This window comes from Poecilia reticulata, linkage group LG12, assembly GCF_000633615.1.
Source record: "Poecilia reticulata strain Guanapo linkage group LG12, Guppy_female_1.0+MT, whole genome shotgun sequence".
Classification (NCBI taxonomy): domain Eukaryota; kingdom Metazoa; phylum Chordata; class Actinopteri; order Cyprinodontiformes; family Poeciliidae; genus Poecilia; species Poecilia reticulata.
This window is the reverse complement of record NC_024342.1, coordinates 8,130,441-8,192,006: the sequence shown is the minus strand read 5'-3', so window position 1 is coordinate 8,192,006 and position 61,566 is coordinate 8,130,441. Positions and strand designations below refer to the sequence as shown.

Below are 61,566 nucleotides of genomic sequence, written 5' to 3'. Positions count from 1 at the left end.
AGTCAGGCTTTGTCCTTTCATGATACATTAGATTGTGCACTGAAGTGATGCCCCGGCTCTTTTCTAACAGTAGGTCATACATCACTGCAATTACGGTAATGTCTTTTGAGGACTATTATGGTCAGGTCAACCTATTAGAAGCATAGGATAGAGGTTCTGGTAATGTGCTGTGGTCCTGATGTAACACTAGACCTAAAAGTGATCTGATTACATTGATTCTCTTTAAAGTGGAGCAGATAATTAAATAAATAAATAAATATCAATAAAAATGTAGTTTCTTCCAAGAATGTAGAACACATCTTGGGTTTTGATGATTTTCTCTACCTGGGATGTACAGGCTGCCAATAAAAATGCTCATCAGTGCATTGTTCTTTTTTTTTCTTTTGCCAGTACTGAACCACAGGTTTCTTTTTAATGAATACATTTGGAAGCCCTGTAGTGTAGCTATTCCGTGTGGAAAAGCACATTTGACAAATAAAATTAATAACACTTTGACATACTGCTTTTCAAGATGGGAAATGATTAGATTTAGTGGATGCTCTCTAGTTAGGAAGTAATCAGTAATATTGCCACTTTCTGGTAAAATCCTATCATTTTGAAATGGCACCTAGTGAATGTTTTCATATTACATCCGCATTTTTACAAATTCAGAGTATAATGGATTTGATCAGGATCAACTTTGTCAAGCAAAATCGCAAAAAGAAAATCTTAAGCACAAACCTTTTGTTCGACCCTTTACTAAATCCAGAGGGATGTCAAAAACTAGTTGGGTTCAGAAATCCGTCTGTGATTAATTTTAGCCTTGCTAGTTAATCTTGCTAGCCAGATTTAATAAATCTGGTTTTGCGTGATTCCATTTTAAGCCATGAATACTCTGTGAAAAATTTAACAAACACACACACACACACAAAAACAAGCAAACCCAGCACTGGTAGTAGCAAGTTTATTTCACCAAATTCAGAATCAGACTTCACATCACAACACACAATGACTGTACACGTACCTCTTACAGCTAAAACGGCATTAAACACCCGCCGGAAACAGATGAATCAAACGGGCGAATCGCTCGAACTAAATAAAGACAATAAATCAAATGCGTGTGGACCAGGAGAGTAATCATCAGTTAAGCATTCACCAACACCGGAGATTGCTAAAGTATTTCAACTGGCTAAAGTGACACGGTAGTTTCAAAGTCGTGCAGCTGGAGCTATTTCTGTATGTTACCTGAGAGCTGTCCCTGGTGGTACATTAAATAAAACTTAATCGGAAACTGACAGAATAGAGACTTTTAGACAGCAAAGGATAAGAGACACATGCAAGCAGCATTCGTTTTTCTGGGGCAAGGCAATAAAAACAGCTAAATCGTACAATCTCCGTCTCGCTTATCATGACTAAGGAAAACCATCACTTTGCCTAATGAGTGGCATGCAGTCCCTGAAGAAAAACACTTCCCTCCATTAAACTGGTAATAATGACCCAATTCGTATAAAGAAACAGAGAAAGAATAAAAAAAAAAAAAAAAAAACAATTTTACAAAATGTTTTACAAATGAGCACACATCCCAGCTCCCTATAGGCTACACAGGCTGAGCTACACTAAATCAGCTTATCTGGGAATACAAAAAAAAAAGAAAAGAACACAAAAGTCCCACACAAAACTAAGAAACCGTGTGGAAATCTTTGGATAAACCAGATACATTCAATCCCTTTTGCCTTTGTTCATAAATGCCCACAAGCCACTGTTCAGAGGTTTTTGTGTGCCATGTTATTATACCTCAATACATCTTCCTATTATGAGCTCCAGGTTTGGCTGAAATGGGTTAAAAACTCAGGAGTCTGAGACTTAATTGATCAAAGCCCATAAAGTCAAAACTGTTCAAAAAGTGAAGGGAATACAAGATTTCTCATTTGATCAAAAAACAAATTAAAACAAAAGAGGTAACAAAAGCTGTGACAAAAAGACAGTGAAGAGGTTAAGGAAACACTTTAAGTTTTATGAATAAACAGAGATCTCCATATTTACTTTCACCCCTGATGAAAACGCATTGAAAGCTTTAAAATAGATTTGAATTACTGAAGAAGCATAAACTCACACTGGAAACTGTCCTGAAGTTCTCAAACACATTGAATCGCCATTTCTAAGCACATCCACTGCCAATGAAAATAAACTTGGTTCTTCGTCCAACACACCACCAGGTTTAAAAAAACTTTTTAATTATTGTTCTCACTGTAGATTTTATCCAAATTATCCTAAAGAAACCCACCTGCCTGTTTTCATGTTTTCCCTGCTCATTTTCACATTTTTCTGTAGGAGACTATCGTGATGCGGTAAAAAATGCTATTCCCTTTTTAAACATAGTTTCCTTAACTGTATCTGGCTTGATTGGATCATTTATAATGTCAGTTTTAAATAAAAACCAGCACAACCACAAAAACAAGTAATAAACTAAATGCAAACATCATTGTGATTTATGAAACTGCACTGCTCTACTCCTATTTTAAATTTGTCCTTTTGTTACAAAAAGCATCAAACATTGTAACTCTCATGTAGTGGGCAGACCTGTGGTTTCTTTTTGATAAACTCAAACTTTATAACGGAAGCATTTCTGCATGTGTACCATTTTGGCATTAATATTATTACATCCCCAGTAAGACTCAGTAGTTTCAAGCAACAGAGTTCCATTTTCCCTAAAATGCAGCCACACATCTCTGTAGTTTGGCTTTTCTCTCCAAGTCAGGTGGCGGTTTCATGTAAAAATATATATTATACAGTCAAATTTGTTTGTTTCAGCTGGTGGGATAACTACCACTGTAAATGGGTTTTCCTTTCCTCCCCCTCTGAAGAACATAAACTCAGTTCTTACAGCTTTCTAACGGTCATACTGTCATTAGTAAATAATAAAAATGTCAAATCTTTAGCTGGTGAGCTTCTGCCCCGCACTGCATGTCTCTACATTGCCTGAACAAGCTGAGATCAATTGTGTTTCTATCACAATCATTTCACGTGTAATTTACTGGGAGGCTTTGAGGAAAAAAACCCCCAAAACCCCCAAATGTTTGCTAAAAAAACAAAACAAAAAAAAAACTAAAATCTAAAGGAAGAATTTAAAGCATAACCTCAAAAGTGTTGAGCCATGGTGATGAATTCCATCTTTTAGATTGGAGGTAAATAAATCAATTCGATGTTTGTTGACAGTATTGGTTCAGAACAGCAACAAAAAAAAATGCACTAAACTAAGCAGTTAAATAAACAACTATGTAGTGTTGGAAAATCAGAACATGACAAAAGGTAGGATGAACGGAGAGGTCCAAGTGTAAAAACTGCAAAACAAGACGAGGGCAGGAGGAGAATCAGATTCCTCACTCCGGAGCTCCGTTTACCGTCCCTGCCGTCCGCTCTTCGTCTCCCTGCTTCTGGTGCTGCAGTCTGGCGTAAGTCACAGCGTCTCCCCTGAGATGGCAGGGAAAAAAAAAAAGAAGAAGAAGAAGAAGAAGAAAAAGAGGAAACGGGATGCGAAGGAAGGGTGGTAATAAAAATAAGTGGAAAAAATAAAGAAAAAGCAAGTATACAAGAATCAGAGTTAGAATGGATTAGTACAAAACTCACTCAGTTTAAACCTATTTGCATCAAAAACAGGGAAGGTCATTAGAGTGGCATTGTGTTAACTGATTAAAATGTTATAAACTGCCCTTAACGTGAGAGCCTGTTATAAAGTGAGTCATTGGGAAATAAATAAAAAAAATGACATGTTTAAATACAAAGGCGTAACGTGTTGCATGCTTTTAACCTATAGACACCATCTCACTTTTTGCCTAAAGATGCAAGGCCATAAAGAACTCCTGTGGCAAAGGCGATGGCGTTTCCAAACAGCGTTGTAATGGAGAAGCTCAGGAACACGGGAAACAGGGCCATCCTGAGGAGAAGTGACCAAACAGGACATTAAACAAATGGCAAACGTTTAGAACATGCAGAAGTGATGAAAAACAAAACTTCTGTGCATAAGTGTTTAGGCTTAAAAGTCCAGATTTCTCGGACGTCAGCCGTTTTGACAATGGATGCTTGTTCTTACCCACAGTAGAAGAGGGCTTTCTGCCAGGGCTTGAATTTGTCTGCGCGGGCTGCGATCGCATTTGCAAACTCTATGAACTGGCAGCAGAATGGGACCTCACAAAGGAACAGCACAAAGGCATTCAACCTTGAGACGAGAGGGCGGGGCCACAAGCACAGCAGAACAGGGAATTATTGGGAGCAGCGCGCCAATCTCAGACACAGAGACACAAATCAACGAGAAGAGAAAATAACAATTAAGCTGTCCAAAAAAAAATGTCTTTAGCATAATATTTATGATGAATATGCCTCGCAAAACAGAGGGCGTGAACAAAATTACAAGTGGCTCTGTTCAGGTGTGTTTGTTGGAAGGCTTTTCTTGTGATTTCAGACAGACATACTTTCCCGTTTGGCTTTAATGCTTAATATTTGATGTTCTGTTCTAAATGTGAGTCCTGAAGCTACAGGTTTGACTCTCAATACACATGAGATTGTACAATGAAGACATTCTATTCCATCTACGCTTCTCAATTTTTACGTTTTGACGATGAATCCCAGTTAGATTTAGGTCTGGACTTTGACTAGGCCACCCTAACTTTTAGAATATACTGCCATCTAAAGCAGTGGTTCTCGATCCTGGTCGTCAGGGCCCCACTGTCCTTCATGTTTCAGACGTGCAGCTTTTCTTGCACACGTGGTTTAAATAATTACACTCCCTCCTGCAGAAGCATGTTAATCAGCTATCGTTTCAAATCAGGTGTGTGGCCTCAGGGAAACACCTAAACATGAAAAGCTGTGGATCAACCAGCACTGATAAAAGATTCCACTCAATCTCTGCTGTAGGTTTATTGACGTCGTCCTGGTGGAAGGTGAACTTTCACCCCAGTTTGGAGTACTGGCCATGCCTGCTAGTAAATAGGTGCATAAAACAGCTTAAATTTAAATTTTAACCTGCTCTGCTTGGATGGGTTAATGTTTAGGAAAAAAAAATTATTTTTATTTTGTGCTCAGCAAAACAAAATAGAAAAGAAAGAAAAAAAAATCACATTCAGGTGAAAATTTCCGAATACAACTTGAGAAACTTACACCATCCATACTCCAGCAGCGATGTTTAAAGGGTTCACAGTGACGCAGTTCCACACTCCCGAGACAGCGCAGGCTGCATGCGGAGGAGACAAAACGAGACGGCCACTTTTTTGTGGTAAAACAGGTGGCAGATCAGACACAAAATATTATGGCGCACCACAAGACGTTGATCTGTACGGTAAACTCCTCAGAGGAGAGGGGATCGCTAAATGAACGGTGAAGCTGCGAAAGAGATCGTCAGCCACTTCTGTGTTTAATAAAAACATGACAAGTACTGGAAACAGCAGGATGTCTCTGGAAATCAGCACCTTTACACTCCAAACACACCTGGAACGTTTTATCACAACTTTCACTTTAAATAACTGTAACAAATTTGAATTTTATGAAGACTAACCACTTCATGACTAGAATGGCAAATTTTTACTAACAACTTTTTAAACTTTTCTTATTCTTAGCTTTAATAGCAGGGTGCAGGAGGGGTTATTCTGAACAACATCTGAAAAACACCACATATACAGACCACATATATAGACCATCAGAAACAAATACGTGTTGAGCTGATTGGAAGTAATTATGTTGGAGAAAAAAAAGCTCTGAGGTAAGTGAAACGTGAGTGTCGTGTTCATATGTTCTAGGAAAGCTGTGAGAAAACTCACAGAAACATGATCAGAGTGGGAATTAGAGGGAGAGGGTGAGAACTGGCATAATCTCACTTTGCAGAGGCGCGTGAGATACAGCAAATAAAAGCAGAAAAATAGAAAGAATGAGAAACTCCTCTGACATTCAATTACTGCACTGCAGTAACTTCTAAATAAGGATAAGGCTTGAGATCAATTACGATTCAACAGTTAGAAGGAAAAAGTCACTGTAAACCAAGAAACGTGTTTTATCCTAGGTACTCCAGGATAGCCTCATGGCTCCGTGAGGCTATATTTGGGGTGGAAATTTGAAAAAATTATTCATGGCTTAACCGCAACCGCGGTTTCCAGGATGACAGAAATAAAGCCCTGAAAAATATTTCTAAAAAAAAAAAAAAAATCTAAGCATTTCAATGGTCATTGATGCTGCCATTGATATGCTTTTTCAACTGGAATTAAACAACCCAAATGTATATCACTGAATATAATATGATATAAATACAGAAGAACTGCATGAAACTGGATCTGAATCAAAGTATTTGAAAATGTTAGGTGATTTTAACTGAATCTGGACCAATTTGGAAAATGGATCTGAAATGGACACGTTTACCTTGAGATGACATTTGTTGTGAATTGGCAGAATATAAAACAACTTGAACTAAATGTAATTGAAGATTTTTCAGCCTACTAAAAACAAACATTATGTACATCTTAATATTAAAGACATTTGAATTTACTTGAAAAAAGAAATGAGCCCACCTGCCACCTATCTTTTGTATTTTCACCATCCACTTTATTTGAAAAGAACTGCTTCAGCACCAGGCCCTCACACTGTCTCAAACACTGGGGGGAAAAAAACACGCAGCAGACCATTGCTCCCTTACACTGTCTGTCCCTCTTAATAATACAGAAGCCATTGAATATGCAGTGGTTAATGTGATACAGGGACTGTGACTCTGGTGTCACTGGGGAGGAAAGAGGGAGGGGACGGAGGGCTGCAGTGCTGCTGGAAAACCGCAAAGGCAGCACCAAATCTATCCGAGATGGATTGTGCTTTTCCTGAAGGGAATATTCAGCAAATCTGATTATGTGTCACTCCTCTTCGAGAGTATTAAGGCTGGGTGAAAGGGGGGAAAGCAAACAAACCTGGCGGCGCCCTGCTGCAGTGAGGGGACAATGAACAAGCAGCAGGGACAAAAGATGAAGCAGTGTTTACACGCTCAAACGTCACACTCACAAAACGGATCCTGTCCCAACACAGCCATGAGTAAATACACAAAAGAAATAATTCAATCACAAGGACAAGAATAAATTCCCCTGAAAACCAAAAAATATATGTAGTCTGGCAAATAAACTATATAAAATGTATAAACTTGAAGACAGCAGAAGGACACTGACAGCTACTTACATATTCCTCCCAAAACCCCAGCGATTTTGCAGAGCCATCTGTACCACCAGGTCATGCCATCATCATCCGGAGCGGCTTTGCTGGGCGCTGCTGTCTCTTCGGAGCTCATTGTGGGGCTTTTTCTGCTACCGTTTTCAAACACCCACAGGCAGATTTCACAGCCTGAAACCACCCAATAATATCCAAGTTAAGTTCGCTCCAGGCAACAAAACCAGCTGCCAACTAGCCTAATACGCCACTACGCTCCAGTTCGGTGAAACCAGATACAATTCCAACTTTCTAACCTTTTTATATATATATATATGTGTGTATATATATATATATTTTCCTCTTGTGTGCTGGTGTCAGCTGCCTGATGTTACCAGCTGCCTTCGCCCACGGTTCTCTGTCCCCGTCACTCCGAGCCAGCTAAGCCTGGGCTAGCTGATGGTCACAAGCAGTAGCATCGCCACCAGCTGCCGCTAGGAGCGGATATCACCGACGCAAATGTCCTGGAACTCCCAAGACGCCTTATAAATTACTAAAATATCTTATGGAAACACCTTATTACATCGGCTAAGAGTCAATTCAACGGGTTTGGATTAAATAAAAGCAGCTTCGTCTTGTTGCTCACGGTGGGAGCTCTGCCAGCGTCAGCGGTGCGTGGTGGGAGGGGCTTAAAATGCGTCATCCTTTGTTTACAGTCGACACAGCTCTCTGTATGTTTAGCTTTAATAGGTTTACTTTTGTGCTTCATTAATGTTTCCAAAGCACAAACGTAGCAGTAATCAGTGAAATGTTAGCGCGTCAAAAAGTATTATTGAAAATAATTTCAAAGAGTACAAAAAGAGAGATATATTTCAGGCCTGTTCGATCTGTTTATTTCCATGAGTAGGCTTGAAACTGAAAAAAACAACTACAAAATGCAGGATTAAAAAAATAATTGAATAGTAAATAACACCAAAAAAATTATGTCAACACAGAAATGTTGAAACATGAGCAATTGCTCAAAGAGGCTCCATCAACCATCACAAAGGAAAGTAGAGTGGAAGGAAAACATGATAGTAAAAGGTACACAGAGAACATGGATTGTAGAGAGCCATGTCATTTGCTGGTGTTGGTTCACTGTGTTTCATTAAGTTCTACTGATACACTTTCAGAAGTCAGATTTGGGTTTTTGGATTTGTAAAATGTCAAATACAGAAAAGTGCGTTTTTAAAAATGTTATTTTTAATGACACTATTGGCCTTTATTTAAAAAAAATAACCTTTAAAAATATGTACATTTCTATATTTGACATTTTGCAAATCCATTATGTTGAACTGGGGGAAAGAGCAGTTCTGATGCAATATCCCTCTGTACACTTGGATTGTCTGAGGTTTTAGAACAACTCTGACCTCCATAAAGCTAGAAAGTGTCAGTAGAACTTCATGTTCTATGAGAAAACCCTAATTTTTGTATGTGTGCATGCCTACATTGTTTTAAACAATCTTTAAAAAATTTTATCTATGATTTAAATCAGTTAAGAGTGAGAGACTACTGGCACGTGACCATTCTGAAGGTTCTTATTGGTAATATTTTGCAACCCCTCAGTTTAATCCTCTGCATATGATTTTACACTCAGCATACAATAATCAATTAATAATAATCAATTTAATTTATAACGCACTTTTCATTAATAAAAATCTCAAAGTGCTACACGGTGCAGCTAAAAACAACTAAAATCAGCAATCAAAAACAATAAAAAAAAAAAAAGACAGTCATTTAAGAGTGGAGTAGGCTTGTCTAAAAAGAAAGGTTTTCAAGCCAGTTTTAAAATCGGACAATGATTGCGGGGCTCAATGATAGTCCGGGAGAGAGTTCCATAGACGAGGAGCAGCCACAACAAATGCTTGATCACCCATAGTCCTTAGTCTTGATCTAGGAAGGTGGAGAAGATTACAGGCTTGGGATCGTAAGGATCTAGAAGTTGAATGTGAGATAAGGAGGTCCTTCAGGTAATCCGGTGAGGTTCCCTATAGACAGTGATGGGTGATAAGAGCAAGTTTATACTGATTCCTATAAGTTACAGGAAGCCAGTGAAGCTCGTAAAGAGTAGGTGTGATGTGATCAAATTTACGAGCTCTCACTAGGATCCTGGCAGCACTGTTTTGAATGTATTGAAGCCTCTGAAGGTGTTTTCTGTGGACTCCAATAAACAGCGAGTTACAGTAATCGAGCCTGGAGGAGACAAAGGCGTGGATGAGGATCTCAGCATCCGAACGGGAGAGAGACGAACGAATTTTGGAAATATTGCGAAGATGGAAAAAAAACAGGTTTTAAACAGGTGCTTAATGTGATTTTCAAATGTGAGATGGGAGTCCATTCAAACTCCAAGGTTTGTAACAACGGAGGAAATGGGAATGTCTTATCCAGAGAACGAAATACTCGTCAGAGTCGAGGACTGAACCTGATGAGGCATTCCGATCAGTATGGCCTCGCTTTTGGAACAGTTCAACTGAAGAAAGTTATGGTTCATCCAATTCTTAATCTCCTCCAGGCAGGACGTTAGCGCAGTAAGTGGAGGTGAAGTAGAAGATGATCCCGTTCTAATGTAAAGTTGTAAATCGTCCGCATAACAGTGAAATGAAATGTTATGCGGATTAATGATTTTACCTAAAGGCAGCATGTAAAGAGAAAAAAGCATAGGCCCTAGAACTGACCCCTGTGGGACACCACAGGACACACTAACGGCCTGGGACTTGGAGTTGCCAGGGCAAACACATTCCAGCCTGTTAGAAAGAAAAGATTGAAACCAATCCAGGACAGATTCACCGAGACCGACTTCCACATGCAGACGATGTAGGAAAATGTTATGGTCCAGTGTCAAATGCAGCAGAGAGGTCCAGGAGGACAAGGATGGAAGTACTGCCAGAATCAGCAGCCATGACAACTTGTAACTCTTAGCAGGGCAGTCTCAGTACTATGAGCAGGACGGAACTTTGTTTTTGAAAAATGACAGAAACAAATTGCATTGTTGAGTCATATCTTCAGCATACGTTTGTTTGTGGGGATTAAGGTGAACTATTGTAGAAAAAAGCTGTTTAGAATTTCCCGGACAGCTATTGATAATGTTGGAATAGTACTTAGATCGCGCTTTAGGCATATGCTTTCTGATGTTCCCTGTATGCCTGTTTGTGAACAGAGAGACCTGATTTTTTTACACGTCTCTCAATAGCACAACCAGCGGTTTTAATATTCCGCAGCTCACTAGTATACCAAGGGGCTGAACGGGAGAAAGACACCAGTCTCGACTTAAGAGAAGCATGGAGCTCCAAAAGCTCCTGGAGAGATTGATTGTAATAGTCCACAGAATCACTTACCGATAGGTGGTTAATAGCAGACAGAGAGTGAAGGTCAGAGGACAGAGCCTCAGGAGAGATGTTTTTCATATCACGGAACTGAATAAAAACGTTTTGTGTCCGAAACAGACAAACTTGAGGGAATTTCTAATGAGATGACACTATGGTCAGAAACACCCAGATCATAAACTGACAGGTTGCTAATGCTTATAGTGTCCTTGATCACCAAATCCAAAATGTGTCCCCTGTTGTGAGTGGGGGCATCAACATGCTGAATGAGATTAAGCGAGTCTAAAAGAAACTTAAAATCTGCCACCAAAGGAGAAAATGAGTCATCAATGCGAATATTTCAAGAATAAAATTTTTCACGGCGCAGGCACAAAAAGAAGTGAGAAGGTCATGCATCTCTAAAAGAAATAAAACATGAGGTTTTGGAGGCCTGTAAAGCAGAGTAATATTCGCCTGGAACGGGGCTTTAAGATTAAAAGCCAAACATTCAAAGGAGAAGTCGTCCTGAAGATGAGACAGTTTTAGGTTACTGCGATAGATAACAGCCAGACCACCGCCGCGGCCCGAGTGACGGGCCCTCTGCAAGTAACTATAACCTGAGGGACAGGCTTCATTCAGGGAACAATACACATCCAGTTTGTCCCAAGTCTCCGTTAGGCACATGAGGTCCAAGTTTTTCTCCAGGATGTGATCATTGATCAGACAAGATTTGTTGGATAAGGATTGCACATTGAAACGTTCCATCATAACGTTGGCTGGGACAGAAGCCTTTTGCAAAGGTCTCAATACACTGGAAATCACTCCACGTTTCTGCTGCCTCTTCGGGCGACGTGCACCTCCTGCCATATCAGGGACTACAGGTGCAGCGGTTTGATGACGTAATGGATGTGCAGCACGTTCGGCAGACCAAAAGGAAGCCATAGAGCCGGACCCAGCCTGCCAAAAATAAACACATTTCCTCCGAGAGCCTCTGTGAACTTAGCGAGGTCTTCGCAAGAGGCAGAGTCCTTTCAGGATGGAAACACAAGGAGGGACAGAACGGTTGTTGAGTTCGAACAGCTGGGAGGCGGAGTAGGTCAACATCGACGAGCCAGTCCGGCCGGAAGAGGCTAGTAGCGAGCTAACCGCTAACAGCAGACTCACGGTTCCACAGCAGATCTTCAAGCAGTGTAATGAAATCCACAGCATAACTTGACGGAGCAGGAAAGAATCCAAAGACAAAGAAAATGACAGCAGAGCGACTTACGTCACACGATATGACCTGATTTATGCGAAGAAGCGGTGGGAGAAGCGGCGAACATCCAGCGCCAGCGTCCTCTCCTCCCTAGCGACAATGACACCAAAGAAATTCTTAATTTTGTTCATTTCAAATCTATTTTATTATTAAATATTTGCACACCTTTAATCACTCGCTCATGCATCTATACCGAATATACAAAATTCTTGGAAGCAGATATAGCAAATACTGTTATTCTTCTTGCAGAAGTTTCAGCAAGACGAGATACGGAGCCAAATACCTGTCAGCAGAACAAGAACATACGTTTCTTTCAGAGATGGATAATCAAAAGGAAATGGGGATGTGCAATATATCTACAGATTATTGATCTGACTCCAGGAAGTATCAGTTTTGATTTAAACACTGTCCTTTTCTTAGAGCTTCAAATAACCATTAGTTATTCTACTTTTTGTTGAAGACATGATCAGACCCCAAGATTATGGGAACATGAAGAGATTTGAGTTGGTAAATTTTGAAAAAGCTCTTCAATGTTTAAAATAAAATTTAAATAAAAAAAAAAGACTATTTCAGTCTTATTTTTTGAATTTAACATGTTTCTATCTGCGTGAAATAACCACCACTGGCTTTCATGATTGTGCTGGCAACAGAGCCCATATGAATAGGGTGCAATAACATCCCAGAAATTTGACATTATAGTTCATCACCAATGAGAGAGTTGATAGGTGTTCGTCTCTGGCTTCACTCTGACAACAGATTGGACTGCAGAGACGCCCGGGTCCTTCGGCTGGTCCTCACCACCTCCATTATAACCGGTTTCCTCTTCCCCGTCGGGACACGGCACAGCATGTCGTCGAGGGTCTCCTGGGTCACCTGACCGGCCTGTTCGAGCTGAGTCACCACCTGCTCCGCTTTCATCTTGAATGGTCTGCCTTCACTCCTCAAAAGCAGCAAATCGACCTGAAAACCAGCCAATAGAAAAAAAAAACAATCCATATGCCTTAGAACCTTTTTACATTACAACCTGTCATGTGACAAATCTGACACCGTTTGTAATCACTTACCACTTCCTTGGAAAACTCTGGCTTTTTCACAAAAAACGACCTACTGGGCAACATGGCTGTCGACAGCACAGAAACAGCCCCTAAAACATCTCCTGACATGGCGAGTATCATAACCTGTAACATGAAAAACACATAAATATGCATACCTGACCAAAAACCGCCAATAAATATATATACAGTGCAAAGACGAGCTGCATACTTACTTTAAAGTTTTGACACAATTTGCTGTCAGTGCTCATGATTTGTGAATATATAGAGTGTGCCTTTTCTAGGTCATTCTGACACAAAGACAGAAGAAAACAGGGGGTTATTTTTCAAACTATTTGCACGCATTTCTGCCACATCATTAAGAGAGCACAGATCCAACTCACCCGTCTGAGTGCTAATGCTACAGCAAAACAATATGCATGGCGAGTGATGAACTGGCCTTTGGTCTGTTCTTCATCTATTAGTGACATACAGATTCTGTAGCATTCTGCTGTGTTCTGACAAATGACAAAAAGATCAAACTCTAAACAAAGACAAACTTGCGATGGCAAAGTGCTAAAGCATGTTTAAAAAAAAACCACTCGTCTTGCAAAAGCAATAAAACGCCATTAACTTTTCCACATTTTGTGATATGAAACAGTAGATTTAGTTTATTTTAATTAGAGTTAACGTCACGGAAAAACACAAAGTAATACATTAATGAAACATGTATTCAACTAATTATTAATTAGTCAATATTAACTAATTATTTATTATTTGTTTCCTCAGAAAAACTGTAATGTCTAAAATTAACTACTTACTATTAATGTAATTTTAATTTGGGAAACTGAGGATAAGGGGGTTAATAAAAATGCACGCCACACTTTTCAGATAGTATATTGTCACTCCTCTTCACAATTGTAGAACATTAAATTAGTTCTTTTGCACTGCTCGATCAAAGAGCACAAATTGTGGCGCTAATGAGACAAAATGTGAAAAAGTTTAAGGGGTGCTAATACTTTTGGTAGGCACTGTAATTTATTCATTACCAGTTTATAGCAGGTAGCAATGGCTAGTGTCAGTGTGTCTTTGTTGAATGGCACTCCTTGGCTCTTCATTGTTCTTAAAACGTCCATAGCGCCTAGAACAAACGCTTTTTAGAATATTACCTCCATGCAATGATACATGTACGCTGTGACTTATTCCTTACTTTCATATGAGCCTTTAACAAACAACATGTTGATGGCGATGTTAAAAGTGGTTGAATCAATGAAAAAGCCTTTCATATCCTGTCCAGAGTAGAAAAAAAAACATTAATTGTACAATTTGTTTCTATTTTGTGTTGTAATTTAATGTAGTTATTTATCAGGGTTTTGACTTGTTACCTTATCAGTTAAAGTTGCAGCAGCCATTCCCTCCATGCCGAGCTCATAGCAAAGCCTCATGAAAAGTGGGCCAAATTTGAAGTCTCCGTACAAAAGGTTCCGGTTCTCCGCATGATACCTTTTCACATTTCACAAATGGGATTTTTAGTTTTCTAGAAATAGTGAGGGCTTCAGCCTAACTTGTGTCTGGGACAGAGTAGCACTTACCTATAGATAGCTTCTCGGGCTACTAGCATATCGTCTGGCGTTTGACACAGGTGGAGAAGCAGCTTCAGTTCATCTCGCAGAATCAGCTCATTTCTTTGCATCTTCTCTCTGAACAGCTCGATGTAATTGCCTGTGTAGGTGTGTTGTCAATTTTAATTTAAGCTAATTTCACATTAAAACTGAGGCTCAGCGTCAAACAGTTTCTCACCATCTGATCCTGTAACGAGGTGAGCCACAGCTAGCTTTCTTTGCTGGAAATCCTGCAGTTTGATAACATCTTCCGACAACAAATGCCTCTTAGCTGTGGATAGAAATGAAAACAGGTAAAACTAAGTGTGGTTTGTTTTATTGGTAGCATTTCCATATTAAATGAAGGTTGCAAAACCTGACTGAATTTACAAGAGGAAGATCAACTGTTTTTCTGTTAGAAAAATCAACAACTGCTATAAGTAATGCGGAATATTGTGTGTATTATTAGATGATATTGATTAGCAAATATTACCAAAAAAAAAGAAGCAAACATATTGTATAAGACAGTAATCACTGTCTTTGTGAAAAATGTAAAAAATCTGCTTAAATAAACAAGACAGGTTCACAGATGCTAAAAATTCCACATGAAGTTCCTCAAGGTTCAGTGCTGGGACCCATGTTGTTTCTTCTGTATAACTGATCGTGCTCACAGATGAAACTGAATTATTATGCTTTCTCCACTTTTGCTATGGGGGAAGAGCTGAACAATACTAATAAGTTAACTTTAAATGTGTATTTGTGACAGAATGTTCAAAGGGCCTCCACAAAGGACTGATGTTTGGCAACACTATGCTGCTTAACATAGTCAGAGGTGAAACCCTTTCAATAATTAAATTAACGAATGTAAAAAATTTCAATATATTGTTTTTTCAAGCGTCGATGTTTAAACGACAAAACGGAAGATGATTACTTGTGGGAATGTTTTAAATTCCAGGCCACTTTGAATTGACAGCTGACATATTTTACAATAACTCCATTCGCCTCAGTCAGTGCAGAACTTTTACAAGCAACTCAGGCCTTTAACCCTCCTGTTATGTTCGTTTCTGAGGTATAGCAATAATGTTCGTGGGTCAATTTGACCCGGGGAGTGTTTTATCATGCAATAGTGTCAGGAACCAAAAAATTCCTCCAAAACATTTTTTTATCTGATTATTAACTCTAATACTAAACATCTCAATCAAAATTTGTGCAATTATGTTTTTTATTTCTCAGAAATTAAGGATTAATGACGACAACTTACTCAATTACTCATTTGGACATAAAAAATGGGATTTACATTTTTTATGTCCACTGATAAAAACCTAGACACAAAAAAACAATAATTTCCTTGAAAGTGATCTTTGGTAAAAAAAATGTATATTACATTTATTTATTTTTTTTCAAAGGGTGATCTTTATAATTGAATTTGAGACACACATACTGTTCCGGGTCAAATTGACCCGCCAATTAAAATCAAGATAAATGAGTCATGCAGAGAGTATTTATGTTCCCCTCCACTTCTACTGAGTGTCCACTCAGTGTGGGTGGAGTTTACCCACGGGAACAGAATAGGTTCCCGTCAAAAGTTGTATGAACACCTGCTTTCTCGCAGTTCATTGTGAAGTAAAGAGAGTAGGGAGAAAGTGGGCTTGTGTGTGTGTGTGTGTGTGTGTGTGTGTTGTGTTGTGTTGTGTTTGTGTGGTGAAATAAGGTTCATAGCTGTAAGGAAACAAACAGAATTGGACATTTTAAATCTTTTTTTTGCACTTTAACTTGACTGCCGGGTCAAATTGACCCGAACAGTATCGATGTAACAMGTAGMCGCAGGGGGGGCTGCAAATGTGTAAAATTAATAAATTTTCAATTTATATGTAGAGTTCACCTATTAAGACAAATAGAAAAAGTTTCATGCAATAAAAATACTTGCAACTATTTTTAAAATATTTTTAAACTTTGAAACGGGTCCATTTGACCCGCAACATAATAGGAGGGTTAAGACTTTTTGGAAATGCTAGTATTTCTGAGTTGGTTCGTTTACTATGAATGAACATTTGCTATGCTGTCTACACGGCGGTGCTTGCTTTACCCTGTCCTGTAAGTTTCCACAATCATGTGTAGCATGAAACAGGACCGTCGCTGTCGGTTTTCCTTTTGTTTCTCTTACCTCCAATGCAGCTCTGAACCCAACTTGGCCGTAAAACTCCACAGAACAACCCTTTGCAGGGTTTAGAAAGTAACGACCGACAACATTTAGCAGCTAGTGTCCCCAGCAACGCCATGACACTAGTCGGCCGAAACGTACACATGAAAAAAAGAAGGGGTGGTGTGTGGCGTCGTATTCGAGTTTTGATAAGTAAGTTTACATCGGAACGCTCTGAAAACGATTCATAAACTGCCTAAAATAATTTAGAGATTACATTCATATTAAATATATTTTGAACAAATAGTATCACAGTAGTTTGATAGTTTCTGTTTTGCAGATAGAGTTTGGTATCTTCCAACATGGCGCCACACTCTGCAATGTTAATTTATTTATTTCTCAAACTCCACCTGTAGATGGCGCAGTGATACCATTTCTGGTCATTTCAGAAAAGCATTACAATGTGCACACTGAACTTCTGAATTAAATAATAGTAACAACGTAAAAAGCCACGTTTTCCCTTCTTAATTAAATTGTCCAGATCCACAAAAGACACATAGCCATTTAAAATGATAGACTTAGATTGTTCCATTGGTTATTTTATTATTAAACTACAGAACCACATTAATACTTACATTTTAGAGTTTTAGAAAAGAAAAAAGAAAAAATCAAAACAGCAACTGAATCAAATCTGTACAAAAACAGTATCAATACATTTCCCCCCACATTTAAGGAAAATTTCAGAAAAAAAACATATTATACTAAAATAACTAAAGAAAAAAAAAACAAACGTGTTGCTTTTTTATTTCTTGCACCATCAGTGTTATTCTGTTGTGGAATTTCAAAGCAATGAACAAAACTACACTTTTTTAAAATGGTCTTTATGTTTAAAAACATAAATCTGTTACTTATCAATTCTATTCCCTTTTGAGAGCTAATTTAAAATAGTGATGACATTACATACTATTGCAATTGAAAAGCTAGTTCATGCCATGTACATATCTATGAGTACTTTTAAAAGAATATTACTTGATGATGTGCAATAAATTATAATTCTTTTCATGTTCAATATTTTATTTTAATACTTTTTATAGTTTATTATTGTATTATAATAAGCTTATGTCTTTTACTGAAAGTATTTTAATAGACTTAATGATTTAAAAACTATGAAATAGGAAGGTTAACTGTACATTTTGAGCTCTGAGATAAAACAGTGGAATACAATCTCGTACAAATAATCCTGTCAATCTGGTGTAGATCTACAGATACGTCATTACAGGACGCTGCAGGAAGTACCACTTCCTGCCTTTTTAGGTTTGTGCTCCCACTGACCTGACAGGATTACGTAACAGAAAAGAAGCGTCCTTAAAAAGTTTCTGTTGTATTTTCCTTGTAACGGCTTGACGTCATCATACATTTAAAATGAAACCATGCCTTAAAATAGGATACACTCTTACTGTTTATTAGTGCATATTTCCAGTATGTACGTCTCAAAACTAAAATGTATCAGCCATGTTCAAATAGCTTGCTGAAATCAAGCTATTTGAATAATATCTTGATTTGTTAATGCTTTCTGTAAGTCCTGTTACAGGCGGTGGAAAGGCTTTGGTGGTATTACTATCAAATTTGGCACCATTTTGAAAAATGCATACTGGTAAGTTTTGAAAAATGAACTCTTTACATTGGATGCTTCCATAATAAACTACTATGATAAACAACAATGCAGAGAAAAAGAACTGGGAGGTTTCCCACTGTTGCCCTAGCAACATGATCTCAGCCCATCCAGCTGAGATAGCTCAGCCAATAAGATACAGGTCCCTTGGATAATTTATGACATCCTGGAAGGTGCATGAGCCTCTTTCTCTCCCAATTTATCTCTCTGCATAAATATGATTCCATACTAATTGCTCATCTGTACCTAGAGGCAAACAATTCAAAAGAGAAATATCATCATTTATCTGGATAATGTAACACATTAGTGTCTGATTTTCCCAGACAAACAGCCAGGTTGAGCTGAGGGACCACAATTTTTAGATCTTCTTTGATTTATCCTTACATGCACTTCCCTTTGGTTTTGGAAAGCGCCTCGGGTCTCCCGTCATCACTAATAAAGGTCCCCACTGAAATGGTTTTGGAACAGCGTGAAAACAGCTGGAGCTGACAGCCCTTGAAAGAAAAAGACAAAGCCTCCATCTGTAGAAAAACGGAAGATCTATTATCACATTGATAATAAATGCCTGCTGGTGAATGCTTTATTGAGAAAGTCTGGGATGTTGTCTCATTCGTATAATTTTTTTAGAATATTATAGCACATGAAAGGAAATAGAAAACATGTTCACTTAATGTCCAAGCCAGAAGATTGTAATTTAGCTTTTGAAATTTGCTGTAATTCTTATAAAATAAAAATAAATAGAATTACAGTGATTCTCATTACTGTCTGCACAACTGCTATTTTTGCGTCAGCTTAAAACACACATGAGCTGCTCAATGCATCTCAAATTTATTAAAGCTTTATTACTTCATTTTCTTCTGAGCTTTGGGGGACTGGAACCTGTCTTAGCTGTCTCCAGTGAAGAGGTGAGCTTTATATCCTCCACAGATTGCCTGCCTATCACAGGACCAGAGCAGTCATGCACGTGATAAACAACCTACTTTAAGGTCAAACTAAAAGTGCCAATTAACCTGACATGCACACTTGCAGCTGCATGAGAAAGCTAAAGTAACAAGGAAATAGCCATGGGCTTGTCATGAGATTGTTATGGTCTGATAGTCTTGTCAAAAAAAACTGCCAGTTTCAAGATATGTATGTATTTCAAACATGTGAACTCATACTCAACAGTGGCATTTTGAATAGACAGTACACAGCTTTTTAAAAAAAAATTATTGTTAAATTAATAAATAAATGCAGGGGAAGACTTGCACATAGAGGTTTTAAATATTGATATTTTCTACAGTGCAAGCAGAACTCATAAAACACTTTTAGCTCATCTGTCAGCAATAGTTAGCTGACGAAATTTAGAAGGAAGAGACATTTTGTGCTTTTTAACAGATATAAAATAAAACTTCATCTCCTGATGTTAACTGTAAAATATTTAAATATTAGAAATGTTAATGGATAGTTAGAGCTATCAGTTCAACTCTGGATCCTAATTATTTGCCATTCTTTTCAGTAAAATTAATAAACTTATATTCTTGCACTTTTTCTCAAATCAATTTCAATTTCTTCTTTTTCTTTATCATTTGTCTTCTGTCTGTCTGTACTTTATTGTATATCTTAAGCACAGATCCGTCTATACTTAATGGCACCATTGGTAAAAAAAAACAAAACAAAAAAAACGTTTATATGCATAAAAAAGCTTACAAAAAATTATATTTTATTGTAATACCATAAAGATACGCAGAAAATTTTAGAAAAATCAAACTTTTAGACAACATTTAGAGAAAAAAACTTCATTTTAAGTTATTGTCAGTTGAATCACCAGTTACACAATGATTCAGACTCCAAATAATCCACATAAAAAGATGACCAAAAGAATGTTCACAAATCATATTTTTTTTTATACTGACTTGATTAACATTTGATAAAAATAATCCATTGTTTAAATTTTTTTGTGGTATGAGACTTGACACAAAGTGACACTTGCCTTAGTTTAGGCCGCTATGGCTGGACGATAACGACGATAATCATCTCCATTCTGACCAGGAATGAAGTTGAATTAATGATAACATTACACTAAAGTAGTAATAGCAATGCCTAAGAGTTCAAAGTACAGCCCATTCCACCAGTAAAACAAAACCTGTGACTCTGGTTCATGCTACATCTCACAGCAGGAGCATAGATCCATCTGTCTGGCCTTTGTAGCTCAATTAATCAGGAACACTGGAAGAAAAACTCTTCCGCCGGGGCTTCAGTGTCATGTTCAGTCAGTCATCGTTGGCCTCATGTCATTAACCTGTCAACTCTTCGGTCCTCTGACATTATACTATTACCAGCCATATAATTTAATTTAAATAGAATAGGAGGGAATGCTCTATAAATCACATTTTAATCACACAGCTGCTATAAATACAGACAAATAGGAGACAGATTGACAAGGCAGACTGGCAATGAACACATTAGGATGCATGGAACTGGGGATTACCTCGGAATTTCATGTCAGATGAAAATTGCTTTAGTCAGTCCAATTTCTCGCAATATTCTTGAACAAGCATTCAGATATTTTCCATTTTTACATGACACCTATACGCTGTCAGACAAGACGCTGCCAGAAATGTGACATGAATAATAACTACTGAACATGTCAAGTTTTTTTTTTTTTCTCAGAAAATATGTTTCCCTGAAATCAAAAAGCTGAAATCAGCCACCAATCAGTGCAAATTAACATCAGCTGGTCAATTGATTATATAAAAAGTTGTGACATCACCAAGGTATTTTGGGTAAAACCTAAAAGCTTTTTTAAGATCTTTGCAACCGTTCTGTTGTAAAAAAAATGCTACTGATTGCATTTCTAAACTTGAGAAACATTCGCAAAGACGAAAGAACACCATTTTAACATAAACCAGCCATGGTCAGGATGGTGTAAATTTACTCACTCTCTCCACTTTCTTTGTATTATATGTTAAGAAAAATTGGCTTTAAACAACCCCCCTTCCTCCCCAAAAAAGAAAACTCAAGGCAAATCTTTATTCTTTCACAACAGATTTTATTGTGGCTGTCCTTTAATTTGTGGTTACTCTTACATAATATTTGCCATAACATGTACTGTAGAGGACAGATAGCACACAAACATCTGAAAGCACTAAGGAAACTAATTGCTATAGGTTACATATGAGTCTGGGGAAAGGGCAGAAGGGATGCCAGAATCACAAGACAAATATACCACACAGCTGCAGACAAACATTTTTAAACTTCTTCCGAAAGAAAGACATGGTGGGAGAAAAGGCAGATAGAGAGTCAGAGAGAGAGAGCAAAAGAGAAATAGAGGAAGTGAAGGAAAGGAACCAGAGAACAGAGAAGAGAAATGTCAGTTCAGTTTGACAGTACGTTCGTGGTGATGTTGTGGTTTTGAGGTTCCCCTGCGGGAAAACCAGTCTGTGGTGGTATCATGAAAAACTGATGTCATTTAAGAAATACCCAATGAGACTGCATTGGATAGCCCAAAATACCAGAGCATGTAATCAGTGTGTGGTTGCTTAAATGTTCCTCCATATGCTGGCCTGTCAGAGGTGATTAGTGGCCAGTTTATTGTAAGTTTGATGTGAGTCATGTTTGTTCTTTAAAGTGTCTAGTATTTGGTTTTACATACTTTTGTCAAAAAACACACAAGCTATTCACTCTCACCTCTGTGTGCTGCCTCCCTGGTGACCGAGATTCTTCGAGAAGTTGGTTTGCTGTCGTTCTCACCCATGTTTATTTTTTTTTGGCTGAGAATGAAAATGTATGACACATTGTGCCCCAGGTCATGTTTTCTGTTACCACAGTGCCACTGGCTTTTGTTGTAATTTATGTGGAGTACATATGTCATGTCATTGAAAACTTGCAAAAATCACTGTTTGGGTGCTTTTTTCGCCCCCCTTTTCAAAATTTGTCTTTTGTTCTCTCATTGTATTTTCTTGTACATCCTAAAAGCAACAGTGAGCAAAAACTTCATTAAAAGTCAGAAAAGTTCCAGTATAGCATAACTCATGCATGCCTCCCAACCACTCTATTTGCCACAAAGCTATTTATAATTATAGTACAATTTAGAAAAACAAGACATCGTAAGGATTATGAAAATATCCTGCTTTGCCAGCTTTACAATGGGAAAAGGCTTTAGCTCACTCACTGACTACATAAAAAAACACTTCTAAGAAATAAGATAAGGTTCCCTTTTTCTTGAATTAGCATAAAATCTGCAAGTAAAACAGATATTCCAAAATTAAAGCCGTTCTTCTACATTTCTTTTACAGACAATAAAGCCTATAAAATGATTTTGTACACACTAGAGTTTTCTGAACCCATTAAATGATGTAAAAAATTAAATAGTCATAAACAAAAGTTTTAATTTATTGTCATAGCTCACTGCAAAACATATTGGTGGCATAGTTAAATACAATTCAGCTAACTTAAAAATTAAAGGAAAAAAAGATTCTATTGGTAGCAGCAGTCATATTAATGAACATCAATCTCAAGCATCCCAGTCTATTATCATTTCTCACAGTAGTTATCACCATTTAGTAATTATTGGGTCTTCAGAGTTGTTCATCCAATCAGGTCTTCTACATTCACTTTGACTCTCTAAGGCAGTTACAGAAAGACTTTTTTCCTCCCATTTGTTGTAAATAAGAGCTGTTGCTTCAGAACAACAGCTTTTATTGTTGTTCTGCTTGCCAAAAAGCTCTAACTGAATATTACAGAGTTTTATGATAATACAAAAGAATCAATAAATATTGACCAGGAGACTCAGAGGAAAAAAAAAAAAAACTAAGTACCATCATTATGTGACTATATTAAAACCGGCAAGTCTGGACATTCAGGGGGTGCTGCTGGTTTATTTGGGTTTTCGTCTCTTTGCTGTTTGATCCTTTTATCAGGATCAAGCCAAAACATGAAGGCCCTAATCTTCTTCTTTTGGTAACATTAGTTAACGGTCGTTACAGGTTTTCATTTCATTCAGTGTTTTTGTGTCAGTTCAAGCTTAGTGCTACATGAGTTTGGTTTTCTTTAAAGACAACACTCCTTTCTGGCATTTAGAAAGCCAGAAAGGAGTGGCTACAGCTCTATCTTACAAGCTGGGAAGGACTCATCTTGCATGACAACTGTGCTGCTGCTGGCCAGAACCATGATGTTCAGCTCCTGCTGCTTGTCGTGGGTCTCCTGGTACCACTCCCTCATCACATCTGTGTCATGGGTCGGAATTAGAGTAACCTTAACGAAGCAAAGGGAAATTATTTGACGAGAGTACATTTCTGAATCTGGTCAGTACACTGATTGCAGGTTTAAAGGAACAGTGCATATTTCTGCTGTGGGGTTGTGTGGAGCAGTCTTGAGTTGTCAGTGACTTAAATGCAATGGACGGCACCTCAAACCTCAAATGTTTTGTACCTGTTCGTTTTTATCATGAAGTTACTTTGAGTATTATTGATCTCGGAATTTATTAGCAAGTTTGTCATGAGCCAAACACAAAATAGCCTCATTGTATGATCAGCAAATTTAAAAAAATCTATATTGTGCAGGACAATGGCAAAAGCAAGGAATATAAAACCACAAATTCAATGCATGTTTTTCAGTTTCATCTAAATCATTTGCCATGATTTTATTGCTTTCTAATTTACTTTATGTTCTCATAGAATATTTACTGGACAATTATTCTACTTGAAATTTATAATAGTTTTTTTTTTAAGATTTTATTGGCTCTAGTGGTCTTTATTCGATAGTTAATTGACAGGAAAGTTGGTAATGAGAGATGGAGAAAGACATGCGGCAAAGGTTGCCAGGCTGGGAATTGAACCTGTGACAGCCACATCGAGGACTAAGGCCTCCATACATGGGTTGTGCTTAACCCCTGTGCCACCACAGCACACCCGTAAGACTGTTTTTAATGTCAGGTTTTCCACCGTTATACCACAGGTAAGATTCTAATTAATCTTAATTAGTCCAAGAAAATCTTTCTTCAAAAACAATTTAGTTTTTGTAAATCAATGATGAATTTGTTCCAATCTTTTACAGGTTTTTAGCACTGAAGATATTTACAAGCTCACTTGTTACTTAAAACTTACTTACCTGCATGTCGTTTCCCCACTGGGTTTTTCCTTCAAGTAAAGCATCCAGAACGGCTCTACTGGGTTCCTGAGCTGATTGATTGTTGCCACTGACTACATAGTAAGAGGAGCGGACACGTTTAAAGAATTCAGCATCCACATTTTTGGCACTGCAGTGATTGGGAATGTAAACCAAATCCATGTACATAGGTGGGCAGTTGGACAGAGGTGGCACTTTCCCACTTCCGGTACCTGAAAAATATATATATTTTTTGGTCTAAATCAAAATCTCAACTGCATCAAATAGTGTATGTACTACAACACAAGCATGAAAGACGATCCTGATTAAAAGAATACCCACCCAATGCAGAGCTTTTCACACCTTTGGATGCAGACGTATTGGTTGCATTTTTGACATCTTTTCCTTCTCCAACACCCTTCTTTGGAGAAGCAGTCTTTGAGTCCTTAACCTTGGACAAACCACTCTTCCTGGCTGGCGATGAGGACTTTTTCAATAGCTTTTTCATTCTGGTCTTGTCTCCGCCACCTGTATTTGCATTGTGAAGGTTTTCTTCAGCCTTTAGGGCTTCTGGGTCCACCATACAAACATCGTGATTACCTGAAGTTGGAGCAGAGTCCCTGAGTGCCAGTGGAGGTGGATCAGCATGCCTGTATGTCAGAGTTTTGTCACTTGGCAAAGTTTCAGAGTCATCTTCAGAGTCAATGTTTGCATCTGCTGTGATAGAAGGGCACTCTTCTGTTCCTGGAGGTACGTCTGAGTCTGTCTGTGATGGGGCAGATTCACTGATGGATGTGGGTGGAGTATCCTCACATTGCTTGGCAGACAGCTTACCCCCTGGTGGCGGGGGTCCACCACCTGACTTGGCCAGGGGCTTCTCCTCATCCAAGGCGTTTTCTTCATTAATAAAGTATTCTAGAGGGTTTGGGTTGATGAATGATGGTGACAGCTCAGTCTTGGGGTGACGGTACTCACAAGATTTCACAAGGCAAAGATCAACATCTGTCTTGGATGGAGCACAGAGGCTCTTTTTAAGGGAGTCAGGTTCCCTAGAGCCACAGGGAGAATTAAAATCGTAAGGCTCAAAGGAGAGAGGTAGTTCTGATGGTGAAGGAACTTTTGGACTTGTAGAATTCTTTTCAAGTACAGAGTCATCACATTTGAATGGATTTGTTTCTGTTTTTGGGGAAAGAGTATCTTCTTTTGAAATATTGAAAGATGTAGATGGGGAAGGAACTTTGGGAGGTGATGGTGACTTGTCAAGTTTCTGTTCCGAATCCATTCTGGCTGTGGTTTCCGAGACTGGACTGATGCTCGTATTAGCTGGGGGACCTCCTAACACCGGAGAGGGTTCATTGGAATGGGGAGACAGGGTGAGAGATGAGGCCCTTGGGGTGGATGGAGACTTATCTGTCTGCTCCACAGCAGCATGTAGGTTCTCTGCCATTTGACATGGAGTTGTAACAGAAGACTGAGATGCATCTGAAGGGGTTGCCGAAGTGGCTCGGGCTGAATCACCTCCTTCAAAAAGTAAAGGGTTTTGTGCACATTTTGGTTCACTGGGCGCCTTTACCTCTGTTACATTTGAGGGACTGTAGTCCACTTCAGTTGGGCCATTTTCTGTAGCATGAGAATTGCTGCCCAGTGACTGGTGCTCTGGAGATTGCTTACTGAAATCCAGGGCTAAGGAATGATCAGGTGACTCCTGGCCAAACTCTAAAGACATAGTGGAATGCTCTGGAGATTTTGTGTCCTGTGTCTGCACTTTGCTTTTAGTCTTAGGTGAGATTTCTGGGGAGATAGACATAGGCCTTGGACTGTCTTCCTTAGTTGGTGATCCCTCTGCCTCATGAAAGGTGGTTGGAGTCTGAACCACTGAGACAGACAAAGAGTCATCAACCTCTGTTGAGTGAGGTGAGCCTACCTCAGCATGCAGAGAAGGAGAACCAGTAGTCGGTTCTGGCAACGAACTAGTGGCCAGAGAAGCTGTGGATGCTGAGGCTAAGTGTGAAAATGTATCTTCTGCAACCACTTCTTCCAGGGGAGTTTCAGACTTGTCTGATGTAGTGCCCTCCGAAATAGACATTTTACTCTCTTCTTTAAAAGTTGTAAAAACACCGGAGTCAGATTCATGTTTGTTCAGTGGCATTGAGGACAGCAGTGAATGGCTGATCTCTTCCTGTTTCTTAGCCTCAGCATCGATGGGTGATGACTCCTGTGGGGATTCAGGCTCAGGTATAGATGGGCTTCTTGGAGTGGAATCTGTCCTATCTACTGGTGATGATTGTTCTACTGCTGGATCATTAGGCTCAGGAGTAACTCTACTGTAGGACTCTTCTTTATCACTTGTGACCTCCACAATAACTAGACCCTGTGATCTGTCCTCTGAAAGAGGTGGTAGAGTTTCTACTTTCTCATCAACTGGTGACTGATAGTATGGTGTATGACCAGAGGACTGAGGCGAACTAGCTCCTTCCAAAGGTTTGTCATCAGGGCTCTTGTAGGAATCAGCTGTGGCTTGGGTGCAACTTGCCAGGGTGGATGACAGTTCTATTGGAGCAGCCATCGTTGATGAAGGATGAATGATGTTCTTAATCTCCACTGAGGGAGAACGAACAACAGGAGATGTTGTGGAGACTGAACTAAGTTTGACTGAGTCATGCCTTTCATTTGACTCTTGAATAGTTGTAAATTCTTCAGCTTTTCCACCTGATGGAAGCTCTTCACAGAATTTATCCTCTTTTAGAGGCGAAGGGGGGGATACTGTTAAAGCAGAATGGTGGTAGTTTTGGCCTTCTGTGACATCACTCTGAGAAAAACCTGTACCCGGTATATCTTGAAGTGGAGAGAGGTTTTTTTTCTCAAACTCTCCTGACTCTGATTTCCCAAACCTTTCAGCATCCTGCGATAGAAATCCTGTCTCGTCATTGGGTGTTTCATCACTCAAAATGTCCCTGGGAGTCAACATCTCATCCATGGGAGTAGGCAAACTGGAGATTTCCATAGTGGACTGCGTGTAACCCGATGTGACTGTATACTCTTCTGGTGGTTCATCTCGGTTCTCTTCATCTGAAGTTGTGATGCTCTCAAAGCCAACAGGAGGGATTTCATCAAGGGTGCATGCAGCAGGAGAAACTGGGGAAGACACTTTGGGTGAAGCTGATTCAAAGAGCTTTTGCTTCTCTGTTGTGTCAGGACTTAGATGCTCCTCTACTACATTTTTATTTGTGATATCATCATTGTCCTCCACTTCATCTCTTTGTTCCGGTTTATCATGTTTGGCTTGGTGCTCATTTTGGTGGTTATTTTTATCTGATTCTGCTTCCTGTGGCTCATAAACCTCCTCTGTCTCTCCCTTCTCATCATAGTCCCCTCCCTCAGATGTCTCCTCCATTACAGTGCCCTCATCCTCAAACTTCTCACAAGCACTGCCGTTGAGCTTGCCTTTCAGGACTTGCTCGTCTGGAGTCCCTCCACTGTCACCTTCTGCCTCTGTTGTTGTTATGCCCTCATCCACAGATTCTAATCCTTCAGGTGACTCTTTGGTTTGTATCATTTGTTCGTTTTGGGCCACCGTAGCTGCTTTCTCCTCATCTTGCTGTACAGTTGCATCATCCTCAACAAAGTCTTCAGCTCTAAGTTCCTCAAAGTCTTTTGTGAGGTCTTCTGGGGAGGACATCAGGAATCTTTCTGCCTCTGGGTCTTCTGCAACAATGGTAGTACTTGCTGCTAGTTTGAGTTCTACCTTCGTTTCTTTTTTTATCACCTTCGGCTTTCCTTTATCTTTTAACTTGGATGGAGCTCCCAGATCTCTCTTTGAAGAGTCATCCTTTTTCAGTGGCTTTGGTTTTAGATTCTTTTCCTCACCTGCATTTGAAGTCTTTTTAACATCTTTGGAGAGTCTTTTTGCATCTTTCTTTTGTTCCTTCTTTTCTTCCTTCTTCTCCTTCATTGGAGAATCTCTTCTTGTATCCTTTTTCAAAACTTTCTTTGCCTCGTCCTTCTTTATTTTATCTTCCTTCTTAGCTTCATCCTTCCTTGCTACTTCTTTTTTAGCCTCCTTTTTCTTTTCTGCTGATGGTTTGGCCTCCTTTTTAATTTTTTCCATTTTGGACTTTGCTTCGGATTTTTTTTCGGAAGTTTCATTTTGTCCGGTTTGATCTGCATTTGCCTTTGGTTCTTTCTCCTGTGGCTTTGCCTTTTCCTTTTTCAAGGGGACCTTTTCCTTTTTATCTAACTTTAGTGTTTTCTCAGGAGTTGATTCTGTGTCTGTCTTTGCCTTCTCTGGTGTTTCCTCCTTTGAAATCTTCCGCATGGCTTTGCTTGGTGATGGCTTTGGGGTAGACTTTAGGCTCTCTTTGCTGTCTGTTCTGTGTTTCATCTTTGCTTGCTTCAGCGTTGGTGTGGATGGGGTAGTAGAAGGCATAGTTTTTTGAGTGACAACTGGCTGTTTCAAGAACTCTAAATGCTTTAGCTTCTCTAAGCCTTCAAATATGTGGTCCTGGATGGCATTTCCAGGAAACAGAACCCGTACAACCTTATCGGAGGGGTTTGCGGGATGCCACACAATGAGTGAAGAGATTGAAGTCAAGTAGGAAACGGGGAATTCAGACTCTTTTCCATTCGGTAGAAGAATGGAGGTAGTGTCATTTTCACTTCCTGTCCACTGCTTCATAAAGTGCTGCATCTCCTTGCTGTTTTTTGAAGGATTGAGCACGTACATTTCAAGCCTCCCAACACCCATTTTCTGAAAAAGTGTGATTGGTTCTATGGTGTTTCCTACAGGCTTCTGCAAAGGCTCAATCCTTAAATTTAGCTTGTTGAGGAACACCTGGGTGAATGCTGCCTCCTCAACATTCCTACGCACTTTGTAATCAGGTTCAGGGTTTTCCAGGTTCTCGGGAAAATTCACAAAGACAACGCCGATATCTGGAGAAATCATGTTCTTCACCCAGTCACTGTTAGCTGTCGAACCCTGTGATTGCTCCTCCTCAAGCTCAGCCATTTTCCTCTGCAGCATACTGTTGATGCCTGGCAAATTGTCTTCACCAATATGAGTCAAGAGGATGGAGTCCACCCGATCTAGATGTCTCACCAGCTTCCAGAAGCACGACCTCCTGTCGGAGCCGCCGTTAATGAGCATGTTGAAGCCATTTACAGAAAAGAGAGCAGAGTCTCCTCGACCACCGGGGAAAATATAACAGCATGGCTTAGAAAGTTTGAGAAATCCACCTGAGGTCGGGGGTTCCAACATGTCAAAAGGAGAAGGGATCTCTACTGATTCTGATAAATACTCGGTGAACTCTGAGAGACCCTCCATTTCTGGGAGGATGACAGCTGAGTTTAGTTTCATGTTGATGAAGTCCTGTAGGTTGTGTTTGTCCAAGTTGGAGTTTTTCCAGTCTCCTTGTTCAGGGCAGGAGAGTGTAAGGTTGGCTTTGTTTGCTGGGGGGATAGTGCTGAGTAATTCACCAATCTGTGCAAGGAAAAGAAACAAATGGAGTTTTATTTTTGAACAAGAAACAAATCCACAATGCATAGCTCAGTAAATCTTAAAACAAACACTACATATCTTTTTCACAAACATTTGAATTTAGACTACGTCTCATCCTCCAACTATGATTTATAGTTTTCTCAACAGTGTGTGCTTGTGTAATTTTAATGCCACTGTTAGCAGAGTATGGCTGTAAAGATTTCTGGTGATGTTTGGAAAGTGTAGTGATCAGTTTTACTGTCAAGCTACTGTACCTGGTTCCTGACCTACTGTCATACAGTGTGGTCTGAAATGAAGAGCACACTTTTTTATTACTGTCATGGTCATTTCAACATAAATTAACTATGTGGCTGCCAGTCACGATAATCAATGATGTCCGGTGTAATAATTCTTCAACATCAATAGTCTTACTCAATACATTTTTTTTATGAATTTGTCTCTTGGATACAGCTATAGCTAAGTTTTGCTCCATTCACTGTTCTACTCTATCTTAGCGACAAGTTTGATAATGACAAGTACCAAAGCAACTTTAATGTTTATTTGGGGGGGGGGGGGTTTAAGTTGATGGATGCTCTTTAAGCAGTTTAGTGCATGTTTTACTTTACGCTAAATAAATGCTTCAGGAATAATTTAGACCCGGCTGTGTATTATATTTTATGTAGCATGTCACTGGTGTGTAAGGTTGAAACACATTGAGGCATGTAGATTTTAATATCTCAATAAATAATATTGAAATCAAGCAAAAAGATAAATAAAACAATTTCATAATAAATTTCCAATATTTCTTAATTTATTCATTTCTGGTTGAGTCACATCATATTTAATACAGACAATGAACACGGTGAATTATGCATGTATATTTGTAGATGAACACCCAATAATGTCTGAAATGTAACGATTTTTGTCTTGTTTCAGGTCACCTTAGCTGTCCACGACATAAGTCACATTGATATGTTTTTGCATGTAATCTCACCTCTTGATCAGTAAATATGTCTATGAAATTGCAGAAAGAGAAAGATCCAGACTGAAGAATCAGTTCCCCTGTTTTTTCTGAGCACTGCCCTGAGAGGACCAGTAGCTTGTGTCTGGCTGTGTCAGAGATCATTAAGCGAGCCTGCAAATTGAGATAGTGAGAGAGAGAGAGAGAGAGAGAGAGAGAGAGAGAGAGAGAGAGAGAGAGAGAGAGAGAGAGAGAGAGAGAGAGAGAAAGAGAGAGAGAGCAACAATAACAGCTGTAGTGATAGGAATATACTTGGGGGGGTTGGGGGGGGGATAAATTACAACATCTAACAATGGATTTCCACTTACTTTTTTTTTTAGAAAGACAAGTGGTGACACATGCGAGCATAACAGGCAGGGGTACATTATTGTTGCAGCAATCAACTTAGCAGTGAGGTTTATCTTAGACACCACCAGTTATGTCAGTCAGATCCATTAGCTAATTAGCTGACACACTCTCTCTCACTGTCCACTCATCCGTCTACTGCATCTGCTTTTCCCTCCCTGTTGGTATTTTGCTCCACCTCAGCAGCATTAGCCACTTTGGCAACAATCCCACTCATTCTTGCAGTGCTGTGACATATTATTAATGCACATTAGACTATAGACATAGACGAAGGGCTGGAGACACCAGTTGGAGCAATGACACAAAACAAACTCATGTTTGACCTCTGCTCCGGATTGAAGTGCTAAGAACCAAAAAACACACATAAGCTGCATAATGAAGCATTAATCCTGCTCCCTGGATTTAATTCCTCCCGTCTTTTTCACACCAGCCACCAGCATTAACTACCAGAGCAATTGTTCTTGTCGCACTGCAAATCGTCTGTGAATGTCTTAATGGACAAAACAATAGGAAGTCAAGCTAATTTTGTTATTCTTTTTAAAGAGAAAAAGACAACAGAGGACGATGTAAGGAAATGAGGCAATGCCAGCAGAGGATTTGGCTCATTTTACCTCGGTGCTGACAGCTTCATCTGAAGGGTTAATGAGCACAACTGTCTCGAGGATGTTGCTTTTATGGTGAAGAATTCGTTGCCCTGAAAAGAACCAAATGACAAAATATAATCAGTGAAGATTTGGGCTATACATATTTGCTTCCTAAGAGATTCATTCTCTGCATTATTTTTGATGTTTTAGATAATCAGTCACAGGTTAAACATGAGTAAATGACACAATAAATGAAGTGAAAAAAAATATTCTCCTTGGTTTCCCATGCATCATCCACAGGCATTTGTGTTATTTCTGAACTGTAGAGGTTGTTGCTGTGGCCGTTTTGGTCCAGTTCTCTTTCTATTTCATGAAACACTTGCCTTAACTGCAGCAAGTGAGACCTGCAGTCCTTTCGATGTTCTGGTTTCTTTTTTGACCTCCTGTATGAGTCATTGGCTTTGGAGTAGTTTTTGTAGGCCTGCCACTTTTTTAGAACGATGCTCCACATTCCCGTATTTTGTGTAAATCCGAATAATGGTTCACTTTGGTTCTCTTGAATCCTTAAGAATGGCTTGCAAAGTTTTCCAGACTGATAGATGTCAATGACTATATTTGTCATCTATTCTTTTATGATTGTTTTTTTTGCCTACTTCATGTTGTCAGACTAGTGCTACTTTAGTGATTTCTGGATCACAATAACAGTTTTTTGTTCACTTAAGTTATCTTTGCCTGCTTATATTATTTGTTTGATGCCACCTATCATGGGCGATGCACTTTAACCTTTAAGTTATGTAAACAGCATTCAACATCTTGACTTTTTGTACTTTTGGTTTGATAATTTAAGCAAACATTTTGGCGATTAAACAAGAAAACAATCATGATTCTGTTTGTATCAGAATCACGACGAACAAACAAAAAGCCTTTCAAAGTCACACCAAACTCTGATATTGTTAGGAGAAGCTGTGGCCAAATGAGTTTATCATCCAATTTATCAACCACGGATGTCCTGACAGCAACAATGTGACAATGTGCAAATGTTAACGGCCTCTGCAGCGTGAAACTCTTCATCAGTAAGATGGATGGGATCACTGTAGGGGAAGGACAACACATTCCTTAATATGAATTCTTGACATTAAAAACTGTCTCAAGATTAGATTTTTCTTTGTTGGAAATAGGTGTTCATGCTGTTGAATGATATAATTTGTCTTAAAACAAAAGTGAGATTAATTATAACAGCAGTTTAAATATCTGCTAGTACCAAAGATTTAATATTTCAAAAACAGCTCTGTGATTTAAAAAAAAAACAGGACAACAACACAATGATGCTAAAATATGCTACAATGAAATTGTAAAATATGCTTATAAAATGTTCAAATACTATAAGTTTTATTTTGGGAGTTTTTTTATCCAATATTTAGCTCATAGAAACTCCTTTAGTATGTTCACAATGTACTTATTTGGAAAAAATTTGAAGAAAATGTTCCCATATTAAAACAGTAAATAAAACAGTTTTATTTACTGTTTAAATAAAACTGTAAATAAGTTTTATTTATTTACAGTTTTAATATATAATATTATATTATTATATAATATAATATAATATTATATAATATAATAATAATAATATAATATTATTATGTTATTATACTATAGTAATAATATTATATTATTTATTATATTATTTATAAATAATATAAATAATATAATGTTTATATTATTTAGCATGTAATATAAACAACACAAAATACCCTTTACTCATTGCAATCTTAAAATGACATAAATACTGGCAATTAATGTTTTAACTCATAATAGTTACATTTTTGGACCAAGATATTTTAGATTAAACTAATACAGAGAAAATCCATCCTTGTCCCTCAGTGGGGTCGGGATAGTTGCTGGTGCCTATCTCCAGCTGGCGTTCTGGGCGAGAGGCGGGGTCACCCTGGACATGTCGCCAGTCTGTCGCAGGGCAACACAGAGACASACAGGACAMACAACCATGCGCACACACACTCACACCTAGGGACAACATGACTGTCTAAAAACATGACAGTCATGTTTTTAGACTGTGGGAGGAAACCGGAGTACCCGAAGAAAACCCACGCATGCACAGGGAGAATGCAGAGAGACCGGGGCCGGGAATCAAACCAAGAACCTTCTTGCTGCAAGGCAACAGCTCTACCAACTGCGCCACTGTGCAACCCTACAGATAAAATAAAATACCATAATAAAAACAAATACCAGAAACAAACATCTAAGGAATTAAGCAAATATTGTTGATTAGAAAAGATGCAGGAAATGCAAAGATCTGTGTTTCAGCCTTTGAGAGTATAACAGCAAAAAAAAAGACTATTTCAACAGTTTGCCTCATTTTAATAATTTAATTTTAAACATCAATATAGTGTCACCTTTAGGGATTTTCTAACATTTCTTTTCACATAGCAAATCTGTCAATCTGGACAACTATGGGACTGTAAGTGAAAGGCTCTCAATCATCTCTGGTTCTTGGTGATTGATTTTTGTAATGATCAGTGGGGGTGGGTGGAAACAGTTCCTAGTGAACCTTTACTGAATCAATCCCACAGTCCCTCTGTGTATGTTGGAGCTCACATATCAAGCATACAAAGTAAAAAACAATGACTTTCACTGACAAATTATGATGAAATGCATGTAAGTGATTGTTAAACATTTACTCTTTATATTGGTCATTATAATTGATGCAAAACAGACTTTTTATTCAAAATATGTAAAGATCTGTTTTCACCTGCATATATATATATATATATATATATTTTTTTTTTTTTTCTTTTGCTTTTTAAGGTCTATACCAGAAGATACAGCTGGATCAGAAATAGGTTGGCAAGCTATGTGACCACAATCAGTGTTTGAGAAATTAGTGTTTTTGGGTGTGGTTGGTGCTCAGCAAGATCAAAGAGCCAAATGTGAGTGTGTCATATTTGCGTCGGTGTGATGAAAGCTTGATCTCAACTGGAGTGAAGTGCCGGGTTGGCCAGGGTCGCTGTGACTCGTTCTGAGAAAGTAGCAGTCCAAACTGATGAGCTGAGCTCTTCTGAGAACAAATGAGAAAGCTCTTATCACAATGTCAGTGAAATAGGAGAATAAGCAATCTCCCTAGTCTAATTTTCATCCCACTCATGCTTCTATACGCCAAGCAGTATATAGAAATCTGTGATCGATAATGTATTCATAAGGAGGCATCTCGTTTCCCGATGCCTCTCGCTGTTAGTTCCGCACCAGCTACCGGTATGAAGCATAAAACACAGAAACCCTTAAATAACGCACAACGCCACAAGGCAGCCACCATCACTATTAGTCTGAGCCACTTCATCAGAAATGACAGATTCTGCCGTGAAGCTCGTCTGGCTCTGCCGGTACTTTGATCAAAAATAAAAAACAACCAGAGGGACTCTGTCTCAGCAGGAGTTAAGGTAATGCGACATGCATCGCCAAGCATTCTCCTTCCGGCTGAATAGAAAATGCGAGGCTGGCACAGCGACCCCGGCTCCAGACCAAACCGGATGGAAACATTGATCAGGATGGCACCACACCAGATGATAAAACCGATTCTTACAACAACTTAATGTCTGCTGCTTCTGTTTGACTTTCTTAAATGGTGAAGGAAATTCATCATGACATCCACTCAGATTCATTCCCTTTTTTTTGGCTTTATCCCAAACTGACTTTCAGTGTCGCTTGTTCCTGTGTCCCCAGACAACCGGGTTAAAAAGAAAACCAGTTCATGCAGATAATGGCACCGCCGCTGCTTTTGAGTGGCCCGACTTACTGATCAATCAATCCACTGCACCATGTTATTGAAAAGCCTATCAGGAGCATCTAGAGCAGTCATTGCCATTTGGTGTTAACTCATTAGATCCTATCAAACCCTTTTAGAAAAAGAAAAACAAAAAGAAAAAAGATCTCAGTTTTGTTTTCCATCATCTGGTCACAGTTCTACAAGCAATTTCCATATCCTTTTATGACATATTTTCAAACTAACTAATTATAACCAAAAATGCTTTAGTCTAAAATCCCAGAGGCAAGCAAGCAGCCTTAATGGAGTCGAGGTATGGAATCGACGCTGAGGCTTCATTATTTTCTCCACCTAAAGCACAGGGCTGGGAAATCTATAGCTGAAGCATCTAATATCCAGCAGGAGGAGACTGAGGGGCTCCTGGTAAGGGTCAAGGCTTCCTGCACACACCGTAATGGATGCTCTGTCCTCCATCAGGATGATGGTTGGGTGCAGCTGATCCCAGGGTTCTTCTTAATACTGTTCCCGTATCAGTGTAAGTCCTTAAAGCTATATGACTGCTGAAAAATAGGAAGATATTAAAATAAAATTATTGTTTTGTTATTTTTTTCTTTATTGGAGTTAATTGTTTTCTTCAGATGACTATAAGTGAGGGATGCAGTGGTTGCTTGGAGACTATTTGGTTGACATTTTGGGATAAGCAGATTTACACTTTGGCTTTTAGATTGATGAGAAGCTGCTTCCGTAAAAGGTTATTATGGATTATGCTAATTTATTTAAAAACCATTGTGATTAATGTTTTTGTTTTGTCCAACAACCTTTTCCTTGTGGAATACACAGCAGCCTCCAAACCTATCGGCAGCCAAAAAAACATCAAATAAAACATCTCACACTGATTTGTTTTAGAAGATTACAGCAAAGAGTTGCATCTTGCTGGTGGGGGTCACTGAGTCGCCATAACAACAATAATATACAAGCTAAATGCGTAAACAGCTGTTTAAACTAAAGAATGAGAGCCTACATAATTCTAGGTTCTCATAGCCATGAAGTATATCAGAGGTAAAAAAATAAAACATAACCTTTTTTTGAACCTTTAAGCTATAATATTATGAGATCACAACTGACTCAAGTGGCAAAAAAATCTCCTTCTGTATGTCTCAGAACAAAGCAAATTTTAAACAAAAGGTTTTTGATTATTTGCAGGTCAAAACTGGAGATTGGACTCAGAACACAATTTCATCGTTTCAGAGCTGAGATCAAAATCAATTTGAGAAAAGATTCGAATTTACAAAGCAAACAGTGCAAGAAAATATATTAATCCGACTTTTACTCTTAGACAGCTATGGATAAAGCCATGGCTTCTTTACCAGATTTTAATCTGTCATTTTATCTTCATCTTTCCCCCTAATCTTTTGCATTTTATCCCCCTTGCAATCACCCCTGCTGGTCCCTTGCTCACCTCTTCTCTCGCTTTTACAGCCTCCCCCTTCCCTCCTTTATGTTCGCGGACAGACCCTCGCCACTGGGGATCCCGTGCTGCTAATTACTCCCAAACTGTGCATCCAGGCAACAGCACATCGGAGAAAGATGGAGAACAAGGAATGGAGGACGGGAAGGGGAAAACTGGAGCGCCACTAAATTTCCTTTTAGATTGAACTCTGCATTTGGTGTAGTCTAGTTCTCTAGGAATAATTTCAAGATAAAATAGAACTTATCCTTTCATCTGCTGCGTTTGCTGGCTGGATGAGTTCGCGTCCATGGAAGTGTTAAACCCTGCTGGTCATTTCCAACGTGAAGCAGAGTCAGACAGCAGAGGCTTTCGTTGCTGCCGAGGGTCAAGGCCATGTTACACACTGACAGACCACATGTCTGGGTTGGTTTAAAGGAGCTATTCTGTCTTTGCAGTGGCTATTTCATTTTTACTTTGCAAAGGGTAGAGACGTTAAAGCACAACTCTACAAAAAACTTGAGAGGGCAAATCTGGGTGAAGGTTGCTCCTGTTTCTAGCTGAAACAGAAGCATGAAAGGATGAGAAATGAGCTGTTTTGAATGCTTTTATGGGATGGGGGTTCTCAATCTAGTGTCGCTGGACCTTAGTTAAAAAATATATTATCATTAACCCAACTACAATCAGCTGGTAATGTGTCTTTTTTGTGCTGAAAGCTCTGTGTTCTGACAGAGCGTCCCCCGACCACGCCCTTTTTCAGACAGACCTCAGTTACATAGAAAAGACAAGCCAACGACATTGATCAGCTGTTTTTTCTTGCTTTTCTGTCTAAGCCACTTAAGATTAAAAAAAAAAACTAACAAAAAAAAAACAACTGAATCCATGTAACAGGTTTGCCAAGATGTCTTTGCAGTCATTTTATTAAAATGCCGAAGATTTTATCGCAGACGCTTGGAAAAATATATTCCCATAAGTTATTGCATTACTGTGCCAAGACTGTACCAAGAAATACATAAACAGACAGAAAGGTAGCGACACAGTGGGGGTTTAGACTGAACAGAGGCAACACAGCTGCACTTTGCTTTGTACTTCTCTGAACAGCCCACCCCTGCAGCATCCAGCAGAAATGGGCGTGGCTGATCAGCCTCTCAGATTCACCTTGTAGAAAAAAAAAGATGAAAATCCTAGATATGCAAAATCTTCTCCCATCCATCTCATGATAGTCTGTAAACTACAAAGCAGGTTTTATTGCAAAATTGAAGGTTTAAACAGTTCAGTGAATATTGTTGTTTTTATAACCTGAATTTACCGTTTTTTATGTGTAGCAATTGAGAGGTTTTTATTTCCAAAAAGAAATAAAAACCTCTCAATTTTTTTTTATTCAAAATGTTATCTCAAAATGTTTCTCTTTCTTCCTACCCAGAAAGAAAGAGAAACATTTTGATGGATTGTTCAAATTATGCATCTGCCTGGCAGATTTAGATGTTTTTATATTTGACCTAAAACAAAACAAAAAAAAATCTGTTTTCTATTTCTATTTTATTTAAAAAAAAAAAGAAAATTATTTATTATTCATTTAATTTCCTTCTCAATAATCAACAAGCTCATGTTTAGACCCTGCCTAAATGATCCCATAAAAGTTCACATTGTTTACAATCTAAATGAAAATGTGGGTCAAATAAAAATATTATATTAAACTTAAATCAGCATGGGATGTGAATGATTTTCAATTTATCTATAAATTGGAAAAGCATCCTAAAGATGCTTTTCCATCCTAAAAAGATTGCATCCTAATTACCATTTTTAATTTAGTAAGATTTCAGGTCCAAGATCCTTTCAAAGACATGTTGTGTTTTGGACTCATTCATTAAGTTCTCAGATGAACATTTTTCTTTCTTGGCAACACCTTTTGGGAAGAGAGACTGACCTTACAGAAACCCCACCTTCCTTGTTAAAAATCAAAATCTCTCTGTTCATCTACAGTGATCGATCCCTCTAAGAGGACAAATGGCCACAAACCCTGCCAGTAAAATGCTGCCCACACAGCCAGCAGCTCCCCACACAGCAGGGAAAGATTGGGATTCCCGTCTTTTCCCTTTAATCTGTCTCCCATCTGCGCAGGAAACTAAGCAGCATGTGTGAAATTACACCGGCACACACTCCGTTTTACTTCCAGTTTACCTTTGACGTCTGCGGAGAATCGAGCCGAGTGTCTGGAGACAAAAAGCTTCAGCTCCTGGTCCAGGTTGCAGTCGATGAGGTTGGTGTCCCACGAACGGATCCCTGGAACACACATACAGAAATTGATCTTCTGAGTAGGAATCATTCAGATCACCCAGTATGTGTAACACTTAAAAACCTCTCCACCCACACGTCTGTGCTGTTGATCCTCTGCTTCCGGTTCATTGGAAAATCTTGGAGCGATCGTGTCTAGACTTGCTACGGATTTGGCACGAGCAAAGAGATCCATAGTAGGAAACATCTATAATGCTTTCTGTGCTTCGCCCCAAGGCCAAAGGCGATGATGGCCTCAGTTGTGATGAATCATAGTATCATCCGATTTACACTATATACTTAAAAAAATAAACATCTCAAACAGTTGCTGCCAAAGAAAAATCCATCTAACTGGGTTGAATGTTAGATTATACCGTTTTGGTAAAAGCAGATTTCAAAAGCTTATTATCATTTCAGAGACGTTTTCTATCTTCATTGCAAATGAATTCTTAATTTCTTGTTTTTAAGATGGGAGGACAAATCAGATGATCAAATACATTTCTAACAACTATATGGAATTTGATGAGTTTACAACCTATCCAGAAATATTAATTGAAATAGCCCAAATAAAATGCAAGCAAATTGTTGCACCAGTTTTATTGCTTAACTTCTAACCATTTGGTTTTTTAGTGGATAATTATGCCTTGTGATGACCTCATGATTAAAAAATGAATAAAAGAAAATATGTTTTAGGAAATCAAATGGCAAATTTGTTTGAGGAATGAGGCTCTGTTTCAACGATAGTTTGTCGGAACACAAATGATAACATAATTAAATGTGAAAAATAACAAAAGTGTAACACAGAAGTAATTACACTGATGAAACACATGGTAAGAATTTAACCAGTTAAATTGATGGAACAATTTAAATACATTATATTTGTTTATAAATCAATATTCATGGATGACCTTTAACATCGGATACACGTAGGCCTCGCTCTCAACATCTCATAGCTGGGCAGTAGAATAGCAACAATTGCTTAATTAAGACTTAAAACCCAGCTTGCTAGCAGATTTTACTTTACATTAGCATTGTCGCTAAGTTAGCTAAAGCTGAAGAATCAACTCAAATTCTTCTTGTAGCACAGAAACCCTCTCAGAGAGTTGCTAACTTTCTTGTTGTTTGTTATCATATAATATATTCCATGATAACAAAACCCATACAGGCTATCAGCCTAAACATTGACTAAACCGTTTAATATAAATTCCAATCACAATGTTTATAAAGGCTTTGTTTTAAAATGAAGCAGCTAAAGAATAAAGATAAATAAATAAACATCAAATTCACAAACTGGAATGCACTATTAAAAGTTCAATAATTTTAATATCCAATATTAAACACAGTCCAAAATTATTTTTTATAGTGCACACATTTATTTTTCACTCTAATTTACCAAGGCCAAGAATAACCTTTCAGTGTCAATGTTTACAATCAACATTACCAAAATATAGAAATTTAGGGTAGCACTACCGCAGGTTATACAAAACAAACAAACAAACAAACAAACAAAAAACGTTCCTTATAAACAAGTAGAATCAGCATTTTAAGATAAGAAAGTCAGGATGTCCTTTATAGAAAGCTCTGTTATGGTGTTAGAGTATTAAAAAGAACTTGATCTTCCTCCTACACAGTAACTGCGCCACATCCTTCTCCTCCTACTCCTCTTCAACACAACACAATGCACTCTGGCCTAGAAGGCAGGCCTCGGCAGCAACTGTGTTAAAAAAAAAAAAAAAAAAAAAAAAAACACCCGCCCCACTCAGCCCAAAGATGGGTCCTCATGGCTTTCCGTAGGGACCGCAGTGCGGACTGAGCCACGCCCACAAGCCGGTGTGGGGATGAGAGAGCTGGATGCGGGAAGATGATGATGATGATGATGATGATGATGATGATTATGGAGGAAACATGCTCCAGCAGGATGCACGAGGGAATTGGTTGATTTACAGGGAAATCAGATAAGTCCGAGGACACAAAGCGTAGCGCAAACTCCGAGCACAAAATGAGTGGCCACACACCCCCCACCACCACCCTGCTGTCTGCTCTAACTGTGGAGAGGAACAAAAGCCTACGCATCTGCAAAGAGCCCGAATAAGGGGACATAATCGCAGCTGCACTGGACATATAGAAATGTGTGATGCGCTGCTTTATTGACGCAATGTCCAGTTATGGTGCTGAATCATTACCGTCAGCTGTCTCCCATGTGTGGATGACAACAACCAGGCCGAGAGGGGGTACAAAAGAAACCCTACTGATGCGAACTGCTCAGATCCTATAAGGTGGTGCGCTGACATATTGAGTAAAATCATCTTAAAATGAAACCCTAAGAGAAGTGGGCCAGAGTCTTTACATTTGAGTAATTTTCACCGTGCGTAAAGTCCTGCAAAGCAAACAGATGGGGAAAAATGTAAAGTCATGAGCTCCACCTCACCTTTCTCTATGTCCGCAATGGCACACTTGAGGTGATCCTCTGATATGATCTCCCCGATGACCACCAGCAGGTAAAATTTGCTGTCGTTGAAGTGCTGTGAGGGGCTGGAGGACGTCGGAGAAGCCCCGGTGGTGTTGCTCTGGGCGCCCAAGGTCTCCATTTCTGCAGATTCTACTAGCGTGGCCATCCTCTCCTTTCTGTTTTCTATACGTGTCTGCGCTTATCCTATGGATCCCACCAGCAGCCTTCTCCCTCCCCTGTTCTTCTTCTTCTTCGTTTCCCCCCCACCCTCTATCTTAGCCTACTCCTCGCAAAAGAGCCAGACATGCGAGTGGAGCGCTGATAGGAGTGGCTCTAGCTTTTTATACCGGCAGACATTGTGTCATGCTCAGTAACCGGGGAGAGAAGAGGGCGCCGGGGCTTTTCTTTTTTCTGCACACTCACTCCACAGCTGATGTCATACGCGACGAATCAAATGCCGCCGGAAGTCAGCGAGATGATGGTTTTCGCATATTCACCGTGGAGCTGGAGTTATCTTTTGTCCCTCACATACTAACATTCCACTGGCAGAAGACAAAAAAAAAAATTCCCCAACAAAAAGCGCCATCAAAGAAAGCAAAGTGACGTTGAAAGACGTCTGTTCAACAGTTTAAACAGCAGCTACACTTTGGCATTTGTATCATTTTATTATTATTATTTTTTATCAGACTTACAAGAAGAACAAAACATGTTAGAACTATTGTCAGATTCTTGGGTATGTGATTTATGTTCATGCAAAAATATCCAAGTCAATCTCAAAACACTTAAGTCTGAAAGAAAAAAAAAAGAAAAAAGAAAAACGGCATGAAAACACCCGGAACTGAGGCCCCACTCGAAAACTGCGTTGTGGGAATTGTGGTTTTCAGTTTATTGTTTGAAAAAAATAATAGATTTAATGAATCTAAAATTTTTTTTAATATTGAAATTATTAATATTTTATGCTGTCGAGTTTCTCTAAAACGTTTTCACACCTCTCTAATCCCTTTTATGTATTTTAGAGTACAAACTTCAAACTATTTATTTTAATAAACTCTGACCAACTTCCCCAACCCTGTTGAAGAACATCATCACCACAGCATGATGCTGCCACCACAATTTGGGTGTGTCATGCTTAGGTAATAGCATTACTTTCCAAGCACATATACCAAAAACTTCAATTTATGTAAATTTTAAGCACTTCATAAATGCCAGATTTGCAAAGTGTGCAACTAACATATACCTTCAACAGATTTTCCCATACAAAAAGTGATCTCTGGTGTCCATGATGCTGAATAAAAAAAGCTCACCACAAATATTCTGTTCATCAACAGACTTATAAAAACCATAAGAATTCATAACTATGCACTACATTGTGTTGGTTTTTCTTTAAAAATGAAAAATAAAATACAGAAATTGAGAAAATGTTCAAGGGGTATGATGACTTTCCATGGTTTTCTTAAAAATATTCTGTTCTAATAGATGTCCTGAATGAAGATATTTCATTTTGTTATATGCTGCAATGCAGAAAAAGACATGCAGCATTGTGCTTCAGTCTAACAGGGAGCTTCGAGAGATTCTCTTTGATTGTGGAAAGCTTCCTCCCAGTACACAACAAGTGTTTATATGAAAGAAACATCTGATCAGAGAGAAGGTTAAAGATGGGCAACTACAATGAATTGCAAATGAAAAGCACTGAGATCACAGGCTTCTCCTCTGTCATGTTTCATTAGACAGGAAGTGTGTGCATGTGTGTGTGTGTGTTAGGTATTTCAGTCTGTACTGTAAACAGTACAGACTGAAACGCCTTTGATAAAAGCGTTAAAAGTTTCTCAGTTTTCCCCAGAGGAGAATGGAAGAGCACTGAAAAAAACAAAACACACCTCACAGTGTAATAACAATTGTATTTTCTTGAAAATAAATAAATAAATAATTACAGTGTGGGATACATTTGAAGCGAAATGAAAATGATATATTGTTTTCAATATTTTTAAGAAATAAAACTAGAATAAATAAATACACAAATAAAATAATATAGTATTTAAACTGTGGTAAGCACTTATATTCAGCCCCCTTTACTCCTACACCTCACATTTCAGTGCAACCAATTATCACCTGTGAAGGCAGTGATCCCCAAACCGGCCCGCCTCCACATTTAGTCCGGCCCCCTGAACAATACCAGAAAGCATTCAGATTTTTTTTTCATCTACCGTATTTTCCGGACTGTAAGCCGTTTATATGCGAATTTTTCTTCAACCACCAGGGGGCTCTTTAGCAGGAAGTGAATCATTGGAAGTCTCGGTTACTTGCGCGCCAACATTGAGCCAACAAGCAGCAAAATGAGTAAGAAACAGATCAAATGTCTTTGGAAAGTTTCTTTGCAAAGAGGAAAAGGCCCACAGGTGAGTCCCACGTTACAAGCCGCTCTGCGTAACATGCGGCGACCGGCTGCTAATGAGGAAATGAAGCTTCAAGCTGCTTCACCACGTAGAGACCAAGCAGGCTATGGATATAAGCAACACTTCAGGTGTCATGGTCTCTCATCACTCCCAGATGGGACTGTCTCGTTGCAGAGAAACAAGCTCACGGCTTGTGAGTCTTAAGTCTGGTTTAGACGGAAAGATATAAGAATTATCGGCCGATTCTCCAAACCTCTGTGACCACAGAGCTGATAAAAGTATAACAGGTTCGATCGGTTCGTGTGTCCAAGGCAGGAGCAACACGAACCGATTCCAGTCACGAACATCCCGATTCCAGAGGATAATCCAGTAAAACCTCCAACATAGCGGGAATTTAGAATAACCAAACAAGGATGACGATGTAGAAGCAGTAGTGATAGTTTGTGGAGTCATTTTAAGAGATAAAAGACGTAACAAAAAGAAAAGGCGGTGGATAAAAGACGACGGGAGCAGCCGCTCTATTTGCTGCACTATGATTTGGAGGTGAATATGTTTTTTCATAGTTAACATTTTTAACTGAATAAACATAATAATGACCTTTAGATTTAGATTTAATAATAAACATTTCCACATATCATCTCCGATATCCACCGGACTCTCAGTTGCGCGATATGTCAGCTGTTTGGGATTCCCCTCTGTTCTTACGTCACCGCRCTTTCTGATTGGCTACCTGTCACATTCAGCAGGTCGTATTCTTGTTCCCAGTCAGGAAAAAACCCAMAGGCTGCGATAAAAGKGTCCAGACAACCCAAAYWGGGCACATTCAGTATTTAGTGGGAACACCAACATGCAGAAGCCTTATCTGACTGTTCATCCCCCCTCCTCCTCTAACACCCCGGCCCCCACCAAAATTTACAAGTCTTGACCGGTCCGCGGTAATAAAAAGGTGGATCTCTGATTTAACACATGCTAGTAGCAGACACGAAGGATCAGCACTTTTACTGTTACAGTTACCGTTCGTAATCAGTACTGTTAAATCTAATTTTGGCAACTTTTTCTTTTTCAACCCTAATAAATGTGATATTCAACTGACCTGTTATGACTCAAATTTTGGGTGTCTGCCCCCCCCTCTGCTGCTGCTGCATCGTTGTGGAAAACCTGGAGCGGCAGAGATATCTGAGGCTTAGATGTATATGTTTACTGGTAAAAACAAAAAACTTTGGGGTTGTGGTTTATAGTCCGGTGCGGCTCATAGTTCGGCAAATACAGACTCCTTCCTGGATTTTTCTGTGAAGAACCCAGAGAAGGTTATTTGGTTATTATTTATTTCATTATTAATAGTGTTATTATTTATTTCCTGACTTGTTCTGTGAAGAACCCAGAGAATGTTATCTGATTGTGCTTTCTGGAGAACAATATATTTTTACATTTAGGCACTCCTGCAATCGTCACACCTTTTCTGTTACAAACTGACTCCGGCCCCCCACCAGAGAAGGGAAAAGTTATGTGGCCCTCACAGGAAAAAGTTTGGGGACCCCTGCGTTAGAAGTTTATGGTAAAGCAATAGAAGACAAGCAGCATCATAAAGAACAATACAGATTTACTTTAGTAGGGTATGGCAGTGTAACAATATCCCAATGTTTGAACTCTGAAGAAAAGGCAATAATAAGTCCTGTTTAAAGTGTATGTTGGAGACGATGTGGAACAAGGAGTTCCAGTCAGATGAATCGGTCATCCTGAACACATCATCCACCATCCACACTGGTGGCAGACTCATGCTCAGAACATCCTCATAGAGGGAAGTTGATGGGAAGATGGGCGAAGTTAAATTGTCTGTAAAAAAGCTGCCAGAGGCTGCAAACATGTTAGAGTAGACTGGAGGGGTCGACCCTACAGCAGCACTGCCCAGGTCAGTGTTGTTAGTGAGAATTAATTCTCAAAATATCACAAAATGTCAAACTACACATACAGCCAGAGCTACTGTTAAAGGTTTTAATCAATCACAGTGCCCCAGTCAAAGTCTTAAAACAAAATTTTTAATAGAATCTGTGATAAGACTTGAAAACTTAAAGGCAAGGCTGGTGTGGACAAGCTCTAAAAGACTTATTTGTAGAAAAAAGCATGCATGAATCCCTTTCTTTCTGCTTTACCAGGTATGTTTGTGTTGATCTATCACATAAAACCCAGTAAAAATACAATAAAAGGTTTCTGGAACGTGACATGTGGTTTATTATTTGTCTCGTTGTTACACAGAAAACTGTCTCTTCTCCATCAGCCTTAGAGATGAGAATGGTTCATAGGGAGTTTGTCTCTGAAAAATCAGCAGCCGATCTTTTGAGTCTTCCTGCAGAGCAGGAATGCTCAATGGGACTGGGAATTATCAGGAGGAATCAATGCCTTAGGCATCTTTAGCTGTGCGCAGGTTTTGCACAAAGAAGGGCTACATAATCCTGCTGCAGGGGAGTCTTGCAGTGTTTGGGGGTTGTGGTCGATCTCGGTAATATCGATGTTGGTGTTAAAGTAAGCTCAAACGCGTAAATGCAGAAAATCATAACCAATGAGTAGGCATAATCCTACATGCAAAGATGTGCACATGAATCTTAACTTTTTCTTAGGTTTTTCCATTGTGTTGTGACAGAATACAGATGGAGGGGGGTCACTGCTGGCGTGTTATTGGGGCCTGCCACAGCAATGCATAGGCAGGCACCTATTGTTCTACACCTCAAAATAACTGTCTCTTCCTAGTACCATTAATGTGGCTCGTGCCGCTGTGTGCCCCCTTCACAATATATATATCAAAACGTGCGGCTCGATCCCGAGAGGGGAGCTATTACTTTTGTTGCCATTTCGAGTAACTTTGGCGACATAATTAACACAAAATGAGCAAAATTCAACTCTAAACAAAAGTCTGACACAAAACAGTGCCACTCAAATTTGCAGCATCACACGGGCACACTTTGGCAGGCCCCATTTAAATTTCTTTTGAAATGTTCTAGTTGACTTTGCAGTGCAGGCTGCTGAATGTGAATATTTCACAGCCTGTGTGGCCTGGTGGGCTGGGGTTGCTCTCAGTCTCCCAAGGCCATGGGGGGTTCTATAAAATATTTATTACACACCTCTGGAAAATGAGGAGACATTAAAAATACAACAAGGTGCCACTGGTAGTCTCTAAGACAGAGGCAGGGGTGAGGTGGATGTGTGAGAATGGGGGGTGTTGTTGATTTTGGGTCAATGGTTGATAGATTGAACAGTGAGGGTTTTGCTTACACATGTGCATTTGCTCAGAGACACAATGTCTTAAAATTGAAATGGATGGGATTTTAATAATTCAAAACAGCTCGAAGTCTTTTGGGTCCATCAAAAAACATCAACCAAAGCACTTCTTTGGTTCTCTGCCCTGTTCAGTTTACGGTATAATGTGCTGAGTGAGTCAGGGACACAGAGAAATTCAATACACCAGCAACATCTCTGAGAAAATATGTATAAACATTACAATCAACTCAGCTAAAGGCATTTTGATAAATGCTTTCAGCAGTTTAATGCCTCTCATTTTTATTTTTTTTGCATATATTACTAATATTTCATTTATTTTTTCACATGCAGTCCCCTACTTTAGAAGCATCATCACTGACAGTAATATTTGACGCAACTCTTCCTGCAAGCTAACTTTGCCACATGTTGGAGTATTTAAAAATATCCTTTATACGAGTCCAAAGGGAGACTAAAGTGTACTTTATGAAACAACTCATGGCTCTGAAGTATGTGTCACTTCTTCTAAACATGTGATTTTTACATGTCATGAGTGTTTTAATGAAAGGTTGGTTGCAGTGTGACGTCGTCTTACATTTGCTGGTTTTTCCTGAACGTAATAAGCATCTGACTATCAGTGGAATGATCAGTGTATAAAATTTTTAACTGAATTAATCAGAAAATAACAGCTGTTGCAGCTTCTTAACGCATTACAAATGCTGAGGAGAGGGGATCTTCATTAATGCAGACAGAACATTGGCAGAGTGCAGAATGAGATTGAAAAAAATTTCGTTTTTTTTGCTGCAACAATTGCGTTGCCCTTGCGTAAATTATGCAACAGTCATGACTATGTTGGATTCTGTGGGGAATTGGGGGTGTGGAAGTGGGCTGGTGGCCATCTTCAGTGGTCATTATGAGAAGCGCACCGCTGGCAGGTTGCCGGTCCATCGGCAACAGCAACCCAACCCCATCTCATCACGAACATGCAACACAGAGACGAACACCCCTAGAGAGACGGATATCAACTGTGCCACCATGCAGCTTGATTTTAAAGTGTTCTTTACCAAAAGCAATGTACCTTTTTTTATACTTTTGAAATGCAGGGCAAATATGCAACACAACAACGTTGAAACGCAAGTAAACTTGGGACAACTTGGGTACACAGGTTTAAGGGAGGTTCTTCAGAGTTAATGCTTTTTTAGTTTATCATTTTACAATGCTTTGGCTCTCATGTATTTGGATAAACAAAAATTTCTGACTGGCTGAGAAATATGTGAAAACCTAGCTTAGGTTATTTTAGAAGCAGCTTCAACGTTTATTCAACACATCATTAAAAATATCTAAACTGTTCATCTATTTGTCTTTATTTTTGTTAAATACATTGTTTGGAAGCCTACCATTAGGCTAATGCACTGGATGATTTACAAATGCCAAGCAGAAAAAAGAAAAAAAAAGTCTGACCTGCTTTACTAGACATGCTGCACAAAGACAAGCTAACTGCAGAGTTAACAGTGTGTGTGTGCGTTCCTGTGTGTGTGTGGGTGGGTGAACCAGCTAAATCCTGTTCTATTTGTGATTGTCGACTGTTGTGGAGGAAGACACTGGCTGCCTTTCAGACTGCTTCAGCCAACACATTTCTGCTCTGATGCTCCTTGGATTTAGTTTAAACTTACATGCCTCAGAATCTGTTTGGCTCATGTACTTTTCAAAGTGCAGATAGTTTTGCTACTCTGGATGTTCTTGGCTTTTGGTAAGAGCAAACATTTTCCATATGACATTTAAACATCTACTCAGTCCATTAGCACAAAATGCTTTCCTCCACTTACAACTCAATTGACTTCTTAATCTCTTTAAATATTTAAAATGTCTTGGTTCAGCAAAATAACCCTGGCTTTGATTTAATACTTTGATGTAAAATGATAAACAGTAAATGTCAACAAACCATCCCGTCTGTTTGATCACATCAATACGAGAAACTATTAAAACAGAGAAGGAAACAGTGAAAGTTGATTAAAAAATACAATAAATGCCTCAGGAGAATCTTGTAAAAGACAAGTAAAAGTAGCTTTTCTCAAATAATTAATTTTTTTGATTAAAAAAGAAAGAAAGAAAACCCACCAGTTCACAGCAGGCTGGTGGATCAAAGGTTTTACTATGAGGTCACATATAATTATAATGAAATTACCAAAAAAAAAATTGTTGAATGTTTTTTAGGGATCATAATCGAACAAGTCCTCTTACTTCTAAATGAAAATATCTCCCGTATATCTCCCGTATCTGTACAGTATTGGTGGTTTTGGTGGTACATGTTGAGAATCATCGTTTACTAAAAGCACCTTCTTGTGGTGATATTTGAGAACTGCAGAAATAATGAATGAAATCCCTTTTGCCAAGACAGAAACATGAAGAGCAGATGACGCATACAGTATTAATTCAGGCTTAAAACTTGTGCATCATGGTGTGACTTTCTAGTAATTTCTTTATCTGATAATTCTGTTCAAAACATAACAAAAACTCTGGGGAAGAAAATAAGAGACCACTGCAGAACATATCAGTTTTTGCTTTTAGCTCTATAGCCTTTTGACTAAATTCCAGATAAAATCCCCTAAATTCCAGATAAAATCTTGCCATTTCACGCATGGTCTCGTGAAATGGCACGAGACCATGCTTATGAGCTCCTTGACCTAGAAGGAGCTCATAACCTAGCATATTGACCTCCTCTCCATCATTATGCAGCTTGTATCCAAGAGTACTCAGTGACCATTACTAGCATGTTTTCGTTCACTTCTGCAGCTGAGTCGAATGATTATGGTCCTACAGTAGCAGGTCACTGCAGAACTTTATGAGGAGGGAGTTGGACTATTTGAATCAGCTGTGTTGGAGCAGATAAACATCTAAAACTGGCTACAAACTCTCATCCCCTGCAGATCATTTACATTACGGTGATACCAATGCTTTTATTTTGATGACTTCTAGCTGATTTGTTTTTGAGGATAATCAGTTTTTGTTTATGAATTTTGAACCAAAAGCTTTTTACTTTTCTCCCTTTTGTCACTTTTATTGGACAAGGTTTGACTAAAGGAGGGAATAAATATTATCTGGGTCTTTACAATATTGCCAGCTACCTTTATTTCATCACAAACAGCCACTCAGAATATTACACTTTTTATTTATTTATTGACTCAGACATACATGAGTTTCAAGCAGAGAAGACTTTGAGTTCTTGATTGTGTAAAGGTTTGGAACCACCACCGGGGGGCGCTGTAACCCTATAGCACGATAACGGAACCAATCCCCGTTAGAGGTCCAGGGACATCACCACGGCGCTTTAGTGCCTATTATGAAGACACATCCGAGCAAAACTCAAGCACGATAAAAATCTTAACATTTAGATTACTTTTAGGAGAAAAAAATCCTGTGCAGAATTACTTATTTATGACAATAAAATGTACCTACAAAATGAATGCAGGACAGAATTCTCTGCATGTACTGTAGCTCATATTTATTGTTTCCCTTTCATGTTCTACACAAATGAATTATGAATGACCCTGCGCCACAATTTACTGCCATTTATCTATGCCACACATGTGAGTCAGAAAACCCCTGGAGCGCCAAACTTTGTTTTTAATTCAGAAAGCATCAAATGTTGGTCAAGTTTACAGAGTGATGACACATTTCCACGGTGGTCGACAGCTAACAGTTGATGTGAGCAAGTGTTTCAAAAATGCACTCACCATTATTGTACTAATGAGACACTCCTCCACGTAGTTTTGATCAGAGGTCCTCAAATTCAGGTCTCGAGGCCCAGTATCCTGCAACTTTTAGATGCGTCCTGGGTTGAATACGCGCAGTTATGGTCCAAAGTTAGAACTTTGGATTTATGCAACATTTTGCATAAATCAAAAGTATGGACAAGTAGTCTAAATGACCAGGAAAAGTGACACCTTATGCCACATTCGATGGAAATGCCAAATGAGAAACAAAAGTCACTGACATCTGTCATCTTGGAAAGTGTGAACAACAATGAACCACACCATCATCTAGAAACAGAGAAACTATGGAACAGTGGAAACGCTCCCAGGAGACGGTCCCAAGCTGAATCATCCAGGAGATGAAAAAAATGACTCAGAACATCTCAAGCACAGCAGGAACCACTTAATTCATTTAAGGATTTAAGCATTTAAGCATGATTTGAGAAAATCACCACTGACCAAAAAGATCACAAATTTAACAAAAACAACATGTTGATAATTCCCAAGACTTTTATGGAAAATATTCTGTGGCTTTAAGAAACAAGAGTGTAACTTTGTTGAAGATATTCTTACTATTATATCTGATATAAGATCAGATCTGTCTAGAACAGGGGTGTCCAAAGTAGGTCCTCGAGGGCCGGCATCCTGCATGTTTTAGTTCTCTCCCTGGTTTTACACACCTGCATCAAATGATGGCTCATTAGAAGGTTTAAGGAAAACACTGACTTGCTAAGGAGGTTGTTACAACCACTAGGGAGAGAACTAAAACATGTAGGATGCCGGCCCTTGAGGACTGACTTTGGACACCCCTGGTCCAGAAGGTGAGAAAAGTTATGACCCAACCAGATCACGTATTGGCAGGATTCGCCTCCCTCATGTCCTCCAGTCTGTGTTTTCATGGTCATTTTTAGAAAACAAAATGATATGGTAATTCCTTTATTCCTTCAGCTTCCAAGTTATTGATTGCTAAAGCAGTTGCAAACAAGGGTTTAAACTATTTATTTGCCTTTCATAAAATCTTCCCCATTGGGCTTTTATCCCCTACCACAAACACGATGAGCCTTGCAGGCCGTATATTTCCTGTTTAATGTTTTTTTATTAGTGTAATTGAGAAACCTGACACTGGGTGGATCTGATCTGCACTGTGTCGCTGGCATGTTGATGGCATTGCTAGAGATTTCTGTCCGGATGTCTTTTTCCACCATGAAGTTGTATTTAGTCTTTGTAACAAAGGGGGTCTAACTGAATCGCCTTCTGGGATTAACAACGTTTTCTGAATTTCTGGATCCAGAGTGATGTCGGTAGCTTCATCTCACCTTTTTCAAAAGAAGGGGCAACTTAGTGTGAAGAAAGACAATTATATTAGCAAACAATTTTGCCATATGAAAACACACAAACTATTGTCCAACACATTTAAAACTCACCTTTTTCTCCTTTTGATCTTCCAGGTCGCGGCTTTTTTTGTTTGAGCTGGAGTTAGCAGTTCCAGATAGTGAGGCGTCACAATGTTCTCCGTTGTCTCGGTATCTGTGGACATGTGCCAGGCTGGCACTCAGATGACATCAGAGCATTGCGCCCAAAATAACATACGGGCACAAGGAGCGGGGCTTGGTGCAAGAAAAGCCCATTCTGCTGCCGAATAACACATCCACAGTTGGTCTGAAAAACTTTTTCTTTTTTTTTTTCCACTTAATAAAACCACATTTATAAAACTACATTTTGTATGAACCAGATTTTCTTTGTTAGGTATTAAAGTTTTATTGTAAAACCTTAAATATTTCACAAAACCGCAAGACATCCGTGAGAGGGCAAAATATATTTTTACTCACAGCTCACGTTTTCCAAGCCTTTTAAATTTTTTTTAATGGAAAAGGGTTCAAATACATTCAGACGCACATTCACTCACTGATGGTGGAAAGCTACACTGTAGCCACAGCTGCCCTGGGGCAGACTGACCGAACCGAGGCTGCCAGGCGTCGACGCCTCCGGGCCCTTTGACCTTCACCGGCAGCCAAGACGAGTGAAGTGTCTTGCCCAAGGATACAGAAACTCAGATCAACAGAATGGGGGTTTGAACCTGCAACCCAGCGGGTACCGGATCACTCCCTACTTCCTCCAGCACCTCTACCTCTTTAAAAGAAATAGCCATATCAAATGCATGTATGAAAGACTACATGTTTGTTGGTTTACGGTTAAAACTTTGCTTCACTCTGCAAGTCCTCCTATTTATCCGCCCGCCCAGATCCAACTGTGCTTATCTCACAAACTTAAAATACATGTTGCTCTGTTCCAACACAGCATCCATTCGGTCCTGTCTGCCGCTCTCTTCATCCTCGTTCCTATCAGCTCAGAGGCTCAGCTGCATCTTATCTGACTGCTTTGTTTCAAGTTATCCGCCAACAAGCTGACTGATGTTCATCCAAAAGTTTCCCACAAACCTCCCACTCACACATTCACATGCACGTGGGTGCGCGCGCGCGCTCAAAATAAGCTTCCCTGGGGCCGACTTTGTTTCATTAACCCGCCCAATGAGGCTGTTCAGCCGGCTGTCATCAATGCTCGGAGGTTCACCCACCGCCCGGTTGTAGCAGTGAAAGCCAGCGCTTCAGACACAGCGTGCATCCCCTCTCTGTCATGGACTCAACAGGAGGAATTTAAAATGGACAGAGGTGCTTGTCTGGTAAAGGCAGAGGTCGGCCGCCAAGCTGCAGAAAGTGCACATTTCTTGAAGAAAATCCAGTAAATTCTAGGCATGGCCCTGGCTGCAAGACTAAAAATCTAAATTTTTAACACAAATTTTACCTTAAAGCACTATTTTACTCCAAAATAAAACAAAATCTTGAATATTGTAGATAAAATTATCGAGGGAATTTGAGATACTCAATTTCTCCCACCTACAATTTTATAGCAGGAACTGTAAATTATGCTCCCTTCTGCCTAAAACCATTTTGTTTGCTCAATGAAAAGTTTATTGATTTCCTTCTGCAAGTGCAACGTCCCAATAGGAGGGAAGGCGACATTCTGCTTGTTCAGCATTAGGCAGCACCTCAAAAAATATTTGAATAGATTTAGCTTACTGGTGATGCTCTGATACTGAAGCAGACGAACAGAGTTCAGCATCTGCATAGATTAGCAGCCAGGGCTGACCTCTCAGTCTTTTCTAATCGCTCTGTAATGTTTTCTAGTGTTTGTAAAACAGGAAAAATAAACTTCCTAGATTAAGAATCTTTTACATGGGAAGCACAGCAAACATGTGGTCTGATAAGACTAAAATTGAACTTTATGAAGCCTGCAAGAAAACTAACAACATCTACAGATCAACCCCAGAATGAAGCATGATGGTGGCATCATCGTGTTTTTTTTTCCTTGTGAGCTTATGGGACGATGGACGGAGCTAAATACTGCAATGAAAAAAAAATCTACTAAAGGCTGCAAAACGATTTGAGAGAGGAGTGGAGTTTTGGCTTCCAGAGGGACAGCAACACTGAGCGCACTCCCATCTACAAGACGGAACCACTCAAAGTCAAGTTGAAATTTGCCAAATGTTTTTAGTGTCAAGGATGTTAAGACAACGAGTTGAAATGTGATGTGCATAGTTGCTTCGTGGTATTATACACACGTCAGTAAGACTGCCATATGCACACGTAAGCAGAGAGAGCGTTTGTCTGAACTTTGGATGGACCGCGCTCTTCCGAGGGCCTTGGACGCTTCTGACAGATGACCTGCGTCTCACGTCTGTCAGCATTTAAGAAGTCAAAGGTCAAACTGACCTCAGTTTGACATGCAAAAGTGTGACTTTCGCATGTTATCTCTTGCTGTACGTGTTTCCCTCCCCCCCATCGTATCCCCAAAGCAGCAACGCAGGATCTGCTTTGTGCACGTTTCATCCATCCAGACCTGCCAATACGTGATGGAACTCTGTTTATTTCCAAGTCTACAGTGGGATTAGTGTGGAGGGAAGTTTTTTGTTTTTAAAGATAAGAATCACTGGGAATAGTTTTTTGAAAAACAAAATGTGGACTCGCTGAACCCAGACAAAAAAAAAAAAAAAAGCTGACTGGTGTATCATGTTTTCTAAGTTTATCCTCAAGAACCACAATTATGCTTCTCGTTAATCTCCTGTAGATCAAACTGAGTGCGACCACACCAAGCATCGCTGGTAAAGAAGAGCACACAGTTTGTCACAATCAAAATTCCTTTGTCAGGGTGACTGGACAGGTGTAACGGGTCTCCAAATGCATTTAAAATAAACCCGGAGACTTTGGATTGGGTTAGATTTTTCAGGAAGCAATCAACGTGCAAAACTATCTGAATAATAACATTTTTTTTACTCCATTAACAATAACAAGTGTATCACATAATACAAAAATAATGAACAGCGACATGCCTCTCCAACAATCTTGCAGAAATCTTCACCCTCCGACACGCAGCGCTGTCGGTCTTAAACGATCTATCATCAGACTGAGCCCCAAATGCACTCGGCCGCAGTGGCATTAAATTTCCCTCCCATCTCTGGGAAAGCATTCATCTTTCACAGATCACAAACAGAAGGTTAGCTTGGATATTTTTGTGGCTAGGATGGGACATCAGAGCCTCCACCCGGAGTTTCAACCCCTTTCCCACAGATAAATGGAACAGATGTGGTCTGCTGCTCGATTTTGTGCTAATGGCCCGTTTGTTGTATCGGATCGACTGTGCAGCACATGCACAGAAAACAATACTGACGCCAACAATCGACGTTCACAAATTCTGCTCGACATATATAGGATAATTTTCACAGGTTTATTGTTGTTTGCTGAAGAAGTCTTCAATAGTGGGGATTTTTTTAAACAATGGGTTAAAAAGTGAACATCAGAAAGCTGCAGTGTCAAAAAAAAAAAAAAAGGTTAAAGCAGCTGGAAGTGTGATACCCAAGAATAAATGATGACAAAATGTTATCTTGCCACTTTGGAGGACAGTAAGGGAAGAAAACATGTCCAGAGCTCATCATTAGAGATCTACAGTGCCATCTTTGGGTCAAGAAGTCTGCATAACAACCGTTAAATAAGGGTATGGTTAGGGTTAAGGTTAGGGTTAGTCTCATGCTTCATGGCCGGTGTCCCGGTGTCTTTCACATGTCTGTGCATCAGCACACCTGGCTCCAATATTAGCCCGCCAGCAGAGCTCTGTAGAGCTTAACTGCATGCTAGTGAGGTAGTTTAGTCATTTAATTCAAGCATGTAGGACACGGAACACATCTAAAAGTTGCAGGACTCTGGCCCTCGAGGAAACCAGTTTGAGACCACTGATAAAAGCTGTGCACAAACAATTCCTGTCCAACCATCACAAATGTAAAGATGCAGAGTTCGCTAAGCTCAAATGTAACTAGATCTGCGTGCTGTGGTCAATTGAGACTGAGTTTAAGTTTGTGACAACAAACACTCCAGGTGGGTTTGGGAATAATATGCTTGAAAGCATCGCATGCCCACTATGAAAAAACAGTGGAGGATCTGTGATGATGTGGGCCTGCATCACTTCCAAAGACAAGAGGTTATTTTATTTTTTTTTTAGAATACATGACATCTCATAGACTCTGAATGTTAAATTGTATTTTTGATAATTAAGAATGAAAAAATAAGGCAAAATTAAACTGGAATTTGGAAAATTTCAGTACCACAGATTTTAGCAGTAAATTGAAAACAGGGACAGGTTTGTTGAAAGGACAATGAAACAAAATATGGAGCAAGCTGCTACCAGGGTTTAAGGTTCATTTCTCAGCTGGACATCACTAAACATGTAGCTAGAGTTACAATAAAAATGCTCAAATGTTAGAAATACCCACTAGGGTCTACGTTTAATTGCACTCAAAAATCTGGCAAGACTTTAAAAAAAATGTTGCTCACACCCGGTTGCCACCCAGTTTGACTGTAGCCAATTAGAAAAATCAAAATGGAGAACAATGTCCAGATGTGTAACCCTCACAGGGACACACCCTGAGTGACCTACTTATGAAGAAATGTGTGTCACACACCACACTGTTCAGATTTATGTTTAAAAAAACAAAAAAAAAAAAACCCCACCATTGAATTATTTTCTGTTTTATTCTCTCCAGTTCAGTCACGCAGTACATGATCTTGGCGTAAAATACAAATGCAGCCCATGAATAGAATAGGAGCGACTGGATTTGATCTCCGCTGCTCATTCTCTGAAATGGATTTAGTCAGAACCTGCTCATTGTATCCAGTGATTCCTAATGTTCCAAGACTAACTCTTAAGTAAAGCTGCATGAGAACAATTTTCTTTTGAACCATCAAACATAATGAGTTCAGCAGAAAGGAAGTCGTTTTAAACATAGTCTCGCACGTCCACTTTGATGGTGTAGATGATAAACTGGGAAAATTGCAATTTTCTGCTGTTAACAATAAAATGTTCGTAGCTAACTGGACTGGTCAAAGTGGTGCAAGTGTAGCTCTGGCTCCTGATTCAGACACTAATTTTGCTCCTTATCAAGCAAAAATAAACACAACCTCAAATCCTGCTCATCTCTCATTATCTCTTTCCTGGACCGCAAGTACTGATGTGATTCCCACATGTAAAAAACAAACATAAAAAAAAATACTTTAGTGCTGAAACAAATTGGACATGCAGTCTAATGTTTTCTGGCGCTGAGAAGAATCTACTTAGAATCTAATTTTCTAAAGAAAAAAAAAACACAAACAAACCAATCTAAGAGCTTGTTTGTGGTCTTTGTAAAGTCTGGCTTATCAATTAATCCGTTTAGAGTCTTGTGAGGGAGCAGTTCTTTCCATTCTGCTTTTGTTAATAAACAAGGACATTCCTTCAAATAAGGTTTGACACCAGTCCATCTATGCTACTGTGGAAAATCAGGTTGAGTTTGCTGAAGTTTTGTTCTTTGCAATATTAAAATCAGGCGAAGCATATGTACATGAAGGAGGAAATGTGCTTAACCAAACCTTGACGTTTTTTTAAAACAATTAACAGTTTGATTAAACCTGTTCAAAAGGAAAATTAGAAACTGCAGCAGAACAACATGGAGATTATTCATATATGGAGATTGTGAGTAGTGTGAGGACGTTCTGCAACACACAATTTCTTCCACACAATGTCATTCGCTTCAAGAATTTCCAAAAGGTTAATGAGAATCCTTTAGGTGAGATCGGCTGTCCCCTAAGACAGCCCGGCTGCTTAGTTTGAACATAACCTGCTTCAAAACGGTGTCGATTTCAAGCATAAGCTTCCATGCCTTTGTGCCCTGATGAAAACCGAAGCGCTTTTAGGAGAAACTGGATTTGAAAGCCAAACTCTCTGTGTTGAACCAGTAATCCTGCTTTGTGTCCGAGTCCTCCCGTTCACCCAGGTGCAATGACGTATGCCGACGTATACGTTTCGGCCATGTTGACTTAGCCTGTAAGAGGAGGACACAGGCGCAGTCAGGCGGAAACACAACGGTGAAGAGGGGAAAGGAAACCAAACACATGTTGAGCTTCAGACAAACACAGGAGCAAGGAGGCGTTTCACAAAATAAGAACAAGGCAAAGAGAATTTGGCAAATGATTAACAAAAAAACAAACTGGAGCTTATAGGAGTACAGAAAAGGTCTCGGTGGGTTTACCAAGTATCCTCTTATACACACACAGTGGACGTTTTGACCTTAACCATCTGGATATCTTTTAATTAAATCAATAAAACATCTTGAAAAATCTCATAATTAACTACACCTACAAAACACAGCCCTCTTTGTGCCCTATTGGGATTTTATAAGATCATTTAAGGACACACTTATGGAGTGGAAGGAAAAGGATGCATTAGCTTCAAAGAAGTTAAACTAACAAACAAAAATTGTCCCCCAAGAGTCAATGCTTTGTTCAACTACTAATCTCTGCCATTACAGCTGGAAGTGTTAGTGGTGTGCGCCTTCACCAGCTATGATTAAAATGTAAACCATTCCCACTGCGTAATGCTGCCACTATCTTATTTTCCCACAGTGGTAGCTTGTTCAAGGTGATGCACGACATTAGTTTTCCTCCGCGCCATCTGAGTCCTCATGACTTTTCTTGTGTCATTTTTCAACAGAGGCTGGATTTCCCCACTAATAGTTGTCCCCTTAACAGAGAGCTGTAGATTTCCACCTGAGCTGCGGACCTCTACAGCTGACCCAGTGATAGTATACAGGATGTTTCTCTGATTATTGTCTTTATTTCTGCCCAGTTTGCTGATGAGCTCTCTGCTCTTCCTGTTCCTGCTGAAGGCTAACACGTGCTTCCTCCTACATAAACTCCTGCTCTGCTCTCGCTCAGTTGAAGATCGTATGTCATCATCCTTGTCACAGCCTTTAAGCATCGATGCCTGATATCCTCACTGCATGCCTGACCTCTGACCCTTACCTTTTTCTGCTCCCCGACTGCTCTGATTGTATCTCTGCATGCGTCTTCGACTCTTGCTTCTTGTCACCAGATTTCTATCTCAGCCATATTGGATTGTTCTGTCTCAATGCCCTTCTCTTTCCCCAACCCGAACTGTTTATCCGACCACTGTACAAAGGATTACGAACAAAGTGACCATTCATTGTCCCATGGTGAAACCAGACCACTGTAGTAGTGAGTAGAAATAAGCAAATCTTGCTACCTGAGTTGCTGCTGTCTGTGGATTCACCGCCCCAGTTTCCATCGTAAAGATTTTGCTTATTTGTGCTGCCATTTCTTGTGCAACAATCCCTGATTTCCGGACACGTCGCTCTTTCAAAACGTAAAGTATTCCAATCCAATAAGGTTCTGATTCTCAGAAAAGGAAAGCTTGGGAAACCACCTCTTTTTGGTAGGCTTCACTTCCTGTTTGTCTTACGCATCACTAATCGCCCTGTCTCTTTTGCAGAGTCTGACCTGAAAGCTGCCCCGAGAAGCAGTCGCGTTTCTTTTCACACATTACCTCGGCTGTTATCAACAAAGACTGTTTGACATTTTCTCAGTCGTGCCGTCCATTTTGGGTCCAGAACATACTAAGATTTTTACATATCAACATCTCCGAGGGGATTTGGAGTTGTACTTTTACACAGCTGGCTGTGTCTCAGAAGTTCAAAGTCTGAGATGTTGCTTCATAACGTGACCCTGCTTTAACCATTTTCTGGCGTGTTCTTTGATCTTTATGCTGTTTGAACACAAATGTTCTCCTTCAGACCTTTAAGGCTTGAAGGCTTTTAGATGTGTTCCTTGTCCTACATGCTTGCATTAAATGACTCCCTCGCAAGCATGCGGTCAAGATCTACAAAGTCCTGTTAATGAGACAATGTTGGAGCCAGGTGTGCTGAAGCAGAGATGCATCTAAAAGTTGCAGGACTGGAATTCGAGACCACTGCTTTAAGGCCTCCACAGAACAGCTGTGTTAATACTGACAAAAATGTACGTACTTATCGGACTCCTGGAGGTAATTGATTGTAGTGGATTTTATTTGACCTGTTCGGTTTTTATCTGTATAAAAAATAAATATAAAATCATCTTGCATTTTTCATTTTAGAATGATGTTGTGTAGGTCTGTCACAGAAAATCACACCTGTATAGTTAAGCGACTTAATTTACTTAATTTGATCACTGAGGAGACAGAGAGAGAAGTATTCAAAAGTAAAACATCTTAGAACCAAAATGTGCCTAAACTGTCCAAACAGGAAATGAGATCAAGGAACTGAAACAAATTTATGTAGCCCACTGAGGGTTCAAACCTGAGACTTTTTAACTCTTTAAAAGTTTCACTCACATCAGTTCTCTCCAGTTTACGAGAAACCTGTAATGCGAATATAAAAACAGAGAAAAAGTCAAACAGAATGACCAAATTTGGAGCTTTTGCAACAGATGCATCAGGGTACACCATGCGCTGTGATGTAAGAATAGTTTCTCTGGAGGCTTTTAAATATAGATCGATAGATTTAAATATATGTCACGTTTTTACAATAAAAAGGCACTGTGTTTAAAATGAAAGCTTTATTGTTCTTTTAATACAATTTTCATGTTTGGACAATATAATCACTTTACTAAATATTTAATTTGTACAAACATAAAAAAGTATACTCTTAGAAGAATAAAATAAACTTTTCCCCTTAAATCAGAACAATATTGGAAAACAGAATTTTCTATTTAATCTGTGTATATTTTGTTTGAATGTCTGAAACCTATAAAAAAAGTCAAAAACGGAAAATATAAGGAGAAAATTAGTTTTCGCAGCGTTGTGCAGAAGAGTGTCGGATGTCGTACTAAACAAGGTTCCCATGAAGTGTACAATCATGCGGTTATATTTTTGCTAAGTACACTATGATAAAAAAAAAGAAGTTAATGACCAGAAAGCTAAGTATTTCACGCTGCGGTGCTCTGACGCACTCGGGACTGTCGTGACGAAGGTTTCTGAAAGTGATCTGACTATCTGACACTCACTGGAAGAGAACCAACATGTAGTCCAGGATGGAACATAAAGACATCTTTTTCATCAGGTGAAAAAAAAAAAAAAAAAAATATATATATATATATATATATATATAAAATTCCCT

General features: G+C 39.1%; 3 protein-coding genes across 6 annotated transcripts; all 3 read right to left on the bottom strand.

Annotated features, from left to right (window-relative positions):
• Positions 1 to 929: 929 nt before the first annotated feature.
• Positions 930 to 7,810, bottom strand: cacfd1 (calcium channel flower domain containing 1). 3 transcript variants are annotated; one of them, XM_008423634.2, is made up of 6 exons: positions 7,464 to 7,805; positions 7,180 to 7,341; positions 5,134 to 5,206; positions 4,070 to 4,195; positions 3,806 to 3,913; positions 930 to 3,450 (listed from the first exon to the last, which is right to left on the bottom strand). In XM_008423634.2, exons 2-6 carry the CDS (start codon positions 7,286 to 7,288, stop codon positions 3,360 to 3,362), a joined length of 507 nt encoding a protein of 168 aa, XP_008421856.1. In that variant the 5' UTR covers positions 7,289 to 7,341; positions 7,464 to 7,805; the 3' UTR covers positions 930 to 3,359. The 3 variants fall into 3 exon arrangements, with proteins under 3 accessions (XP_008421856.1, XP_008421857.1, XP_017163418.1); XM_008423635.2 differs by having other exon boundaries at positions 7,542 to 7,805; XM_017307929.1 differs by lacking the exon at positions 930 to 3,450 and adding an exon at positions 3,491 to 3,703 and having other exon boundaries at positions 7,180 to 7,810.
• Positions 7,491 to 16,666, bottom strand: ptcd2 (pentatricopeptide repeat domain 2). Of its 2 annotated transcripts, none has more exons than XM_008423632.2 (11): positions 16,539 to 16,666; positions 14,574 to 14,666; positions 14,366 to 14,495; positions 14,159 to 14,276; positions 13,984 to 14,062; positions 13,823 to 13,914; positions 13,178 to 13,291; positions 13,010 to 13,084; positions 12,807 to 12,920; positions 12,450 to 12,702; positions 7,491 to 11,832 (listed from the first exon to the last, which is right to left on the bottom strand). In XM_008423632.2, exons 1-10 carry the CDS (start codon positions 16,651 to 16,653, stop codon positions 12,484 to 12,486), a joined length of 1,149 nt encoding a protein of 382 aa, XP_008421854.1. In that variant the 5' UTR covers positions 16,654 to 16,666; the 3' UTR covers positions 7,491 to 11,832; positions 12,450 to 12,483. The 2 variants fall into 2 exon arrangements, with proteins under 2 accessions (XP_008421854.1, XP_008421853.1); XM_008423631.2 differs by lacking the exon at positions 7,491 to 11,832 and adding an exon at positions 11,869 to 12,025.
• Positions 16,667 to 21,196: 4,530 nt separating this feature from the next.
• Positions 21,197 to 42,059, bottom strand: map1b (microtubule-associated protein 1B). The gene is made up of 7 exons (XM_008423629.2): positions 41,621 to 42,059; positions 39,100 to 39,201; positions 31,724 to 31,806; positions 30,741 to 30,881; positions 24,616 to 29,749; positions 24,277 to 24,506; positions 21,197 to 23,421 (listed from the first exon to the last, which is right to left on the bottom strand). The coding sequence occupies exons 1-7, from the start codon at positions 41,805 to 41,807 to the stop codon at positions 23,266 to 23,268; spliced, it is 6,033 nt and encodes a 2,010-aa protein (XP_008421851.1). The 5' UTR covers positions 41,808 to 42,059; the 3' UTR covers positions 21,197 to 23,265.
• Positions 42,060 to 61,566: the final 19,507 nt, after the last annotated feature.

Excerpts from the sequence above, each read along its gene's own strand:
- cacfd1 (XM_008423634.2), bottom strand. The coding sequence starts at position 7,288 with ATGAGCTCCGAAGAGACAGCAGCGCCCAGCAAAGCCGCTCCGGATGAT. Across the intron at positions 5,207-7,179 it reads TGGGGTTTTGGGAGGAATAT|CCTGCGCTGTCTCGGGAGTG; the intron begins GTAAGTAGCTGT and ends CTCCGCATGCAG. Across the intron at positions 3,914-4,069 it reads AAAGCCCTCTTCTACTGTGG|GATGGCCCTGTTTCCCGTGT; the intron begins GTAAGAACAAGC and ends ACTTCTCCTCAG.
- ptcd2 (XM_008423632.2), bottom strand. The coding sequence starts at position 16,653 with ATGGCGTTGCTGGGGACACTAGCTGCTAAATGTTGTCGGTCGTTACTT. Across the intron at positions 14,496-14,573 it reads CCTCGTTACAGGATCAGATG|GCAATTACATCGAGCTGTTC; the intron begins GTGAGAAACTGT and ends ACACCTACACAG. Across the intron at positions 13,085-13,177 it reads TAGCATTAGCACTCAGACGG|AATGACCTAGAAAAGGCACA; the intron begins GTGAGTTGGATC and ends TCTTTGTGTCAG.
- map1b (XM_008423629.2), bottom strand. The coding sequence starts at position 41,807 with ATGGCCACGCTAGTAGAATCTGCAGAAATGGAGACCTTGGGCGCCCAG. Across the intron at positions 39,202-41,620 it reads CATTGCGGACATAGAGAAAG|GGATCCGTTCGTGGGACACC; the intron begins GTGAGGTGGAGC and ends TGTGTGTTCCAG. Across the intron at positions 30,882-31,723 it reads ATGAAGCTGTCAGCACCGAG|GCTCGCTTAATGATCTCTGA; the intron begins GTAAAATGAGCC and ends CTCAATTTGCAG.